General features: G+C 42.6%; 2 protein-coding genes across 2 annotated transcripts; both read right to left on the reverse strand.

The window, feature by feature from the left end:
* Positions 1-814: 814 nt before the first annotated feature.
* TXLNB (taxilin beta) lies at positions 815-27,497 on the reverse strand. The gene is made up of 10 exons (XM_083495011.1): positions 26,717-27,497; positions 22,366-22,821; positions 21,050-21,141; positions 18,114-18,284; positions 13,305-13,499; positions 11,599-11,718; positions 7,988-8,062; positions 6,149-6,241; positions 4,086-4,181; positions 815-2,508 (listed from the first exon to the last, which is right to left on the reverse strand). The coding sequence occupies exons 2-10, from the start codon at positions 22,805-22,807 to the stop codon at positions 1,903-1,905; spliced, it is 1,890 nt and encodes a 629-aa protein (XP_083351137.1). The 5' UTR covers positions 22,808-22,821; positions 26,717-27,497; the 3' UTR covers positions 815-1,902.
* A 10,091-nt stretch (positions 27,498-37,588) lies between these two features.
* Positions 37,589-40,625, reverse strand: CITED2 (Cbp/p300 interacting transactivator with Glu/Asp rich carboxy-terminal domain 2). The gene is made up of 2 exons (XM_083495012.1): positions 40,264-40,625; positions 37,589-39,591 (listed from the first exon to the last, which is right to left on the reverse strand). The coding sequence occupies exon 2, from the start codon at positions 39,582-39,584 to the stop codon at positions 38,877-38,879; it is 708 nt and encodes a 235-aa protein (XP_083351138.1). The 5' UTR covers positions 39,585-39,591; positions 40,264-40,625; the 3' UTR covers positions 37,589-38,876.
* Positions 40,626-72,089: the final 31,464 nt, after the last annotated feature.

Below are 72,089 nucleotides of genomic sequence, written 5' to 3' on the forward strand. Positions count from 1 at the left end.
GGTTTATTCATTGCCCAATGCTAAGGACAAGTCTACTCCAGTTTATGCCTACAAAGGAGACATGTCCTCAAACATGTTTACAGCTGCTAGGCTTCTCCCAGGAGTCCTAAATCTAGCCAGCAGTACTGAAAGGTGAATTGGTGTAGTTTAATGGCTAAGGATTTGTACTGTGAGGCAGGGAGGGGTCGCTGGTTCAAATCCCTCTGCAGTTATGGCCTAAATGGATAAGCCTCCATCAGGGTGAGATCCGGCAGGTACCATGGGTCCTAATCTCAGTTGACTTCAAAGGAGCTGAACCTGGCACTGACAGAAAGTGTGCTTGAAGGTGTGCTGTCAGCGCTTGTCAGCTGATAGGTCCTGGCAGCAGCCCCACTGGCTGCACTAAGGAGTTCTTGATGGGGAACTTCCCTAGTGTATTAGATGCTAGCCAAGTCTTTACCTGCCCAGCACCTAATGTCACCTGTGACATTAGGTGTTGCGCAGGCCTATGTGGTTTGAGGAAAATGGTCTCGTGGGCCTAATTAGGACCCTTGCTGGGCTTAATGATGCCTGTATGCTGGTGATTCCCAATCATTGCCATCCTTCCCTACAATGCAAAGAAAAAAGAATACCAACCCACCTTAACAGGCTGGTTTTTCTCATTACTGAATGTATCATACGGCTTGTCCATTCTAAACCACTTAATCAAGGTTGATAATTAGGAGGCCTACAGCAAATGTGTGTTTGGAACCCCTGTATATAATACAAGTTTTGTAGGAATGTTAGAAAATGGACAATCAGGCAATAAAAGAGGAAACAAGGAAAGCAGAAAAGTAGTAGGCATTGAAACTGTATTAATTCAGTGTTTAAACTACTGATAAGCAAGCAAAACAGTTAAATTATCAAATTCAGGATAGAATTCTACAGATTTAATCAATCTAATCCTACAAGGGAAAAAACCCTCCTTCAGTTTTTATGTTATGCAGTCCACCAAGGGCACAGTTACATGTTTAATTCAATGAGACTTAATGACAAATTGATGAACTGTGACCAAACATGTTGAAATAGTGACACTTTAAGTGACATAGGGTAAAGTATTAAAGCAAGGCACATAGGTAAATAGTTCAGTTGAGGCAGCTAACCTATAGTCTTCCAGATACTGTAGGACTCCCAACTCCCATCAGCTCCAACCAGTAAGGCCAGTGGTCAAGTCTGATGGACGTTGGGAATCCAACAAAACTGAGAGGCCTGTAGGCTAGCCTACAGTAAAAGTATAATCTCATTAACTATTTTTCATATCTCTCTGTATACAACACTTCATTAGCGACTCATAGACAACTATTCTTCCTTGTGAGAAAAGGATTGCGTTGGGGGTAAAGAAAAGAATCGGGGTCCCAGGGATACACACAATTGCTTGAAGTCGGGAGAATCTGTCCAAACAAAAATGTTTTGAAGATCATAGACTAATTAGTAGTTACTTTGGAATAAGATTTGACCCTCACATTACTGCTTTTCCACTTCTATTTCCCCAAGTATGCTTCCCCCATGTGACATTTATTCCTATATTTAGAAGTGACATTCTGGCACCTCAGACCAAACTAACGTGCTCAGGTGTTTGTGAGAGCATGTTGAATTAAAGTGCTGTAGTTCTTAAAGTAGGGAGTCTTACGGATTTTCAAAATGGGTTGATGGGACCAAACACTATGCGTTTTGTGACACTTTAGGAAAGCACTTTTTTGATTTGATTTGATGAAAAAGTGGGCAAACTGAAAATGCATCGCTACCGACGGGGCTCGATGTCACAGACACAAGACACATCCCACGATTATGAGGAGCAAATCTGTGAACATTTTAAAGCCGCATAATTAGAACAAAAATATATGAAAGGATGGCAGTTGGGAAAGAAATATAATCACATTAATACTAATCAACACCTTCCATGTCAGCATCCAACAACGGCAGAACCGGATGACCCTGAGCAAGTTGTTTCGCCGTGTCCCCTTCATGTTTTTCTGCTGTGGGTGTGGATGCTGCTGGCTGTATGGAGAGATTCTCTGTGTCTTGTGGCATCAGGAGCAATGGCTCTGGGGGACAAACTGGGCCACATGCTTGCAGATTACACGGTTCTTCAGACATTTCTACATTAGTGGCTACCAGGGCTTCAGGTGTGTCCACATTAGCGGCTATTGGGAGCATTCCCTCATGATGGGTCACCATGAAAGCTGCAGCCAGATCCTTCAGAATATTCTCATCAGTGGCAGGTAGCTCAGCAGCAGCAGCCTGGTCTGCAACAGAGGAGCTCACACTAGCCTCATTTTTCAGACCATCGTCCTGTCCACTTAGTTGTGGGGGTGGTGTTTGTTCTTCTTCTTCTTCTTCCTCCTCCTCCTCCTCCTTCTCCTCAGGGAATTTTGCATCTTTTATTTTTTTGTACAGCACATTCCTTTCATCCTGAAGAGCTCTGCACAGATTCTCCAGCCTTTGAATTTTCACTACAAAGCACTCATACTCCTTGGCTCGCATGGCTTTCTGTGATAGAGCAAACAAAGCGTTTGAAGGCTGCTGCGTCGACAAATGGCACAGGACAACCAGAGGGGCCAGTTTAACAGATCAAGCAAAAAATCAGGAAGATGGTTAAAGAACATGGCTTGAAAAGTGACCTCCCCAATCAAGAAGTGGCCTGGCCACTTCTGCAAAGTGTTTTTCCTGCTGACACAGTCTTACAGTTCTCTGGGGTGGTTCTACAGGCCCTGGGGTCTTTATAATAGTTTATGTAAATCTTTGGAGCTGGCCAAATGTTACAGAAGTAAACATTTACTGCCAGAATAGGGGGGGGGGGAGGGAGTCAAGTCAGGAAGTTACAAACTACACGTAGCATATGCTGTTAGACTTTCACTTCTGCAATGTGAAGTTCAGATAATTTAGAAGTAGAATGTCATGTTAAAACATCTCTGTTTATATATTTTTAATTCCCTGCCCGAACCATCTTGCTCAGAGAAAATGTTATAGCTTTCTCCACACCCGACATCATCCATGCAAAGAAAGGTGATACATTATTTTTAGTTACTTCCACAGCCCAGAGGCCACAAAACAGTCAGGAAAGAACCCTGCCCATTCATACTGGCAGCTTCCCCATCTCAGAACTAAGACCAATCTGCTTCCTCTCGAAAGCCTTACATTTCTATGCTAGTCATTCAGGTGCTTAAGCATCCCACATACAATAAACTACTTGCCCCCCCCCCCCGTTTATTAGCTGCCACTAATTAGCCAATTACTAAGTTAGAATTTAGGGATGCGGGTGGCGCTGTGGGTTAAACCACAGAGCCTAGGACTTGCCGATCAGAAGGTCGGCGGTTTGAATCCCTGCGGCGGGGTGAGCTCCCGTTGCTCGGTCCCTGCTCCTGCCCACCTAGCAGTTCGAAAGCACGTCAGTGTGCAAGTAGATAAATAGGTACTGCTCCGGTGGGGAGAAGGTAAACGGCGTTTCTGTGCGCTGCTCTGGTTGGCCAGAAGCAGCTTAGTCATGCTGGCCACATGACCCGGAAGCTGTATGCCGGCTCCCTCGGCCAATAACGACTGGACCTCATGGTCTGGGGTCCCTTTACTTTTTTTAAGTTAGAATGTAATTTCCCAAAACATTCTGCAAGAAGGTGACCATCTTTTTTTAACCACTCTTAAAAATACCCACCCCAACCCTCTGTTGCTATATTTCAAAATGTAACATTCCTGACACCTGCAAAACTTTTTAGGAAGACCCCAAAATTGTCTAGCTTTTTTGGGGAAACCTCCCCAAAATAGTGATTTTAAGCTTTTGGAGCTGTTTCCCACTGCTTTTTCCATTGCATTGCCACACATCAAGTCAGACTGAATTGATCAGTCTAGCTCAGTATTGTCTGCACTGACAGGTACAAGCTCTTCAGAGTTTCAGGCAAGCATGGAGACTTGAGACTGTTTCCATGCAAAGATGATGCTGTACCACTGAACTATGGCCCCTTTGCGATTATGAATGCTCTATGAACTTTACAATGGAAGCTGTATCAGAGAGCTATTATTCAGAACAATTTATCAGATTGCAATTTAAAATTGTTCAAGGAATGGTTTCTCACCTCTTCAATCATGTCCAACAAAGCTTTATTGCAGTTCTCAAACCTTGCTTTCCACGTAGCTGTATCCTTTTCCAACTTTTTCATTTTCTTGGTCATCTAAGAAGGGGAAAATCCAGTTGGCATCAGGAACAAGCCAGCATTTACACTTATCCCATGTGAACAAGTGCTGATCTCAACCTTGGCAATAGTCAAGGGTTCTAGTTTGACTTATGGCAGTAAGGTTGTACCTTGGAAGTCAAATGGTATCTGTTCCAAAAGCCCATTTGACTTCCAAAATGTTTGGAAACCAAAGTGCAGCTTCTGATTGGCTGCAGGAAGCTCCTGCAGCCAATTGGAAGTCATGGATGTTCGGCTTCCAAAAACAGTTCCCAAACCGGAACAGTCACTTCTGGGTTTGTGGTGGTCAGGAGCTGATTTGTTTGGGAGCCAAGGCACAACTGTAATCACTTATCATACCATGAAAATGGGAGAACATCAATTTGGGATCAGCTCACAAAAATCTCTGACTGTACTCTGCCCATGTTAAAATACATTTGATGGTGGAAAATAAAGGTCTTAGAATAAAAAGACATTGTCAACTAGATCCCCAAGTGCTACTTGCCTGTCAGATTTACTGTTTCCTTTTCTTCAGAGATCAACTGAAAGCCCACACATCAAGGTGTGCACACAGCAATATCTCATGTATGTGGAACACATTCTTGCCTCAAAGCAGTAACAAGTCAGTGATTTCACAAAATCTTTGTTGCAAGAGCAACACGCATCTATAATAGCACTGCCAATCCATTATAGTTCTTTTACTCTATTAGTTCTTGCTTTCAATGAATTAGTCACTTAATTCAAATGAATAACACAAACATTACAGCACCTTAATGGCAGTGTGGTTTTGTGGATAATTAACACAGGAAACAATTTACTGCTTCGAAATCAATCTTTAAGTGCTTTGCACAAATTACAAGCTGTCCCATGATAGTCTGGAACAGTGTCAGCACTGAACACCTTCTTAAAAAAAAATAAAAGGGTCAGTTGTTCTGATCCATATTTATAATCTCTGAGTGAGTGATAGCTGGCAGAACAACTAAGTCATATGGAGCCACAGACACTTTGGCAGTGCGAGCAGGTACTCGCAGAGGATGCAAGACGGCTCATAAATACTCGACTTATGCAGCGGGAGATATCTGTGCTGCTGTTTTAGGAAGGACAGCCTGCTCAGAATGACATGCAAGTAAATACCTGTGGAAAAGTTAGTATGTCAAGAGAGTTGATCTAAATCTCTTCTCCCTAGCACACTTTCCATACACAGCAGAGCATTCAAAAAGTAGCTACCCTCTCTTACCTATTGCTAAATAATAATAGATTATCATACAGCAGGACTGACCTGATGAGAGCCTGAAGGGCTCTGTCTTGCTTCTCTCCACCTGGCTTAAGGTGGGGCCTGACAGGCTCCATAAAGGACTGTTGCTGCTGCTGCTGGGCAGAGAGGGCTCCATTTTTGTTTTTAAATTGCTTTTATTTTTTATCTATGTCATTTTATATTGTGACTGATAGTAATGCTGTATTCTTAGTTTTAGATTTTATGATTTATGTGGAAATGGTTTTCCATTTGGTTGTGTACTTTTTGATGTGTTTAATTATTGCTTATGACTTTTGTTATGTTGTTATGTTGGTAATTATGTAAATCTCGCCTTGAGCATTGTTTTAACTATGGAAAGGCGGCACACAAATTGATGATGCTGATGATGAAATGCCTTATTCATACTTGGGCCACTAAATGCAGTTTCTGTGCTCCAACAATGTTTAATGGTGATAAGGTATACACACCTGTGTGACAGCAATGCAGGGTTAATTATTATTATTTATTAAATATCAATACTGCCCTGTATCCAATTGTTTGAGTTTGACTCTTAATGGTATCCATTGCACCTTACAGGAATATGTCAACGTGTTTCTGATTGATTCCATAACAGAAAAAGTCTCATGTGAACCTGAAGAAAATTCACTGGCCTCCGCTACCAAAATGGCAAGCCCTCCAGTACAGATTTGAGAGACAAAACGTATTAACTGACCTTATCCATCTCTTGCTTGAAGCTGGCAAACACCTCATTGCTTTTTGTCAAGGTTTTCTGAAACTCCTCAAATCGTTCAGAATAGAGCGCAAGCTGCATTCAGAGAAAGGAAACATAAGTCACTTCCACAAATTCCGTTCATAGTTCCACAACGAGAAAGGTGAACCCCGTGCCCAAACCTTCAAATTATTGCAGGTAGAGAGCAAGATGAAAGAGACTGTGATTTTTAGCAAATAATTTATTTTATACTTAGAGAATATTTTAATCTATCTGGGGCAAATGATCTTTCGAGAGGAGGATATCAAAAACTAAAAATAGGAAAAAGGCACTTGGAAGCAAAAAAACCAACACATATTTATTAGGTTAAAACACCAGCATCACTCAAAGTAGGTAAATAAGATGTGCTGGATGCTCTGAAGCTTGATAAGGTCTGGGAGGGACCTCTAGTGGTCAGGGCAAAAGAAGACTTTTGCATTTTTTTAATGTGTTCTTTCCTCCCTTTGGACAGATTATGTCTTCTCTCCCTTATGTCTTTCAATATCTCATAAATCCAGTTCTTCTCTTACCTCTGCTATTTTGTCATAAGGGCACAGTACATAACAGGGGTGGCTCTCTCTTAAATAAATTTGTTACTGGATTAATTTATTAAAAGGGGGGGGGACTTTAGTAGCATTTGCATGATTTCACCTATTTATTGTAAACATGAAAACAAGTTATGGAATTGTGTTACTACTTTGCTGCCCATTAAAACCTTGAAATGCCTTCTCCATCTAGGAAAACTTCCAAGTCTGAGAGCATTAATAAGATTGGTACTAAGACTATCCCTGCCCTCAAGTCTTCCACTTATTGTTACTTGTTCTATAGCTGACAAGTCGTGGTACACAAGAGTAACTGACTCGAAAACAGGAAGTAGGAACATCACGTATCCATTAAAAAACAACAACTCTCATCTTGCCATATGATCTGCCCCGTGTCTGCCTCCATTTTTGAGGTATGTGGTATTACAGTCAATTTCAAGCTGCCTTGAGAATCATTTGATAAAAAAGCAGCATATATAATCTTATAAAACAAGGGAGACTTAACTTTTTCTGGCTGGGGGGCTGCACTGACAAAGGATGAACTCTCCAGGGGATGGAAGTATAGCTACTTTTTAGTTTACTTTAAAGGGCACATTTGGAGAGGGAGGGGTTCATAAATATTTTTGCATTTTCAATTTAAATAAAGTACTTTTCTTAAAAAATGGGGGAAAGGGTGGGTTGGAAACCACGAAAAAATGATTAAAATGATTGAGAGGGCTGGATATGGCCCATAGACTAACCACCCATTAGAAATAAAACTATCATAAAGTGAAACGTACCTAAAGTAGCTTGCAAAAATAATAAAAAAGAGAACAAATAATTAATAGCCTCTGATATGGGACAATGGAAGAAGCCCCCAAGGCAGGGGCGGGGACCACTGGGCATGCTGGCTGCGTCTGATGGAAGCTGGTATCCAATAAAATCTGGAAGGCCATCGGTTCCCCACTCTGCACTAAATAAATAATTGCTGGTGTAAAGGTAAAGAGAAAATGACCCAATACAGTAAAATAATAATATTCCTCTGACCCTGGTCATCATATGTTTTGATTCTTTCCGCCCCTTGAGATGCGACATAGTTTATGGTCAGATCAATGCAAATACTTCCCAAGTGCATGCTCATCTGACCTTTGCTTGCAGAGGATATGCTTTAATGAAGCGTGAAGCGCAACCATATATTAAACTCTCCCCTGTCTTTAGTACATTCATTCCCACCCCCCTTCAAATAAAGAGGCACATCATACAGTCAGCAGCTGTTCTTCACCTGGGCCTGGAGAACTGTCTCTTGCTCCTTCAGCATTTTTGCTTGTAGTTTCCACTCTGCAGCTTGGTTAAGTAGCTATGTTTGACACAAAAGGAATAGCAGTGGAATACTTGGACTTTTCATTTCGGTCAAAAGTCCTTAGAATCCAGCATTCATCTACTTGTAAAGCACTCTCTCTCTCTCTCTCTCTCTCTCTCTCTCTCTCTCTCTCTCTCACACACACACACACACACACACACACACACACACACAGTGCATACCCCTAAACATGTGAATCTAAGTTTGGCCTCACTGAGGGGCAGTATTTCAGTATGAGTCGGAAAATGAGAGTACCCCTAAACATTTTTTTTTAAGAAAAAAAGCACTGTACACACTACTATCTTGGAGGTGCCACAACTATGATGTAGAACAGAAGGAAAGAGTCAGGGGACACCAAATTTTCGCACTGCTGAAATTTGAGACCCCAAGGTCTGCCATTGTTAGCATTCTAACTTTTCAAACAACTGCTGCAAAAGCTAGAGCAATGAAGTGAAGCAATATACACAAGGGCTGTTTCGTGTGGCTTTCAAAATGATAGGTGGGTGTGGGGTTTTTTTACCCCCTTCACCAGTGGTTTTTTTAAAAAAGTGAGATAAAAATAAAATCTTTTGGGAGAATTACAGGTTGGTTGTGTTTAACGGTATAAAACAAAATGCTGAATAGCCTGAGGGCCAAGTCGGGCTTCAGGATAGTCATTTATCCTGCAAACTGTCTGGGTTTTGACACTGCTTAAAAATTTCATCAGGCCTTCCCTGTCACATATTCCAGCAGGGATGCTGAAGAAGTCCAGCATAACTGATGAGGCAGAAATAATTGTTTCCAGTAATCTGTTGTGGCTTACTAAACAGTCGTCCCCCCCCTTCTCTGGTCTTATTGATGTCCTGTAGCAAATGTATTTTAAGTTATCCTTAAATATTTATTTTAAAAAACAGCTAGGAGTTACCCTGCAATAAAAGCAAATGTTCAAAGCAGTGTTTTAAATTAGCATTATTTTTTTTAAAAAAATCAAAATAAAAAATGCAGCCTGAGGTAATCTTCAGAAGCCAACCTGCTCAGCCAGACACAAATATTGGTATTTTTTATTAATAAAACATGAAGCAGAAACGAGGAAGGACTCAAAGCAGAAACCAATTCGTAAAGAATACAGTACAGTGCTACTAAATGCAGTTTACACGCATAAAGCTTGTTCTTCAGCTCTTGCCCACTCCTAGAATTATAGAAATGTCCGAAGAATCTTGTTAAAGTTGAACTGCTCCAGGCTAGGCTTAGCACAGCCTCAGTGGGGCTGCTCTGATTCCCTTCTGCCTGAACTTTCCTGTCTAAACTGGCATTCTAATTAAAAGACAGGGATGTAGTAAATAACTCTTTCAGAGAAGAACTTCTCCAAACTTCTTATGACCACAGACAATTTTCATTGCTCCAGAAAGGCGCTCTGGCCTAATTTCAATAAATGGGAATTCACAAGACATGGACAGAGGGAAGTTGCCAGTTAGTCAATGGAACCTGGAGTTCATCTGCAATTCTAATAAGCTGATAGCACTGGTGTTGAGAGCAAATGTTGCTGTGGCTGTAGGTAGCAATGGGTCATGCAGAGCCTGTCAATGCCAAGGCTGCCCAAAGAGCCTGGAACTGTGGCGACTATCTAGCACCTTTGAGCCTCAGGAAAAAAATATGTATAATTATAAGCAACATGGGGGGGGACGGGACCTAACAGTTTCTCTTCTCACAATGCAAGTCTGCTTTGGGGAGCTAGATGAATTCAGAAGGCTAGCAAACACCCCACTCACAAATTTATAACCTCCAGTCATGCTTGAGACTGAGTTTACAACCTCAAGGTTCTGGACATAAAGTTCTACCAGGAGTCACTAAACATCCAGAAGAGTGCTGCAGTCGTGATTAAGAAGTCAGCCTGCTTCTATCTACTGGTTCACATATTGTCTGAGGCAATACCAGTAACAACATCCACCTGCCCAGGTATTTTCCAGCAGCCTTTTCCTGTGAAACCAAAGCCTGCAGACAAAACGCTTAGCAACCCGTCAAAATGGAACTCCTCCCCTTTCTAAAGAAAAATTAGTAATGACCCATTAAGCTGGGTTAGTAAAATGAAACTGGAGTGACCCCCTTCATGCGAATGCTGAAGCTGGTTCGGTGGCAGCAATACCTGTCTGGATGAATGCATGCGGTCATGGCCTCCACTTAAATCTAGACCTGATCTTGGGGATGAAGTATGATGCTGATGGTAACTGGTTACCTGCTGTATCAGTGCTAGATCAAGCCCCTCTGTATGGATACTAAGCTGGTTATCTTAGGGAAATTTGGGTATATCTTGGGGTGGGGGTGTCTTTCTCTCAGCAGCTAAGAGTAGTTGCCAGTTTTGTAATGATAAAAGGTCTAGGGAGCTCTTGAAATTCATGATGACTAGGAAAAGGGGTGTGCATCCCTGGAAAATGTTTCCTAAGGCATGTTTTAAGTTGTAAGGATAAGAGTACTGCATTGAACATTTGAGTTTTTAATAATATGACGAACACGACTAGTTGTACAAACAGCCAGTATGCCATATGAGTGAGAACAGCTTCTCCTATGCCACAGGGAGGCAGCAGAGCTATTCCATTGTCTGATGGCTCTTGCTTTCAGCCTTTGCTTTTTGCTCTCAATTTGTCCTCTGAAAAGAAGGCTGCTTCCAGATCACCTGTTTATTGAGCAGACATCAGGATTTATTTGCCAAAAAAAAAAAAAAAAGCATGGAGAGGTTAGACACAGCTGGCTACTGACCATTCACTCTGATTTGTTTGTGGGTAGGTTATAATTCAGTCGGGGAGTACTTGACTGCACAGAAGCAGAGATGTTAAAGGAGTCTTGTGTTTGCTAAGCTTCATGCTTATATAGCTATAATTTCCAAGTGCCCTAGTGCACAAAAACATAACACAGCCAGTGTAGCCTAGTGTGAAGAATGCTGGGACTGGGAAGATCTGGATTCAGAATTGTCTCTTGGTCATGGATCTCACTGGGTGCCTTCAGGCTAGTTCCTGCCTTGGTCTAATAGACATCACAAGACTGAAGTAAGCAGAAGCATGGATAACCGCATGTGTACCCAGAGAGCTGTAGGATATCGCTATGGCAAACAAACATCATTTCTCATGGGGGCATCAGATGCTTGAGCAAACTGCAGGCTTGTTTGCACTGGCTTCAGTCTGCCCTGAGCCCACCTGACTGCTCTCTAACTTACAACCACTCCAGTGGTGAAACTGCTTGTCAGCTTCCCCTTCCTTCGCTTCAGTGTCAACTTTGTGGAACAGGGAAGAGAATGGAAGCAAAACTAGAGTTAGCTGCCTCTGCCTGCCATTGGTTCAGGCGCCCCCTACTTTTCCTCTCTGCCTTCTGCCCTACCAGACCCAGTGGCACCGGCTTGTGTATTGTTACAGATTTTAAACCAGGGTGGATCCCACTCAGTGCTAAGATAGGAGGCCACTTGTCTCAGTTCAGACCAGGAACAACTGCTTAAAATGGGAAGATGGCATTCCAGACCTGTGCTTGGCCTAAAGGGAAAAATAAAGCTAAAGGCAAGTACTTACATATTCCTTCTCTCGCTGATGTCGTTCCTCAGCTTCTTTCATCACTTCCTGCGACTGTTCCAGCTTGGCATCCACCAGTTTCTGCTGAAGCTCCCTGTGCTTAAATATCTTATCTAGGTGCTGGAAGAAAACACATTGCAATGCATTTTGTTTGTAGTGATTTCCCTGCCTATAGAAATAATGGATTTTTAGAGTTTAAAAATTCCATATGGAATTGCAGTCCTTATGCACATTTATCTAAGGTTGGCCTGACTGAATATAGCAGGGTTAACAGTCAAGTAAGCATGACATATTTAAATGTTGGGGCTTCTGCTCCTGCTCACTTTGCTCGCCAACTCTGCTTACCCACCATACCCTGAACTCTTCCCCACACAACATCTTAAACTCCAACTGTAGCGGCTGCTGAGATGATGCAGGTGGAGCTCTCTGATACAATAATAATAATAATAATAATTTATTATTTATACCTCACCCATCTGGCTGGGTTTCCCCAGCCACTCTGGGCGGCTTCCAACAGAATATAAAAATACAACAATCTATTAAACATTTAAAGCTTCCCTAAACAGGGCTGCCTTCAGATGTCTTCTAAAAGTCTGGTAGTTGTTTTCTTTTTGACATTTGGTGGGAGGGCATTCCACAGGGTGGGTGCCACTACCGAGAAGGCCTTCTGCCTGGTTCCCTGTAACTGTTACTTGATTGACTTCTTGGGTCACTGACACTTAACTGAAAGGGGAGGAGTGAGTCATGGGAGTACAGTGGTGGAGGCAATCTGATGCTCCTGCTGCCATTTACTGCACCAACCTCCCTCCCCCCTTGGTTAGGGGCAGCAGCCAGTGATATTGGGAAGGGAGTGCTCCCTTTCTCCACCCACTCCGTCCTCCTGCCTGCCTGGGCCTGGCTCACTTCCTCTGCTCACCTCTTCACTCACTCTTCCTGTTTGGACCATGGGCCACTAGCTGCCAGGGTGGGAATGAAGGGCAGAAAGGCTTTCTTCCCTTCAGTCCCTGCCACCTTCTTCTGGGGCTTCTCTCAGCAGCGGCAACAACAAGGACATTTCCCCCCTTCATTCCACCAGTGGCAGCAATGACAACAGGAAGATCCTTGGAAGACCTGCTTGGGTTGACTGCTGTGCCTGGGACTTCTCAGGCTTCCCAGGCTTCCCTCACCCTGTTTAAACCTAGCTGCCACATGTGCACTCAGTCACCAGCGTGACAACAGCCAAAGGCAAATATTTCATAGTAAGGTAAAGTTATTTCAAAATTATTAATGTCTTGCATACAGACAGTGCCAGTGGAAATGAAACCTGGTGATTTACGGTAGTTTTTAAAAACAAGGTATCTAATTTAGATATTTAATTCAGATATTTAATATCTAATTTAGATATTTAAAATTTAGATTTTAGATGCCCTGTGTATACCCAGTATGGAGCATACTCCAATAAATAACCAAATTAATAAGCTACTAATTTGTGCTCCAAAGCTGGGCATGTAAGGGGAGAAGGATTCTTGGTTTGCATATGTCTTTAGAGATGCTTTTTGAAACTTACCTGCAGTGAATGGGTGGGTGAGCATATACACTAAATAGCTATGCTGCTTTTTGCCAAAAGCTGAATGCACTTGCAAGAGGAATGAACAGAGAAGACTAGAAATTACGGCAACAGATCTGGCACAAGTTAGCCTTCTGCAGTATTTGTATGTTGTTCTCACCTCCTCTCTGACTTCATACTGATCTATGATACTTTTCAATTTCTCTGCCAGCTCACTGTTCTCCTGGCACAACTTCATGTTCCTTTCACTTTGCTGCTCAATCTGCCCCTGGATATCGTTCAAGGTGCCTTGGAAATGATTAGTGATCTCCTTCCTTTTTTCCTCATCCTCTCTTGCTCGCTGAAGGGTCTCCTCCTGTAATGCAATATTCCAATAAAAGCAAATGATATTATTTCCATAGGAGATAATTAGCATCCAGATTTTTGTTATTGTAGTGAATGAGTGAGAGACGCATCCTTTTGCAGGTGGGGGGGATTTGGGTGCCCTTCAAACAGGAATGGGAGGGCAGATGAAATAATGACTTTGGGGGGCACATTCATTATTGTGCCTCATTTACGATATTGAGATTGAAATGTTTCTTGCTTTGATTTGAGGGCTTAGAATTTGCAACAGCAATTAAATAAACATTACAAACTGGTTTCCCTCCCTTGTTGTCTCTGTATATGTAAAAAGGAAGGGGAAAGCTTTCTTAAATTTTATTTCTTTCGTTGGGAGTAAGCACCACAGAACACAGTGGGATTTCTTTCCAAGGAAACCTGCACAGGATTGTACCACTATGCAAGTTTTCCAGTTGTGTTTTACTGAGTTTAAAATATTGATGGTTTTATTTCATGGTAAGTGTGGTAAATCGTTGAAGGCGACTTTTGGACGAAGGTCAAAAAACGGGGTAAACATATATGAACCTATGCATAAAAGACAACATTTGTCTTCCTTTCTTCACCCTCTTTCCCCCGCACCCATTCCTTTTCTGATCCATGAAGTCAACTTTGTAGACACACAGCAGGGATGGAGAACTTGTGGCGCTCCAGATGTTGCTGCAGTTCCAGCTACCTTCATCTCTAGCCAGCACAATGATGGGAGTTGGAGTCAACAGCATCTAGAGGGCCACAGGTTCCCCATTCCTACCTTAGAGGCTGTAGAGATATGACAAGCACCCACCCTTTGTACAGGTGTGCACTACTTATACTTTCTAGAAACAAGACATTTTTGTTTCTACAAACTGTTCCATTTATATGAAAAAATTGGGTGTTTATTTGTAGTGCTTTTAATCCCACCTCCAGTTGTTTTGTATATTTTAAAAATCTTTTTTAGTAGATTCTTATTGTTGGATTGCAAATCACTTGGAGAGTTACGGTATATAAAAGGCAATTCACAACTTAATAAAACCACCATTGCCATATACTAGACCAATGGACCCTCCTTGCCCTGTCACATAAATGAGGTGATAAAGCTGACAAGTTCATTTGTAGCAGATTTGGAAAAAGCAATCAATCAATCAATCAATCAATCAAAGAGAGGTTGGATAGTTCTGTCCTCTGATGGGCTTCATGCTAGCAATTTCAGCAGGAATACTTCTTAGCAAGATCTTTTGCATTTCTCAAGAAAAAGCCTTCATTTCAACAGGCTGGTGATCTTTTGTTAAGACTCCCTGTGTCTTCCAAGTTGAATGCAAGCAGGCAGAATCACTGAGTTCAGTGGAAACCACTCCCTGGAAATTTTATATAGGATTGTTCTTCCAGTGTTCCTAATAATTTGGGTACTACGAGAATGCCTGTGACTCCTCTTGGGAACATTGCTTTGAGAGCTTTCTTGATGAGCTCCTGCACTTCAAAATTGAACACTACACCATTGTACGCCACTATCTCCTGTATTTAAGGGGTTTGGGAGTGTGTGGGTCTATCTGTTCTATTCCACTAGATTTTGTGTGTGTGGGCGCATGTGTGTATCTATGTGGGTGTATGTTTTTAAGGGTTCTCCTGTTAAGCAGCAGCCCTCTCATGTTATGCAGCCTCCCTGGCCCTATTCTGGAAGCAAGGTGGAGGCACACAATTAATTTCAGTCACATTCTGCCAAAAATCAGGCAAATGCTGACAGTATATTGATCAAGAAGGCAGTAACTAACAGCCCATGTCTGTAGCTGGCATTTTATTCTCAGGATTCATGGACTTTGGGAACAAAGGATTTCCTACCAGAAACTGCTGGCCGTGTGCTGGTGGGTTGACTCTGAGCAATGAACTTGTACCACGGTGCCTGGCAGGGCTCCTGGCCATTGCTATAATACTGGAAAGGTTGTGGAGTTGGGCCCTGTATTGTACTCAAGACAACAGTTGGCCAGTAGAGAGGGATAGAGCTGCATGGCTCCATCTCACTTGTCAGACTTAAGATGCCACTTTAATTCAGATTACAATATCAAAAACAGCAGGGCAGCTGCTTATACGGTTCACTTTTGCTGCAGAACAAATGGGAGTTGTCACCAGTCTATCCTGCAAAAAAAGAGTGCACTGTAGATGCCAGATAATGAGCATAAAAACATCCACTAATGAGATAGCCGCTTTGAAAAGAGCAAGGAGTTACATCTGGGCAGGCCAACACAAACAAAGATTTATTGTTACAGAAGATATAGTAACTGAATTAAGACTAAGGTTTCTAGCAGAGTACTTTTAAGCTGAAGGTAGTCCCCATGCCACGGTATCAGGTACCCTCAACGGACAAAAAATACATTAAGAAAGCAGTATTTGGCTGCAATTCATTTAATCCAAAAGGCACAAACATGGATGTGTAGACTGCAGAAATGTTGCTGAGACTCCAATTCTATGCACACTTAATTGGGATGAAGTTCTATTGAATTTAGCAGCCCTTCCTTTGTAGTAAGCACACATAGGATTCGGAATGATTACCTCCCCTTTTCCACTGCTGCAACACACTAGAAGTATTGCTGATATAATATAGAGTGGTAGCTTGGGTTAAGAACTTAATTCATTCTGGAGGTCCGTTCTTAACCTGAAACTGCTCTTAACCTGAGGTACCACTTTAACTAATGGGGCTTTCCGCTGTTGCTGTGCTGCCGCCATGCAATTTCTGTTCTCATCCTGAAGTAAAGTTCTTAACCCGAGGTACTATTTCTGGGTTAGTGGAGTCTGTAACCTGAAGCATCTGTAACCAGAGGTACCACTGTATTTCATTTGTTTGTTTGTTTTCTAGCTAGGATTGGGAGCAATTATTAGACTATGCACCCATGTGCTGGCCGGCCATTTAAAACAGTACAGTGGCAGCATAGCATAAATTCATTGCATATAGGTCCCCATTGCCACTGTTTCAACATCTTCCCATTTGAACATGTGCAATGTTATGTCAGAGAGACACATGGGAAATACAAAAATAAAAGAACAACCCCAGAGGTGGGTCAAGTAAAAGGTCTTTCCCAGTGCCAAATTGGTTTACCAAAATTAAATGCATTGGCTGCACTTATTAGATCCCAGTTAGCATGGTGAGGCAGGCATGCAGTCTTACTTAATGACTGGATATACATTCTGTGGCTTGTCTTGCAATAGATATTTGCAGAAGTGCCTCAGTGCTAAAACGCTGCTGGCAAGAAGGACACAAATATCTAAAAAGCACTTTGGCCTGGCAATACAAATAATTCTGTCATTTGCTTCACTGGTGCAACACAACTGAGCAAAGCACAAAGTGCCCACCTCAATGCCTTGCAATTTGTTTCCTTAACAGGGGGCAAAGCTGTCTTCTTTCACTCCAGGTGCAATCAAAAGCACTGTTAACATGACACTGGTTTCCATACAATAGCGGATGGGCATCTGTGATACTGTTGGACTATAATTCCTATCAATCCCAGGCAGCATAGCCAATGATTGATGATGACAGAGTTGTGGTCCATCAACATCTGGAAGCTTCCCCACATCTGTCATACATAAATCAACAGGAATCTCATAATGCAATCCAGAGAGATGCTGGGTAAATTTACCATATGCTCAATCTGGGCCATATACCTATATTTACGGTTCAGTCATTTTAGCACAAAATACTGTAAATACTGGAAACAATAGCACAGCCCAAAAATTGCAATTATGGCACAGCATTAATAACTAACTAGGAGATGGTCATTGTTCCTAATGTGAGAGGTGGGAATAAGGTAAGGTTACCAGACGTCCCCGTTTCCCGGGGACAGTCCCCAGATTTACAAATCAGTCCCCTGACAAAATCCATCCATTCTGACTGAAGTTGAAAAGTGTCCCGGGATTCATGGAAAAAAATCTGGTAACCTTAGAACAAGGTGCACTCCAATCAGCATGCTTGTCACTCAAAAACAAAACAAAACAAAACAAAACATTAATCAGGGAGCACATCTACATTATACTATTGTAAAGTTGCCTGGGCAGCACAAAATGGGTTTGGAGCAATGGTAAACCTACATTTACTTTGCTTACAAATGTACAAATATGAGCAAAACTTGAGGCAGTGACCAGGCTATTCAAAAAGCAGTCCTGTACTTTCAAGCATTTCCAGACTTGAGCTAATTCACAGCCCTCTTTTCTCTCCCTTCCAATAACATAAAAACAGCCATTTCTGCACACACACTCCAAACCTGTCAGAGTTTGCCAGCTGACTCCCAAACATTGACCGCCATTGAAAAACTAATCTACTGCACAAGAGAATCCTTGGCCAACAGCAACAATATATTTAAACTGATTTGAAATAGTGTCATGGCATCTTCTGAAGACCATTGAATTGGGATTTGAGAATGCTTAAAATTCCTTGATAAAGACAGTTCACTTATCCACAGGACTACAAATTGCCAGACTTTCTGGATTGGGAATAGACAAGTTAGTGCGGTTGTCAGTATGTTCTTCTCAGGCCTTGTTCCATGCCTATAAAGCACGGCTCTGAATGGTTTAAGAGTGGCTTTCCCAGGGGGAAAGCAACGGGAGAAGAGGAAGTGTGGATTTGTTTTACCTTCAGGGTTTTGTTGTGTCTTTGTAGCTCTCTGCAGAGACTTTCCAGTTTGCTTCGGGCAAGGACGGCTCTACTGTGTTCACTCTGCAACTGGTCCTTCTCCTTTGTGAGCTGTGCCTGCCTTTTCTGCAGATACTTTAGTTTCTTCTGTTCAGCACGATGTTCCTCCAGCTAAAAAATAAAAGGGGGTGGGGTAAAGGGAGGACAGAAACAGAAACTAATATTTATTTGAGTGGGAGTTCTGGTTTGCTGCAGGGAACCATTAAATCATCTGCCTCCCATGACTGCTGGAAAACCTTTCTCATTTTATTTTTACAGCGAAGAGATAAAATGAGAGTTGTGCTTAATTGATTGATAAGTTGCTAGGACAACGATCCTGTTCCTAATAAACCACTTTCCTAACAAATCAGGCCACTAGCTGTATAGTGGTTTCTACCTTTAGAAAGCAGAACTCTTGGATGGTGGCCATGACCGGCATTTGCATCTGCTCTGGGAATGGAGGGAATTGTCCTGGCTGCCTGAGCTTGCACTTTTTAACAGCAGCTTGCTATGCAGAAATCACCAGGCAAAGCTTTTTATAGAACTGAGATAAGCATCACCACCTACTAACGGCTTCACAGCTGGTAAAGAGGCACAAGACTAAAATTCACTTTAAAAGTTGACAATGTTACCCATGACATCACTGCAAGACCTTTCAGCAGCTTCCTTGACCTCACTCATCTCAGCCCAGGCATAGATTTTGCTAAGCTGTCATCCCCCTTGGGCACAGCACAAGACAATGATAAAAGAAAGCGGCTGAAAAACCAAGATTTCAATAAGCAATACTTAAAGGTGGACAGCTCCAAAAGAAATTGTTCCAAATTAAATAGATGCTGGCCAAAGGAAATATGAGGTCAGACCAAAGTCTGGTTCCTGTAACCTGAAGCTGTAACTGTTCATTTCAGAATAGGTGGTTTGAGGTTTGTAGCTGGCCTTTTTCATTTTTTAAAAAATGATAAAGTAATTTTAACACTTGCTGAAAGGAAAACAATTATCTGACTTGTGGTCGCTCCTTTCCCCCCTGGAGAAGCTGGAAGGCTTTGCATTGGTGGTCAAAACAGGCCTTCTTCAGTCATTCCTGTCCAGGTTTATCAAACAAGGGTGGACATACATCACTTCAACAGCAAATGTTCTGCCTTATCTATTTTTACAGTCTCCTTTAAAAACATTTTTAACCAAAATGCTGTTTCCCCTCCCTCAGCCCAATTTACTCCTGAAAAATATTCTGGATAATGCTTTTTTAAAGTTTTTATTTTAATATCTTATGGCTTATTCCGTATCTCTCTATAATATCGGACTCTTTGTATTATATGGTATCTGTTGAACTTGATCTCTGCTTTTATAATGTTCTGAGAAGTGTGAGATTCTGGGGGTACCAGGCACACTTACCAGGATCTGTGTTTCCTTTTGGACAATGAGGCACAGCAGAGACTGTGGTGTCTTTATGATATGTGGTTTATTTGCACATATATACAACCTGAGTGTAGATTTGAGAGGTTCTGCAGCATCAGTTTCTGTTCCTCTCACAACAACTGCAGCATTGCAGCCAGCAGCAACCAGTCATGCCTCTTTCTGACCCCTAACTTCCTCCTGTCAAACAGTTCCCCCTTAGCATTTATTGTCTCTGCCTTTTCTAACATAGGGAGAGTTCCTGCCCCTTTGATGTGGTAGTGGCTCATTATCCCCAGGCCATCCCCTCAAAGGAAATTAGGCTGACTCCATTACCTTTCAACTCCTGTTGATTTCCAAGGATTAAGAACCACCTAAGACACAACTTAGGAAGTTTGCCCAGCATAATTAATTAATGTTAATGACTAGAAGTGTCTAGCACACAGGGGAAATACACATATGAATCTATCTTAAAACACACAGAGTCCGGCTTTCCCCCGGTTGTAACACACAAGCTCTAATTAAATTCCAACTACTAAACCAAGGCATTCAGCACCCACAAACCTCTAACAATATAGTGTCTCAGAACTAAGCTTGCCAAGCTGCAACCCTGATAAAGCAAGAGGAGGACATGATGGAGCTGAAGCTATGCTGGTCTATTCCTTATATATGCCCGGCTCCTTCATCCTCACCCCTCACCTCTACTTGCTGCCTCAAGCTGGACCACAACACCAGACCTTAGAGGGGTTAAATGAGAGGTCCAAGGGAAAACCATGTGTGTGTGTGTGTGTGTGTGTGTGTGTGTGTGTAATTCTCTCTTCTTATTGCTTCAGCAGGGCTCTTAGAAGCATAATATCAGCCCCCAGGTTGTAACCCAAGAACCCAACATCACATCACATATAAGAGCACACAAAGTGCCCTGCCTGCTGGATAAGACCAAGTCCAGGAATATGCTAAGAACATATAAAGGCATCTTGTACCAAATCAGACCACTGGCCCATCTAGCTCAATAGCGGCTCTCCAGGGTTTTGGCCAGGCACTTTCCCCAGCCCCACCTGGAGATTGAACCTGGGATCTTCTGCCATGGTGCTATGGTCCTTCCTAATGTTCCCACAATGGCCAACCAGGTGCCTAAGGGAAGTTCTCAAGTAGGACATGAGGACAAGTTGCACCCCAGCAACTGGTATTCTGTGAATAATATATTGCCTAATTCCCTTTTATAGCTGTCTGTGCTGCTGGCCATCGCTACATCTCATCCCCATTGGATGACCCTCGGCTGTATTCTATAAGAGATGGAGAGAACGTCTTTCAATCTACTTTCTTCACACCATGCATCAATTCAAACACTTAGCATATCCTTCCTTGCTTGCTAAAAAGCCCCCAGGGGAGGAAAAGTTGTTTTAGCTGTCCCCTTTCTGCACTTTCACCAGCTCTACAATATTATTTTTAGATGTATACACTTTAAAGTGGGGCTGTCTCTATCCTTTCTCCGTAGCTGCTATACTAACCAGTTCAGCATACTTCTTAAATAGGATCTCCAGCTTCTCTTCTGGGGTATTCAGCTTGTTCAAATGTTGCATCAGCAGGGTAGCTTCTTTTCCTGAAGTAATTTTTAAAAAGGACATTCTCACAGAGAGCACTTCATGCAAAATACAAGAATTTGTAGCAACTGGAAGCTGCATTTTAGATTGGTTTTGGCTTCTATATTCAGAAATGTTAGCAGCAGATTGTGTGGAACATTTCTCTTTAGATTTCTACCAAGCGCTTTTGAAGCAACTTCAGGTGACCTTCTTTTAAGTATGGTAGTAGCATAGGGGTTGTCACTGTTGCACCCTTGTGCTACACTGTTTGTGGCTACCCACACGTTACCCATGTGCTACACGTGCTTTCTGGTTGGCAAATGGGCTCATGGGCTCCAAAAGGTTGGTGATCTTTGTTGCAGTGGTTCTATTTCCACATTTTTGCCAGACAGCCAGACTAATTTTTTGTATGATGCCTAGTGCAAGTTCAAGATGGATGAAACACTCACTGAAGAAGACACTTTAGCAATTAAGCGGTATATAAATCTAATACAGTCGTACCTTGGTTTTCTAACAGCCTAGTTCTCCCAAATAACTGAAACCCGGAAGTGACTGTTCCGGTTTTTGAACGTTCTTTTGGAAGCTGAGTGTCCAACAGGGCTTCTGATATGGCTGCAGGAAGCTCCTGCAATCAGAAGCTGAGCTTTGGTTTTTGAATGCTGTGGAAGTTGAATGGACTTTTGGATGGATTCTGTTCAACTTCCAAGTAATGACTGTAATAATAATAATAATAATAATAATAATAATAATAATAATAATAATAGCCTAAATCAGCCTTTCTCAACCTGTGGGTCCCCAGATGTTGTTGGACTAGAATCACAGAATCATAGAGTTGGAAGAGACCACAAGGGCCATCGAGTCCAACCCCCTGCCAACTCTTATCACCCCTAGCTAGCAGGGCCAGAGCTCAAGGATGATGGGAGTTGTAGTCCAACAACATCTGGGGACCCACAGGCTGAGAACTGCTGGTAAATGCTGCTTTGCATTATTGCACCCACAAATTATACAAGTCTAGGTGTGATGTACAGAATTGTACCATCAGTTAATTGCCATGTAGGTCCATTTTTGCATCACATATTAAAAATGAAAATAAAAACTGGTTTCTTGCCAGGGACAAGAAGAAAATGTGTACTTTTGGTACCAAACAATTAAATGTTAATGAGACGACCACTGCGGCGCCTTTTCCAACATAGCCAATGAGTCCTATTAAGTTCTGCATTCCAGTTACGCAAGGAGCTACTTGCCTAGTCCCTTCAGGATTTTCTTTTCCAGCTTCTGGTCTTTCTGGCTGCTGGATTCCTTTGATCCAGATGCATCCCCAGAAGCTGCCTGTTCCTTCTCAGCCTCGTCATGGGCATCCTCATATTCTCCATCCTCATTATTAAAGGAATCTCCTTTCTCAGGTCTGTCTGTTGTCGCTTTAGCATTCCTTTCCTCCACCAGGCTGGCAGCTGACCCGTAGGTTTTAATAATGTCCTCCAGCTGTCGGCTCAGCTCCTCAGATATATCGCACAGCTTTATTTCAGGCTGAGAATGCGCTGCGTTCTCAGGGGACAGAGGCCTCGGAGGCGACTTTTCACTTTGTTTCTCTAGACCATTCTCAGTAGGCAGCGCTTCAGAGCTGCTTATGGGAGGTGGGGGTTGCTGGTCAGGCTGAGGGCCAGCTCCATTTTGGTCATGTTCCATTCTAGGGATGTTACCTGGGTGTGAGACAAAGTTAGGCTTTTAGCTACACCAGCAATCAAGAATAGAGTAAAAACTGCCAAAGAAGGCCATGCCTGTTGATAGTAGTAAATATTATATTTAGCACAAGCTTAACTGGCATCTTAGACAACCTAGATATTTATTTATTTAGCCCTTTCATGTATCTTCCTTCCACACACATCCAAACAGTTTTGCCATTCACTGAAGCCCTCTGGAAAAACTGTAGGTTTTGTGCATTTGTCCCAATTAATGGCGATTAATCAGAAGCTACTTGGCCACAGTCTTTCTTTTAGCACCAATAGATTTATCTAAACAAGATTCATTGGTCATAGTCATGGTATTCATTGTTTCATTTCAGCTTTGCCTAAAGGCTTTTCAGAGGACTGTTTCATTGTACAAGAAATGGGAAGCTGAGAAGAGTTATTTCCTTAATCAATAAATCACAATATTTTCTTGCAAAAAAGAGAGAAAATTTCCTTCAGCCAGCACATTTATTCTTATTACAGCTAATGCTTTATGTTCTGGCATAGCCAAACTTTCCATAGTTCAACAAGAACAAAGGATGAAGAGGAATTTCACACCTTAAGGTTTTTTAAATTGTCTCATTCTTTTCCCCTGAGATATATTTTTGTTACATCATATATGAAAGCAATCTCCTTTTTCCTTTTGGTAGTTCCAGTGTGTGAGAGGCTAATTTTTATTTATATATTTTGTATTTGAACCGGGGTGATAAAGGAATTTCCGCTTATTCCCATATCTAAGGAGAACCAATGTGCCTTTTACCACAGAATATCCCAGGTAACGAGTGGTATGCTTTCTCCAATATTTTGAGCCCATTTTGTCATCTAGTCTTTTATTTGCTCTGGTTCTGTGTCATCTCTATTAAGCAGGCAATGTATTTTTGCAGACATACGTTTCTTGATCTTCATAATTACTGTGGTTCAAATTCTGTCACATGTCTTGTCTGCCAATTTGATCCAACGTATTACTGTATGCATGATCTAACTTGAAAGTACTCAAACCGAGGGGAATTTCTTCCCAGTAATTTGCCGTGAATTTCTATGTAAGAAATCATTTCCCATTAGTAAACCAAACCCTTAATCCCCAAAAGATTATTTTTTTGCAGAACAAAAAGCCATGCCCCATTATTTTGCCGACTGTTGATTCTCTCTATCTCTTTTTAGCACACGTTAGTAAAAAACCCCTCTTTGATTTACTGTGGCAATTTTACCTTCGACAGAGGGCATCATCAAGAAATTGCTGGTAGAAAATCACAGACTTTGTGATTGGAACATAAGGAAGGAGAGAGAAACTGGGATCAACATATCATAGAGCAGCTTCCCCCAATCTTCTTGTTAGACTACAACTCCCATTATTCTCAACTATTTGCAATGCTGCCTTGGGCTGATGGGACATGTAACCCAAAACATCTAGAGGGCACCAGGTTTATGGTATAGTGGGCCCAAGTCACTACGAAGAAGACAGTCCCCCATGTGCTACAACAGATGCAAATACAGTGGAACCTCTACTCACAACCACAATCTGTTCTGGAGGCCCGTCCAGAAGTTGAAACGGGTTGCTGAGAGAGGCGCTGTTGTGTGCAGGTGGTGATTGCCCACTTCTGCGCATGTGCGAATGGCGATTGCTGCTCCTGCGCATGTGTGAATGGTGGCAAACCTGCCTGTTACTTCCGGGTTTGCCACAGACATTGGGCAAAATGGACGCGAGCAGAGGTGGACGTAAGAGGTTTGACTGTCCCAAGCAGCCTTTGAGGACAGCTCAATGCAGAAGAAGAATCCTCGTATTGTTATTTAGTCTCAGGATCAATGGTGGCTGTCAGGGCTGAAGCTGAAGTAAAAGTCTGCAGGCTCCTTACTAAGTGGTGGGCCCATGTAGGGCCCATGCAAACAATAAATAAATAAAAGGCCATTTTAGACATGATAGACTGCAGAACTGCAACCCACACCAGTCATGGGCATAATCTTCGTATCTGCCTCAAGACCTGCTGACCATTCACAGTTAGTTAGTAGACAAAGACAGAGTTTTGTAATCTAGAAGTAAAGTAGTAAGCTAGAGAGAGAGTCAGCGCAATGTTTGAGAGCGATGCTTGATTTCTGTTTGAATCCAAGGATTGAGCTATGGGAGAAACAAGACCCTTTTGGGGTGTTAATGCTGTGAACGCCTCCATCGTAGCTCGGTTGTATAAATGTGTAAATAAACCATATATCGTAAAGACACCACAGTCTCTGCTGTGCCTCATTTCCAAAAGGAAACACGAACTCTGGGTATGCGCCTGGAATCCCTGGAATCTCATGCCACTCAGAGATTGGGGTAGCATGCAAGAATATATTGCTTTTGTGGCAGAAAGGAAACGGATCTAGTTTATAAAATAAGCAAGCCATGTGCAGCTTTAACCTATGCACCTAAGTCCACTTGCTAACCACAGCTTGATAGTAGTGTATCCCATACACAGGTATACTGATGTGGAAAGAGTACGTTTATACAGGGGGAAGCCCTGTGCTGTTAACCTGTATTTGACCCACTTCAGGAGGTTGTGGCTGAACCCAGTTTGTTTACCACTAAAAACACAGCAGTTATTTAACACATTCCTTTCCAATGGTGTTCTTGTTAACCGTCGGAGCAAAAGTTTTCTCCCTTTCCAAGAGGGAGCTCCCTTTCTAAGCTTCTCTTACCAATTCACTGCACTTGGCACTCATGTTAAAATAGATTCTGAACAACTGATCAACCAACAGAAGCAAGCTGCCTTAAAAAATGTGTTTTGGGTCTTCCTCTTTATTGCAGGGATGAATTACAGAAAGTGCCACTTTCCTTGTCACAAGGTCTTTTTCTCCCAGTAGAGGAGTTCAGAAGTTTGCAGGACTTGCCTATTTTTAGCTTTCCGCCCCCCTCTCCTCAAATCCAACAGAAAGACACATGGCACCTGCTCTGAAGTCATGAGTTATTTTAAGCCCATCTAAAAAAAGGATGACAGTGATGATCCTTGATAACTGCCTTTATTCCTCACATTCACCCAACAAATCAAATAAAGAATTCTACCATGCCAGCTCACCATAGGTATATTTCACAGCCCAAATCCTAGGCCTATGTGCTTGGAAACAAGTCCCACTATGTTCTGTGAGAATTACTCCCTAAGTAAGCAGGTACAGGCTTACACTGTCAGCCACTGAGTACAGATTATTTAAAAGTTAAGCATCACAGAGAAAAGCAAACAGTGCGCCTCTGTTATTGTTTGTTGTCAAAAGCTAAACAACACACCTGTTGTGTCCAGTGTCCAGTGCTGCTTTTGCTGCATGGTTCTTCTGTATACAGAATTACAGTTGTGCAATTTCTGTAAGGCTTTAAGCACTGTAGTTTGTCAAAACGGACGTCGGAAAGGCACTCTGATGCACAATGAATTCACAGAGATGTGAAATCCATAGTGTCAGAGTTTCAAAACAGCCCCCAAGCCAAAACTGTTCTAGAAACACATATAGGCTTCTTTGCTTTGTGCTTAAATCTTAACCACCATTATTTATTTTTGCAACGAAAACACAAGAGTTTCCTCATACCGCACAGTCTTAGCCTAATCCTGCTTTAAATTTCCCTCCTCCAAAAACATCAACTTCACATTGGTCTCCTTCACTGGAAGCTCCGGTAAGGCTATTTACCTTACAATGCAATTCTATATGTGACTACTCAAATGTAAGGCCCACTGAATTGAGTGGGGCTTGTTCCCAGGTTAGTGGATACGGGCTTGCAGCTGAAGTTTCTTTTCCCATAGTCGCAATCACATGCTCACACTATTTAAAGCTTGTGCACCAAAATATTGTTTGAAAACTTCCATAGTTGTCTCTCAACCATGCTGCCAGCTATCGACTTTGTCACACTTACCTGGGGAGAGAACAAGGAGCAGAAGAGAAGAAGATGGCAGGAGGAGGCCCAAAAGAACGACAAGAAAGGGAGAACCAACAGCAATAGGAAACTTTCCCTCTGTTCCTGCCACAGAGGGCGGGAGGAGTGGATGACACAGCAGGCAAGAATACTCCTCTCCAGAGTTTGGCTGCGAGCTCCCAAGACTAAATGCCAAATAGAACAGAGCTCTTGGGCCTTTAACAGCTGTGTGGAATGATGAAGGAATTTCAGCAGGTGCAGCTCAACACACAGGCAGGGAAAAGTTGCACTCTGCACACACCGTACATTGAAAGCATGCTCCCCTGCTCCCAAGAATTGTGAGGATTGCCTTCTTCCCGGCAACCAAGGGAGAAGCCCCTTGTCCTCCGCTTGCCCTTTCTCCAGAATGCTGTTCCCAAATGGCAGCAGGAAGTTAAGGGTGCTGAGACTGCTTAGGAGCACAGGTGGAGGAAGGGGTGTGTGGGAGGTGCGGACTGCGCTGGGTGTCATCCCTGGGGGGGGTGACGTCGCTACGCTGCCCCCCTGGGACGCTCAGCCCACCCCCATGGGCAGCTAGCCCCGCCCCCGGGTGCACAACATGTGCGCCACTCCGGGGGCCGGAGTAGCTAGCTCCACCTCTGCTTAGGAGACCCCTATTTTCCCCCACAGAGCTGCTAATCTTTGAATGCTTTCACCATCAATCCCTCTTTCCCAGGGAACTCTGGAAATTGTAGCCCTGTGAGGTGAATAAGGGGGTTTCCTGACAGCTCTCAGCCCCCTTAAGGAACTAAAGTTCCCATGATTCTTTGGGGGAAGTGACCACTGTTTAAAGTAGTATGGTGTTGCTTTAAAAGCATAGTGCCGACTGGGGATGTTGGGGAGAGCATCCGATTTGTGGATAAGCCTCCACTGATACTTTATCCTTCTAAATAAGATGAGAAATCTAGGAAATAAGCCTTGAACTAACTAAGGATTGACCAAGAGTTACTATGGCTTTTTATGCTATATACTGTACTTTTCCGTCTATAAGACGCCCAGTTGTATAAGAACCCCCCCCCCCTAAATTTTGGGGGCTAAATTTTAAGAAAAGGAGGGGAGATGGGCCAAAGTTGTTGACCCTCTCCCCCCATGCAGCTGCGGGCAGGAAACACTTCCTAGATCGTTTCCCGGGTGTAGCGGCATCGGGTGAATTTGTCTCCCTCCAGCCATCTGGTTTGCAGGAGCACAACCTCCCCCGATGCCGCCACACACAGGAAACAATCCAGGGAGTGCTTACTGTGTGCAGCGGCATCGGGTGAATTTGTGCTCCTGCCAAAGAGCTGGCTGGCGGCGTGCAGCTTCTCTCCCCCCCAACGCAGCTGCGGGCAGAAAACACCCCTCAGATCGCTCCCCGCTTGCTGCAGCATCTGGGGAAACCGTGCTCCCATCAACCAAATGGCTGGCGGTGTGGTGCTCCCCCCCCGCTGTGCTACTATCCGTGTATTGGGTGACCCCAGTTTTTTGATGTGATTTTTGAGTCAGGAAACCACATCCAATACACAGAAAAATATGGTAAATAAAATCAAAACATTAGTTTTAAAATGTAATCCTATACTCTTTTACCTCTTAGTAAAGTTGTTGAGTTTTGCCCAAAGTTGTTGAACATTTTTTCCAAAATCTAACACCCCCCCCCACATTAAATTCACCAGATATAGACTTCCGACATGGGTTTGCCATATGTCCAGATTTTCCTGGACATTTTGGCGATTTTTGTCTGGACACTGTTTCCGACTGCCATATTCCGGCTATATCCGGGAAATTCTGGACATATGGCAACCCTATCTTCACCAGCCTGCCTACTGACCGTGTGTTTGTGTGTGTGTGTGTGCTGTCCGTCAGCTTCCTTCTCCTTAGCATCAGTGTTACTCTCTCTTCTTCTTCGCCAAACCTTTATTAGGTATTACAAGTATAGGCAATCATAAAACATCCATATAAAATTTTAAAATATATACAAATAAACAGCCATGTAAAATATGTAATAATGAGCATTTTCATTGGAATTTCTTCCCGATAAATAGTGCCATTCACCACTCTGAGAGATGCTATTGACAAAAACTCAGCCACCCTTGCAGTTACTCTTACAGAACAGAGCAATAGGAAGATGGGGACAAAAGTAGAATTGGTTGGCTCCACCAGGCATAGCCTCTGACTCCACTTATTGTTGGGGTCCCTGCCTTCTCACCAGTCCAAATGGGCACCAGTCCCTTCTAGAAAACACTAAAGGAAACAGAAAGTGGGATACTACCAAGGATCTTCCAACCCAGAAGCTCTGGAGGACAAGACAACATCATAAGGTTGTCCCATATCAAGGGACACAGATCTTATCCTACAAAGTTCTGAATATAGTGTTAATCTGACTTGGTCATCAATAGGAACCAGTACCTTTTGCTAAGTGAGGTTTTGATAATATACATCTTTTGAATGTTCCAATCAGGTTTCTTTTATAACAGCTATTTCCCCAGTTTTCCACCATCATATTACTGAAAAGGTTTTATTGAGCTGAACAGCTTCTTTGGTTTGTTGGCCTTCTTCTTCAGTACCCAGGTGGTGGAGGCCAACTATTGCAGAACCAATTAGGTGACACAGAAAACCTTTTAAATATGACAGATTTATTGCAAATAATGTTATTCTAAACCCATGTATAAAGTTGGATTTGTGTAAGAAAGCTGCTCCAAGGATCTGGAGGAATTCCCCACTGGCTCTGGATTTAAGAGTTCTGAAATTTCCCAAGTCCTTCAAGGTGGGTGGGAATTAATTATTATGGTTTCATTTATGCAGCACTCTGTGCTATTCAAGTAAGTTAGCGAGTGAGTCTGTAGGAAGTTAGTGAGTGAATATGTGAGTGTATCCCTTGGGTAAGGCATGTAATCATTAAGTCACAGATACAACCCACTGATATTATTAGTATTATGAAAAATCTAGGAAATAAGGATTGAACTGTCTAAGGATTGACCAAGAGTTACTATGGCTTTATACTATGTAAATAAATCAAAACATGAGTTTTAAATTGTAATCCTAAACTCTTTTAGGATTAGCAATCCTAGCAATCCTGTTAGCAATCCTTAGTGAGCTCAGTAGGGCTTTCTTCTGAGTAGATCTGCATACACTTACTGAAGGCAATTTCAGTGTATATCAGGCACCCCCAACCTGCAGCCCTCCAGATGTTTTGGCCTACAACTCCCATGATCGCTGGTTAACAGGAACAATGGTCAGGGATGATGGGAATTGTAGTCCAAAACATCTGGAGGGCCAAAGGTTGGGGGTGCCTGGTGTGTATCTTCAGTCAAAGCTGAAGGAGCCAGATTCAGACCCAGTGAAAGCAAATCTATCCATCCACATTTCTAGTGCAACCTTTCTCAGCGTGGAATATGCAGGATTATCTGGTTTTTAAGTATCTCAAAACAGCCATGTGAGTTGGGCAAACTGAAAGGTCGCTTGATAACCTTCATGAATTAGCAGGGATTTGAACCTAGATTTCCAAGCCTATTCCAAGCCATAACCTATGATAATTACCGATACAAGAGACACTGTAGATTGTATTTTATTCAGAATTAGGAATAATTTTGCACCCTAAATGCAGCAGAGGTTTTTTGAAAGAAATCAGATAATAGAAGGGTTGTATAACTGTCACCTACATTGTTTGGAGACATTTATTGAATTATGCGGTTTAAAATGCAGAATTATTTTTATGATGGTTAGTAGTATAATTAGATTCCGAATGTGGAATTTATCTCCTCCTTAACCATGATCTGCAGCCAAGAACAAACCTGGGCTATAGACTGTGGTGAAGGAGTGGAATTTTCCAACTTTTAAAACAGAAGGACTTCTAATATTTATTTATTTGTTAAATTTATAACCTGTCTTTCCTCCCAAAGCAGCTCAGGGGGGCAAATGCACAAGGGATAAAGTGAAACCTCTAAAAGCGATTCTGATACAGATGCAAAGTGGGAAAGATCTTTACTTGGAAGGCTTTTTGGAAGAGGAAGGTCTTCAGGAAGGTGATGAAAAGGCAACAGAAATGGCACATGTCCTATATTTAAGGGGAGGGGATTCCTACACTAAAAACCCAATTCCAATCTTGCGTAGAATGGATGTGCTGATAAGGCACTCACCTGCAGTGCATAGGGATGGATTAGCCGTATAAGACACGAGACAAGCTTTTAGGTATCCTGGTTCAAAGCAGTATAGGGCTTTATACACCAGAACCAGCACCTTGAACTTAGCCCTGTAGCTAACTGGGAGCCAGTGCAATTCTTGCAGCAGCAGCAGCAGCAGCAGCAGCAGCAGCAGCAGCAGCAGCAGCAGCAGCAGCATAACATGGTAGTAATACCCTGCTCTGGTGAGCGGTCAAGTCCCTGCATTTTGCACTAGCTGCAGTTTCTGGATCACCCTCAAGGGCAGCCCCACACAACGTGCATTGCAGTAATCCAACCTGGAGGTTACCCATGCCTGGCTACCCTGGTCATCATGGATGCCTTGAAGCCCCAAGCTAGAACACTAAAGGCAGCCTCAGCATGGCTGTTGAAATCATCCAGAACCATTGCTCTGGGCACTTCCAACAGCACACCTGTCACCAAAGAGTCATTTCTATGCAGAGAGGAAAGGTTAAAATGTTTGTGGGTTTCTTTTAAAGCCATTCCCAAATTAAGGGTGTGTGTGGAATTACTGGCAGAAGACTAAATTTGATTGCAGATCTACCTGCCTTTCTGACCATCAGTTCATTTTAGAAACCTGACACAAGAGTGTCTGCCTTCCACACAGGTGCGCTAACAGTGGAAGAGGCTGAAAAGCATTTTTAAATCGCACAGGTGAAATTGGGCAGAGCAGGACATTGCAGCACAAATTGAGGCTTGTACAGTGGTACCTCAGGTTACAGATGCTTCGGGTTACAGACTCCGCTAACCCAGAAATAGTACCTCGGGTTAAGAACTTTGCTTCAGGATGAGAACAGAAATCGTGCTCTGGTGGCATGGCGGCAGCAGGAGGCCCCATTAGCTAAAGTGGTGCTTCAGGTTAAGAACAGTTTCAGGTTAAGAACGGACCTCCGGAACGAATTAAGTTCTTAACCCGAGGTTCCACTGTATTAGAAATCAATCTACAACTAAGTTACAATCCAAAGTGCACAGAGTGCCAGCTACATCTAGTGGCTGCAGGTAGGTTACTGCAAATTTCCCACAGGCACAGCCATGGCCTGTCATCTATCATGTTAAATTACTCCTATTTCATTTGAACTATGTAAAACTCGACTTGAGATCAAAGATACTCTGGATTTAATGTCCCAAGAACTCATGAAATCTCCTTGACATATATGTACGATGCTTTAGACTCTATTTTAAAAGGGGTCATGCTTGACTGACAGTCTTGGCAACTGTTGGAAAAAGCCTCAGCTTTTAATTAACATCCGTTGCAGTGAGAGAAAACCAGCCACGGAATGGTTAATATACCAATGAACAAAAAGCTGTGGCATCCCGAGTTGCTTGCCTAGTTTCTCTTTGTTTTTGTTATATCTAGAAACTCCTGGTACTGCTAAGTAAAATATCCTGTTTAAAATATGCTGTTGTGTCTGTCTTTGATGTAGTGAAACGAAAAGCTATACTGCAGCAATAGGATTCGTCTTTCAAAAATGACAGGTGTTAAGAAAAGCAGTTGGAGCCACTAAGAACTGAGCTAACCCTTAGAAGTCATACCCCCTTCATTTACATACGCTTGCTCCTTGGTCATGGAAGTGTTTGGCATTACATGGAAAAGGATGGTTGGTTCAACAGGTGAATGAATATAAGAGATAGGTTTAATGAATCCAGTGTGCGTAAACTTGATTACAAAAGAACAATCACATGGGACCCCCCAATCCAAAACAGGCTCCTTACCTAAATGGAGCCCTCACATTGGTTTCCTGCTGAAAATCTCCTCCCCAGTTGATATTTGCCTCAGAGGTCCCCTTTGAGGCCAGATAGCAGTGGGGAAAGTTGCTTCTCAGCAAGAAACAGATGTGGGCCTCCAACATGGGCCATTCTGGAGCGGGTCCCCACTTGGCTCATTTTCCATCAGTATAAAGCCCTAGAGGCCAAATGACATGTTTACAGGAACAGCATGTTGAGGATTGGCCACACCTCTTAAGAGCATACGAAGGGCTTGCTGGATGAAGCCAATGGCCCCTCTACTCCAGCATCACAGGGGCAGCCAGATGCCTGGGAGAAACTCACAAGCAAAAGGGCCCACTCCCCTCCTGCAGTTTGCAGCAACTGGTATTCAGAAGAATTACTGCCTCCAACGATGGAGACAGAGCATCCCTTCATCATGGCTAGTAGCCATTAATTAAAACATCCTCCCTGGATTTGCCTAATCCTTTTTTAAAGTTATCAAAGTTGGTGACTATCACTGCCTCTTGTGTGAGCGAGCACCATAGTTTAACTATGCAAGAGCTGAGGGATGTCCCTGGTATGGGGGGGGGAGGAGGGAGGGATGGAAGGGGGGAGAAAGGGGGGGAAATAATGTATGTGATTATATGGTTTGATAATTTGTTATGTTGAAATTGCTTAATAAAAATACTTTAAAAAATACTTTAAAAAACTATGCAAGGGGCATACCGCCCTGAAACTTCCAACATTTAGCTTCAATGGACATCCACGGATTCTAGCCTTATGTGGTGGAAAAAACATTTCTCTGTCTGCTTTCTCCATGCCATGCATCATTTTATAAACTTATATCACATTACCTCCAACTCACCATTTCTCTAAACTGAAAAGTCCCAAATGTTGCCACCTTTCCTCATAGGGGAGGGGGTGTTGATCCCTCCACTTGATTATTTCATTGGCCCATTTCTCGACTTTTTCTCCAACTTCACAACATGCTTTTCGATGTGAGGCAACCAGAACTATACACGGTGTTCCAAATGAGGTCACGTCATAGATTTGCATAACGGCAGTATGCTATTGGCAGTTTTATTTTCATTTTTTTTAATAAAATATTTATTGAGATTTTAAACAATAAAACCAACCTTCCAATCAAACCAAAAAGGAAACAACATTACCACCACAAAGCAAAACAGATAAATACAATAAAAAACATAAGAGACAAAGAGAGAAAACATAAAAAGGCATAAAAAAACATAAAAATCCAAATTTTTACTTGTTGTTTTCATAACCCTACTTCCTGACTTCCTCACATCTCCCTTTTCTGTGTTCCTTTTTACACAAATCATGTTCAGCAATATCTTACCCTCTTTCAAATCTTAGTCTATATTATGCATTTCAACCCATTGTGTCTCCAATTTTTCCCTTTATATCCTTTTGATTATGTTTGACACAGTGTATTCTAATTTTTTCACCCTTATCTTTTGAACATTTGTTACATACTCCTTTTACTTATATCACTAATGCCACTTTGTCTTTATATCTTGCATCATTTTAGCATTTCAACATTTTAACAGTCCAACATTTTACAATGTTTTTGCAAGTAGTCTTTAAACTTCTTCCAGTCCTCTGCCACTAACTCTTCTCCCAGGTCTCGTGGCAGTTTTATTTTCAATTCCTTTTCTGATAATCCCTAGCATGGGGACCTTGATGCAGACTGGCAGCCTGTCCCAGGGAGAAAGGGTTTTAAAAAAGAACAACCCTGCTTCTGTGCTGCAGTCCCAAATCTAGATCACAGATGCTATTGTTAAAAAAGTAAGTAAGAAGCATGGTCACTCCTAAGCATGCTATTACTGCACTGGGTCATTTGGCTTTGAGTTAGTATATAAACCCCAATTTCCAGATTCAAAGTGCTATGGGCTAAATCTACTGCACCAAAAGAACTGAAACTTTAAAAAAAAATATTATAGGGATCAACTAATCCAGGAGTACATTGAAAGGTAAATGTCCCATTGGCCAGAATCATCATTTCTTCTCTTTCAGGCCCAGTTTTCCACACAATTATCATAGTCTAGTTAGGTATTTGCCTAACATCTCTATATGGCTCCTTTTGTGTGGAGGATGGGGAGAAAGGAATTCTTTTCATTGAATTCCGATCTACATTCCACAAGGTGGCACCAGTGCCTAATATATTCAGGCATGAAGAAGAGTGTTTACATTTCAAAGCTGACCACCCATAACAGATTAGGGGATTAATATTTTGCTCTAAAGGATCTGGCCTTTACTGTTGACATCAATTTATGTGCCGCGTAGGCTTTTGCAGTTGTAAAAGTCATCCAGACTATAAACTGCACAATAGATGTCACCTTCTTCTTAGTGTGCCTCCCTTGAGCACCTCATAAACAGCTGTGAGCAGCTAACTGTTCTTGCCAGCTGCATGGCAGCAGCGAGACGTCTTTCTCAGCACCAGCAAAAGTGGCTGTCACCGCTCGCCGCAAGAGAGCGACGCTGTTTTATTATTCATCAGCACCTATTTTCTTAACAAGTGTCTCTTGTGCTGCTTCTGCGCACGGCTTATCGTTGATCTCCATTGCAAATAAAGCGCCGTGTCTATTTATGGCCAAGGCTTAAAGAACAGTAGAGCTCATGTACCATATGAGAACTTTTTGAAAAAGAGCCAAAGTACAGAGGTCAAGTTTCCTGTGCTATAAGCAACTTAAACAGGAACGTAACACTCTTTCCCCTAGCCTAGTTTGCAAAATAATCTGGCAATGGCTGGCAAACTAGGTCACTGCTCACATCATAATTATACACTTTGGTCTAGTGTAAATAAGTGGTTTAAAGTTATTATTATTTTTATTATTAGAGAAAGTTACAGAAAATATTATGGAGCACCTTGGACCTGATCTGTTCTGCCAGAAGTTGAGGAGTTAAGCTCTGACGCTTCCCAAACTTCAGTTCAGAGACAGGGTTCATGAAAATGTTTGCAAAACGTTGCTTTTCAACTGTATGTGAACCTGTGTTGTGACTTTATATACTGTTACAAAACAAACACTAGAGTAATCCAACTCCCAGTATATTTTAAGCTTCTCTAGAAGCTTAGGGTTGCTTTATATGGAAAGATCTGTGAAGGTTGCAATTCTAAAAGCAGTGAATGGAATTTACTACCAAGTAATTGTACACAGGATTCTGCTGTAGGTGTACCTGTGAACTGTCATATATCATATGGAAACTCAAAAGAGCCAATATTGGCTATAACTCCCTATCAAATGTACACTCACTGGAAAAATCTGAGCTTGTGGCCATGTAATACATGAAATTGCTGTCCCTTTAAATAAATTTACAAAAGCCCTAAATATTTTTTGAAAAAAACACTTGATAGCAGAGTTTGACAGCTTTGTAGCACCTGATAAACTTAAACTTATTATGCAGTTTGCTGCATGTAAACAAGAAGTTTTTCCTTGTATGATCAAGAGACGCCAATTATTGAAGGATCTCCTACCTAAAGAATTACCTAGACATAACTTTATAGTTCTTTGCTCGATCAGTCACCAAAGAAAGCAGAACTATCCCATGAAGTTTATGCAGAGTATTTAAATTCCAATAGTACGCCTTCTAGTTTAAAAGCATGTTGTTAAGTAATGTTAGACCCCTAAGTTGCTTTAGTAGCCAGGTAACTATTTTTTAGAAGTATAGAATGTCAGCCATCTTGGATCCACACACTTTCCTAGCCAAATACCCCAAGCCATCTAGGTCAAAACCTGACCTCTGTTAAGTCCAAGTCAAAGATGCAGATTAGAGAGCCTTAAAATAAACTGATGCAAGGTTTCAACACAGCTATACCTGTATTCCTGTAAATAGTACATGCAGACAAAAATATAAAATCCTAATGTAATGGTAAGATGGCTGGAAGCAATTACCGCTTGAAACCAAGCACGCACAACCCCAAATATTATTTGCTTATGTCAATGCCCTTGTTCTCAGTTGCCCTTGCCTTCCCATATTCAATGATTTTGTTGATGCACAAGCATAAACCATGGGGAAATTTTTGAATTATCTTCATATGGAAGACTTAGAAGAACCAAAATAAGTTCTAGTCCAGTTGTTCTCTCTCTCAAGCCACAACCACCTATCCCAAGATCACATGGCAGAGAACAGGTGCAGGGCACCTGGAAAGAAAAAAATGTTGATGGGCGACAAAGGCAAGCCTTGTGTTACAACAGAAAAAGTATGGAAACCCAAGACATACACCCAAGCTGACTGCCACAGATCTAGATGCAGTTATAAGAATGGCTGGCCAGCTAACCTTTTTCTATTTTATAAATACAGTACAAGAGAGTTCAAACCCAATAATTCTTCTGTTCCCAAAAGGTTTTCCCACATGGAGTCTTGAACCATGACATGCCACCACATCTGTATTGGAAGTTACTATGAGACAGGGGGACAGGTCTAAACTTGTTGCACGTATTTCAGTTTCAGTCTACAAGAGAGTTTGGTGAATGAGGGGTCAGGTCAGCGCATTCAATTGCTGTGACCTTGTAAAAAAAATGTGATTAAATCCATTGTCAAAGACACCACCTTTACTCATATTACTACTGAAACAGCATTTCACCTGATCCTAGCTATTGTTGGGGGGGAAATAGTGCCTACTCTTGCCTTAATGTATATACACAGTTTCTGCTCTTCTATGCCAAAATGTGGAAGTTATTCATTTTTGGTGTCAGGATTCACCTTCTAGACAGGAAGACTCGTTTAACTTTGCCCAATGAAAACATTTCCCACCAAAGTTCTCCTTCTTTTCTTTCTGCCTTCTTTCTGCCCAATGAAAACTCATGGAATGCAAGGGTTTTTTTTGGTTATCATTTGCTAACAGCGTTAGATGCTAAAGAGGGAACAAAACCTGTCTTTTGTTGAACTCTTCTGGATGACAGCAAATATATTTACATGAAGAATCAAGTCTTATGGATAAGATAAGTGAGAGTATTTATAAAATTAAAGTTTAATAGATAAATAGAATAAATACTTTTATGCATCATAATTCTGGACGACTACATTTAAAGCAAGTAAATTGGCAAATCACAAAGTTGTTGCCTCTTGGCAATTTCACTTTAGATAAAATCACACAGGCATGTTACAATGTTACTTATGAGACTGATGTCATAATTAGGCTTAAATCCTTTTTAAAAAAACTTTCTGCACTGATCATGACATATAGCATACAATGGTGTCATGTAGATTTTCTTTCAGAATGTTTCACACAACCCAACAGCTCAACAAGTTAAATGGGTTATATGTATCGAACATTTGTGAGGTGGAGAGGAGGAAAAAATAAAATTCTAAAGAAAAAAATTTGGTAACTGGTGTCTAGAAAAAATTAAAGCAGGTAACTTTTTTTTATTGACATTGGCAAATTAAAATAGAATAAATTAACAAGTATGTTCTCAAAAAAATTGTACAAAAATACTGTCAAATTTCCTAAAAAGCTTTCAACACAGTAGTTTGCTCCCCCCGTACTGAATAAACTATGCACAATGCCAAAATGAAAATATGCTGACGATAGAACCAGAATAAAATAAATCCTATGAAATGCTTTCCCCAACAACTAGACACCATTCCATTCACACTATATTATTGTCTGTACAGATTGGGGGGTAGGGAGGAAAGAAAGAAAGAAAGGGTGCAAACAGCAGAGTTTAAGTAACAGTACTATTTTTCCTGATCAGAGAGGGTTTGGCCCACATTTGTTAAGCTTCCAGTTCAGCAGACTAAAAAAAAAAAAATTAGTTTCACTGCAAATGCATAGTTAAAAACAAAGCAAGAGGGCAGTATTTGTGCAGGAATCTACCCTGAAGTTCATGCAACCAACTAATGCAATATTTTTGTCCTTCAACTCAGAATTTGAATGCAGTTTTCAGTCATCTGAAATGATAGCCTATAGAAAATCCACAATATTAAGCACTTTGCCAATATTCATATCTAACAGTTGAAATAATTGGTATGTTGCCAGTGAAGAAATTATAGCTGAGGAATTACTAAAAAAGACTGAATCAGTTAAAATTATTATAGGGAAGGGGAGGGCATAATGGAGTGTCCACGTTTAAGAAGAAAAAAGTGGCAGCCAATTTAAAAGGGGGGAAACAATTATACAAGCTTATAGTTTACTCTGCTTCCCAGATACTTGAGCTCCTAAAAGCCTTTGAAATACTGTGTCTAGAGGGAATGTTTTCATTCATACAGATAAAAAAAGTCAAATCTTGTTTGGCAAGAAGTCAGCAGCTCACTCTGCTGGACTGCTGTTTGCAAACGAAGTCCGTCATGAAATCAAACTCGTTCTGTCCCAACCACAGCTCAGGAAGCTCTTTGATGCGATCCAAGCCCATTTCTATGACTAAGGACATAAGCACCTCCTCGTCGATGAAGTCAGTGTCTATGACATTGGGAGGCAGCATTGCTGCAGGGACGTGGGGCACAGAGGCCGGCACGCTGCTGCCTCCGCTGCCTGCGCCGTGCTTTGGGTTGCAGTCTCTGAAATGCTGGGTGGCTCCGTTGAGCTGGTGGCTGGCCGGGTGCAAGTCCGGCATGTAGTGGTTGTGAGGGTACGGGTGGTGGCTGAAGTACTGGTTGTTGAGCTTCTGCAGCTGCATGCTGGCCGTCAAGGGCCCCGCCTGGGTGGCAACCGTAGGAGCCATGAACTGGGAATTGTTAAACCTCGCCGTCGGAGGCAGGGTGCTGGGAGGGTGCCCCCCGTTCACATTCCCTGGCCCCATGGCGTGCCGGATCCCACTGTTTGCATTCATATTTCCACCTCCGTAATGTATATGGTCGCTCATCAAGGCACTGAAGGCATGTTGCTGCTGCTGCTGGTGGTGGTGGGTGGGAAACTGACCCATTCCCATTCGATGCGCTGGGTGGTGATGAAGCCCATTGGTTCCGTCGGGGAAGCGCCCGTGGTTCATGGCCATCATGTGGTCTGCCATTTCCAGCCTTTAAAAGTTAATGTTTACAGAGAGAGAGAGAAAGAGATAAACATTGTGTGTGCGTGCGCGCTTGCCAGCAACCAGCGCCGCTTTTCTCACTAAACTGCCTTTCTCCTTAGGAAACCGTCTGCAGGGTAATCACGCCTCGCGGCACGAATTCTACCCCGGACGGGTCCTTCCATCCTGACATCAATGTTTCCTTACAGTTCTCAGGCGGCTCTGGGTTTCTTTTCTCCAGCCTGCAATAGGCAGGAAGGCACCTTGTGCAAAAGGGGAAGGATACAGCCGCCTATCCCTCCCACCGCAACTCGTGCACACCCCGGAGCTAAATGAGCGTGCACACCATCAACAATCCCCCTTCCTTCCAACCCGAATTCATTTGCCTCCAACCGCGTACGTTTCTTTCATTTAAATTTTTTTTTAGCATGCCCTTGCACAAAACGGCTTACATAAGGCAGGCAGAGCGGCGCGCGACCTTCTCCCTTTCTCCTTGTCAAGAGCAACTTTGGGAATTTAAAGTCTGCAAGGGTTCTTTGCAATCCGAGAAGAAGTGGATTGAGGGGTTCTGTTGAAATTGCACTCCTTGGCCCCCTCTCCCCCCCAAACATCCCCATTGAGCGCACTGCAGGAAGAAGCACCCCCCGTCAAAAAAGAGACCCCCACTTTGCGCGCCACTCACCTCACGCCCTCTCTCTTGTTTGCTCCAAACGTGTTGCTAAAATCAGTCAGTAAAGATCTCCCAGCATAGAGCAAGCGGTTGTCTTTTCCCCTCCTCTGGGCTCGCGTAAGTGGAGTATAATCTTTATATTATTGCTATTCCTGCTGCTGCTGCTGCATAAACCAGTCTCGGAGCCGCTGCTTTCCCTCCTCGGCGCGTTTCTCATCAGCACTTGCCAACAATGAGCTGTATTTCCTACCCAGCTTTGGCCACAGCTAATATAGGATTTCAAAAGGGAGGAGCGAAAGCCTTCACAGGCAACCAGAAGTAAAACCTGGAGCAGGCGAAGAAGGGGGGGAGAAAACCCAACAAGCCAGGCGGAACTGGAAGGAATCCAAAGAATCCTGTTCCTTCTGCCTGAGTGACACGTGGGTTTGCTGATGTCCTCCGGTCGGCGCGCTTTGCTAAGGACCTCCATTTCACAGATCTCGGAAATGGATCGGGGGCTGCCGGGGGGCAAGAGCAATGAGAGGGAACAGGAACCCTGGCCGCGGCGAGAGCCATCGCTCACCATTATGGATGGAGCGGCACTTCGTGTTCAGCCGCGATCTGTTTACATCCCTTCCCTCGCCCTGATCTATCATGCTATTAGGGTGCTGGCTGTCGTACATTCCCAGCGTGGACGTTTATTGTAGGGTTATTCGATATGGGAATTATTATTATCATCATTATTATTATTAGCCATCTGTATATAATGTCACCGTCCTTCCCCAGTCCTGGAGAGAGAAAAGCCCTTGCATTTTCACAGAAAGCTGGCCCCCTCCTTTATCTTCCCACAATGGCTGCGCTCCCTTCCAGCACGTGGTAACAGGGAGGGCTCTTCAATAGGGCTACTTTGGAGCAAGGGCTAACTTATTCGCAGCCTCTCCCCTTTGCCTCCTGCACACGCACACTGGTGTGGTGTGTTGCGCGCGCGCAAGCACACCCGCACAAAAAGAGCCTGCAGGATTCCTGGAGGAGCGCGTCCTCCAGGGCACGCACACCCAGATCCAAGCCACGCTTTCGAGGTGGCGCGCGGCTTCTCCGTGCACATTTTGCTGGTAGCTTTGGCACTCAAACGGAGGCGTCTCTGCTCTGCAAACAAATCCAGCGATCCTCGGCCCAGGCATCCCCCTCCCTCTCCCCGCTTTTTTTTTTTTTAGTAAACAAACATGAGCCACAGCAGTGTATACTTGCCCTTACTTCGGGAGGTTGGGGCTAAAGGCGGCTCTGCAGGATTGACCGGCCTCCCGGTATCTACGGAGGCAATCGGTTTTGCAGTAAGCAAACACCCATGGCAGGTTTATATGGCTGTAAAAAGGAGGCTACGCGATAATTGCTCTGTGAATAAAGCACGTCCCACCCGCCCGCATGTTTTCTACATCTGTGGTGCTCGCGCCCTCTTGGAAGCGTTGCTTAGCAGGGTCAAGACAGTTGATAATACAGGGACGGAAGCCCATCTCTGGCAGCCAACCTTGCGCATCTCTCTCTCTCTCTCTCTCTCTCTCTCTCTCTCTCTCTCTCATACACAACGCACCCACACCCACCCACACCACAGTGAACTTAAAATATTAACCCGCAAGTTTGAAACTTCACCACTTTTCCCCATGGGCAGCCTGTCTGCACATTACCCCACAAAAACAACTCCAGAGCTGAGGATGGCTCACACTAAATGATCTGGGTTCGTTTGGGTCAGATCCTTGATAGGGTAGTATTGACTTCGACCTAAAGTACAGTGGTGCCCCGCAAGACGAATGCCTCGCAAGACAAAAAACTCGCTAGACGAAAGGTTTTTTCATTCGCGATTTGCCTCGCAAGACGAATTCCCCTATGGGCTTGCTTCGCAAGACGAAAATGTCTTGCGACTTTGTTAAACCGTTTAAACCGTGCTTCGCAAGAAGAAAAATTCGTTAGACGGCAAAAATTGCGGAACGAATTAATTTCGTCTTGCGGGGCACCACTGTATTGGTACAGACAATCCATAGTGTACTGATGTTTTTGTAGCTTCTTGAATACTAAGTAGAAGGTCAGAATGGGGAGCAAAGTCCAGTATTCCCTTTGGATTATCCAAAAGTAATGAGGTGCACATTCATTCATCCACAATAGTATTGGAATATTCTTATTTTGAGTACTTTTTTTTGGGGGGGGGGTGTTATTGGTTTGTTTCGGTCTTGATTTTATTATGCATTTTGCATTTTTATCTTGTATTCTAATGCTGTGAACTCCCCTGAGATCTATGGATGAAGGTTGGTATACAAATTTAATAAATAAATACATCCTCAAGTATTGTGGCAGTTAGCAAAGGACGTGCTTCAAGGCACCATGCGCCTTCCTATTTAATACTGCATTTGTTTGTTTAATGCAACTGCTGCACATCCTGCCTATTTCCTCCCCATTGTATTCTCACAATAAGCCTGTGGAGTAGGTTAGGCTGGGAGTAACTAAGCCAAGGTGAGCTTCATGTTTGAGTAGGGATTTGAAGCCAGATGGACTCCTAAGGTTGTCCCACCTAGGCATGTTGCCTTTTTGGGCTGTGATCTTATATACAAGGGTCAGCTAACACACACACACACACACACACACACACACACACACACACACACACACTCAAGCAAATAGACCAGCTAGGGGTGGGGGTGGGCTTCCAACATTTTGCTTCCCATTACAGTGTTGTAATTTTTCCCATGCCAAGGAGCCTCATCTTCTGGTGCTGTGCAGCTGCAAAACAGTCTTAGGAATAAGTGTTCTTTCCTGTTTCCTGTGCTCTATGGCCTTCAAAGCGGTGTGGCCAAATGGTTGGAGTGATGGACAACAACCTGGGAGACCATGGTTCAAGCTCACTGGGTGACTGTCTTTCAGCCTCACCCACCTCCCAGGGGTGTTTTAAGGATGACATAGGGAAAGGGAGAATAAAAAGGGGGAATATAAATATAATATAATATAATATAATATAATATAATATAATATAATATAATATAATATAATATAATATAATATAATATAATATAATATATAATATAATATAATATAATATAATATAGGTGCTGCTGCAAGGTGACTCAAGGCAGAGACACCTGATTTTTGGAGGGCTGGTGAGTTCTTCACAACAACCCGGCAGAACAATTTTTAAAAAATAGATAATGTGTTTCTTTAATTGCCAAATTATTGGGGTCTTGGAGAGCCCAAATCTAGCCTGCGAGGTAGTCATTCTTTATATACACACAAAGGTGACAGTTAAGTTTCATTGAATTCTGCGAGGCTTACTTGTGAGTAGACATGCATAGTATTGCTCTGTTAATGCTCTACATTGCTACATCAGGCGTAGCAAAAGTTGTACCCTCCAGATGTTGACAGTCTACTGCTCCCACCAACCCTGACCATCAGCCATGATGGCTGGGAGTGATGAGAGTTGAAGCGTAACAACAAATGTTGGGTATCGCATTGGCTGCCCCGATCTACTTGGCTGCTGGAATGAGAAGATTCTGATGGGAACAGAGACTATGCTGTCAGTACCATTATCACTAAATTAGAGTTGGGCAAGCAGAGAAAGCTATGCTAACAACAAAAAAGTACCTTATTCGCTAAAGTAAGGAAGTCGACTTGTCTTTACAGCTACAAAGTAATAGAACAGAATGACACAGCCAGCTAAAATAATTGCTAGAGTAATTTATCTTGTATAATTGCCAGATCAAAGTTATAGACAGATACTCAGGTCTCTGATATCAGGTGTGTATACTTTCCTCCATCCTTTCCATCTTTAGAGGAAAATGCCATGTGCGAAGCAGTCCTGAGTGCAGGGAGTCTCCTAATATGGAGCTTTGTTTGCCAAGACCAGGGTGAAGCTGACAGCGTGGAGTTTTGTCCTGGAACAAGGTTTATTATTATTTGACCTTCCTTTTTTCTGGTATTCATATGGGAATTCATCTGAACACACCGCGAGTTGCGGGGGATTAAACTGCAGTGAAATGGGACGCTTGGTCCCAGGGGATGCTGAGAGCTAAATTATGTGGGTGGTTATTTGGTATTATTACTGTTGCTAAACAGGAAAACAATGGGCCCTCCGGAATTTAATCTTGGATCAGTATGCTGACCTTGCATGAATCACTGAGGGAGGAGGGCAGGAGGGTGTGTAGTTTAACTCTTCCAGTTACATTAGCTGGAATTTTTTTTTTTGGGGGGGGGTTGTTTTGGCAACAGTATCATAGATCCAGTGGGGTCTATCATGATTCCACCTTTCTTTTCAGGTATTGTGCCCAGCAACCCACCAATTCTGGGTATATGTTATCTGGTCTTGGGTGTACCAGACAGGAATTCTGTCACATTGCCTAACAGTCTCCTTGCACAACAGGTGGCTTGGGGTATGGTGTTGGGGACATCCCGGTTGGTGATCCTGTGAGAAATCAACATTGATGCTGTGATGTTCCTTGTTAGTCACTGGCAGCAGGAAACATAATCTGGCCAATTTAAACTGTGGTTCTTTCTGTGAGGTTGGTCTCTTGATATAAAGGTTGCACCATCAGGGAAGAGGATGGGAAAGGTTTCAGAAACAGGATGGGAAAGGTTTTCAACAGCTTGGGTCTCCTGGTTTCCTACTCACGTCTTGACTTAGGTATTTACTAGGGACCCGGGGACAAATCCTTCCAAGTGAATTCACCTGATTTGATCCACTCATGAACGAGATCAGTTCCTCAGAATTATTAGTCCTGCAGATCCTTTTACAGAGCAGACCTGACAACCGCATTGCTAACTGGTTTCTTCTTGTATTTTTTTTTTAAAGACAATCCAGCCATGTTCCCCACCTCCTGCACATGATGGCACATCATCCTCTTGGTTCTATGGCAGTGGTGTTCAAACTTTTTTCAAAAAGGGCCAGATTAGATGAAGTGAAGGGTCATGGGGGCTGACCAAAGTTGACCTTTTTTAAGGATTGAAGTTGTTGAGCTTTTTTATGATTTTACCCCAAAGTTGTTGAGCTTCTTTTAAGGTTGGAGTTCTTGAGTTTCTTTTAGTATTGAAGTTGGAAATAAACTACCACAGGGGCTGGATTAGGCCCCCGAAATGGACTTTGGACATGCCTGTTCCATGGGGACTTGCAGTGCTTCATTACAATGGGTGGTGGGGAGGGAGCCCCATGTGCCAGCTGCCTCAGATAGCTGGACCAAAGCACATTCAAAGAATTATGGGAACTGTGGTTTACCACTCACAGAGTTACAGTGCCCAGCAACCCTCAACAAAATACTGTGCCCAGAATTCTCTGAGGGGTGAAATGTGCTTCAAATCTGCTTGAAAGTTACCATGTCTACATGGAGCTCATATAACCCCATGGTATACCACAGAGCTGCAAGGCAATGTAGTGCATGGCGCCATAGTGGAAGGAAACTCATGATAAAACTAATTCAACATGATCTAGAGTTCATTTGAGGGTGGCAAAGAATATTAATTGTTCACCATGTGCACTGCTCTGGTTCGCCAGAAGCGGCTTAGTCATGCTGGCCACATGACCTGGAAGCTGTACACTGGCTCCCTCGGCCAATAAAGCAAGATGAGCGCCGCAACCCCAGAGTTGGTCATGACTGGACCTAATGGTCAGGGGTCCCTTTACCTTTACCTTATTGCATCTGCACAGTTCAGAACAGTGGAGTTATTTATATTTAAAGTGGTGAGGGGCAGGGAGTCCAACCACTGCTTATTATTTTGAAGTACATTGTTATGTTGTTGATATTATTATTGAAATGCTCATTGGTGTCTTGTCGATGCATTGTTGTTGTTTTCTATACTGTAAACCAACTTTAACATGACTTGTGTAGGAAGATTGCATATAAATTGAAAATTCAATCGAAAGTTTAAAATATGAATTTAGTTCTGGTTCTTATTAAATATTTTTTAACACATTACTTGCCTTAAAAAGTAATGTGGTAACTGATCCAGACACTTTGAATCACTTTAGACACATTTTTCTGCAGAACAAAATCAAACTTGTAGTATAATTTGAAAAATAAATATAATGATAACTATATAACTTGAGAATTTTCAAAAACTGCTTATTTTTAATTTTTAAGAGCTTTCACAAACAAAATACATGCAGCAGAACAACACACACACACACGAAAAGAAACCATTAACCATTTTGTTGAAAGTAAAATGGGATTAGAGGGTAAATATTTTATTAAAAACGTACAGGTGGCGATCATTTTGCGCATATTCAGTTGACGCACGACTACGTTGACCCATGTGGGGATCCTTTTGGACCTGGAAGACGGTAGAAAGGGGGCGGGGCCATAATGGGCTATGTGCACTCCACTGACATGCACAGAGGCCAGGAACGCAACTCCAGCACAAATCGGGGGTTGCCTGCATTTACTCACACGGATACTACATTCTCTGGAATTCTGCCAGTCACACTGGATAACTGATGTTGCAGAATGAATTTAAGGCCAGGACAGGCTCTTCCCACCCTTTTGTAACAGGAGCTGCAAATATTGCTAACTAGTGCAATTCAGGGTTTGGTTTTTTCTGAATACTGAATATTTTGTGTGTTGCTGTTGGTTTGTTTTTTTAGAAGAAGCCTGTTAACAAATCGATTCCAGGAAAGAATCAATATGTTGCAGACTTTTTTGATCATGGGCTGAACCAACTTAGCTACCAATTGCACTATACATTTAAAGACAGATCATTTCACTTTAAACAATCACGGTCTCCCCCAAGGAATACCCAGGGCTGCAGTTTTGTCAGGGGTGCTAAGAGATCCCCATTCTCCTCACAGAGCTCTGGGAATTGTAGCTGGGGTCCCCTAACAATTCTCCCCACCGTTAAGAAACTACACTTCCCAGGATGCTTTGAGGGAAGTCTTGACTAAAGTGGCACAATACTGCTTCAAATGTATAATGCAGATGCACCCTTCGACATACACAGATTGGATACTTTGAAGTCAATGGATTTAAGGTCCATTGATTTTGCTGTGTCTACCACTCTTACTACTTTGTTGGATTCAACCCTGAGTGTTGTTTCCTTCTTAGTCTTCTCACATGCTTTGAGGAGAAGAGGGGTCCAACTTTTATTTCAAGTAGCCAAGAACATTTCTGAGCAAAATCAGAACAAAAGTGATAGAATGGCAGCAGTCACAGGGAAACATGTACACTTCCAGCATCACTTCAGGAATCCTCTTCACAGAGGACTTCTTTGATGGACAGCAGCCTGAGAGTGGCTGGCAGGGCAAAGCTCTACTTGAGCAACAAGAGGATGACCAGGCCTAGGTATGTCCACCAATCTTTCCTATTCTTCCTTTTTACAGATGACTCACTGGGAGCTATCATTTCTCAAAATATAGTTGGAACAGAGAAGAGCCTTCACTGTCGCTCAAAAAACCTTCTGACTGTCAATGCACAAACATTGTTTTGGGAACTGGATAAATTCTAATAAATGATCCATCTTTTCCCAATTGCTTCCCTGTTATATCCTCATATATACATACATTTATTCTAGGGATCTGTACCACAGTTTCTATTCAAAAAGAACTCAAAGCAGCTCCTGACAATAAAATTAATAAATGGAATAGCATCAAACTAAAATGGAAAACATTATTGAAATATCAAAAGCAGCATAAATGAAAAAAGAGCTGGCTCACCATACATATACATTGCCTGCAATGAAAAATACTGTGTATGAACTGATGTGAAAGTTGTATGTACTGTTGCACAGTGAGGGCTCTTTCACATCTACAAGTGCCCGTGTGATACTGTCACTGAGAGATGAACAGGAATGTGTTGTGTGTGACTGCATCCTTAAACTAGGGGCCAAACTGCACATCTATGACTGCATCTCCCAATGTTTGTAATCTTTGTTAAAAAGCAACTGTAGGCCCACAAATTGGATTGGGGGGTACTGGTGGACTTGGCACTAGTTCTTCATTCACAGCATTTCCCTGACTAAAATTTTCTCCATCATAAAGCAGGGAGATAGATACCTGTATTGTATTCACATTCTTCCTGCCTGTCCCTGTGGCGATTAGGGTGTGCGTGTGATGTCAGCCAGCCAATTGACAAACCAAAAAGGGCTACCCTTTTCTTCTCCATTACTGTGGCCCAGATCCAATTGTCCCCACCCCTCAGCAGCTGTTTTTAAACCACAAAAAAGGCAGTAAGAACGGAAATGCCATGTTATGTTTTGTTTGGACCTAACCTGAACCAAATTAAAGCAGATATCTGGCCTCAGATAAAAACTTAAGTAAACAGTCATGAACTGGAAGGAGAATGAATCTGAATTATAATTTTTGTTAAGCACAGCACACATTTGATTTTAAACCACAGAGTGAACATTGCTGTTTGCACCATTTGTTTCCTTCGGTTTTGTTCCAGCACACTTAAAATGCTTCATCTTCCTTTAAAGTTAAAAGGATTAATTTCATGCCTCTGGAGGTTAGCCATCATTACCCTATTTCAGAGCTTCTCCCGTATGAAATTGGAGACTGGGAACAGCTTTTCTCACAGTGAAGGCGATTTGAAAGAAAGATCACTGTTTATGAGTTGTTTATCCAACCAACTTTAGAACTAGCAAACAAAAGACCCCAACAATGACCAGTCATATTTCTAACTGCAATCAAAATAAAAATGGGAAAATAATAAAAAAGCTCATCGAGTTTTATTTAACACGTTTGACATATACATGGGCAGAACATTTAGGACTATATAAAGCATACAAGCTAGAACAAGCAAAATGGAATCCATAGCATATATTATTTATGTCAGAGATTGCTAACTCTTTTCAGGTACTTATGTGTATGAACTATCATTACTTTTTAAGGCCTGAATGAAATGAAGGTCACCACAGTTTAAGAAGGATATTGACAAGCTAGAATGTATGCAGAGGAGAGTGACCAAGATGATAATGGGTCTGGAAACCAAGCCTTATGAGGAATGGTTGAGGGAGTTTGATATATTTAGTCTAGAAAAGTGGAGACTGAGAGGAGATATAATAGCGATCTTCCAATATCTAAAGGGCTGTCACATGGAAGCAAGCTTGTTTTCACCTGCTCCCGAGGACAGGACCCAAACCAATAGCTTCAAGTTACAAGAAAGGAGATTCTGACTAAACCTCAGGAAGAACTTTCTGATGGTAAGAACTGCTTGACGGTGAAACAAACTCCCTCGGAAGGTGGTGGACTCTCATTCCTTTTCAGCAGAGGTTGGATGGTCATATGTTATGGATGCTTTAGTTGAGATTCCATGCACTGCAGTGGGGATTGGGCTAGATGACACCCAGGGTCTCTTCCAACTCTATGATTCTATGAATTTCTTGCAGTCATACTGGAGGAGGAGGATGGAATGCAAGAGATTGAAGCTAACATCCAAACAAGGCCAATATGTGTTTCTGTCAGAGGTGGTGTATTAGTCACATGCTTATGTGTGTGTCCCCACCCCCTATCCCTATGCCTTCATGCAGCCCATTATTTTTATACTACTAGTTTTCTGGTGTAGGGCTTATGCATTGTGACCAAGTAAGATTCCAAGCATCCTATTTGTACAGTTACTTTGGCTTAGTGCAAGCATAGGCAAACTCGGCCCTCCAGATGTTTTGGGACTACAACAAGTAACAGGACCAGTGGCCAGGGATGATGGGAACTATAGTCTCAAAACATGTGGAGGGCCAAGTTTGCCTATGCCTGGCTTAGTGTTTGTAGCTGAGAAAATATACAGTGGTACCTCGGGTTAAGTACTTAATTCGTTCTGGAGGTCCCTTCTTAACCTGAAACTGTTCTTAACCTGAAGCACCACTTTAGCTAATGGGGCCTCCCGCTGCTGCTGCGCCGCCGGAGCATAATTTCTCTTCTCATCCTGAAGCAAAGTTCTTAACCTGAGGTACTATTTCTGGGTTAGCGGAGTCTGTAACCTGAAGCGTATGTAACCCGAGCGTATGTAACTGTACCAATTTATGGGCTGTCCAAGTTCAAATGTGGCAGCTCCCATGACAGAAAATAATAATAACCAAAACACCCAACCTTTTCTATACAAAAATTTTGTAGACAGCTAGATGTCAAGGTGAAGGTTTCTATTAGCTATTTCCCTGATGTGCTAGTTTTTCACATGAAGGCTTGTTTGATGAGTCATTCAGTGATGTCATCACCAGCCAGTAGTCTGAAGTGGTGTAGCCCAGAAACAGATGTATCTCTATATCTGCTTTTTGTGAAATGTTAGCCTTTGTGAACATTCTCTATACTCTCTTATCTCAACGAACATATTTGTTCTTGTACATCCTCGCTTTGACTTGTGTATTCAGTATAATCCAGAGAAAATTAAGAGTAACAGAGTGCTACATACAGGGGGCATTCTATGGGTTTTACCTCCCTTATATAGCTCCTGTTAGCTTCTTTTAAATTGTATATATTTTTATAAGTTCAAATTACAACTAAAAATGATCATTGTAATAAATACAGCTTACAATATTTTGAGTACTGCTGCTATTTTTGGATGAAAGATACATTAGTTTAATGTAAATCTTCTCCATGATTATTTGACATACAGGAGTGTATATCTTAAGTTAATGAAATGCAGTAGATGTTAATAATAATTAGCAGCAGGAGGTGCAAAAGTATTAAGACTATATTGGTCTTCCGGTTTTATTGAAGATTAGTTGGTTAAATACTTTCTACAATTAATTTATCATTTCCAAACCCTTGCCAGTAATTCCTCCCCACACTAACTCTCTCCTATTCTTCTGTGTTTTCAGATACTTGACACCCAGATTCTTCTTAAATTATCTGTGCTGCTAGCCCTTGAGGCCCCCTGCTCCCCTTTAAGTTTCCAGAATCAATTATCCCTGCCAGCACTGACTGCAGTGTCCTCAGGTTTTACCTAGAAAGCTCTCACTGAAAATGTCTTCCTAAATTGCCAGTTTACTATGGCTTACTTGCAGTACTATCAGAGAAACAGCAAATAATAAAAAATAGGCCATGTCTTCCATAATTACAAGTTTTACACAAGAAAAATGCCTTTGTCATGCTGAAATCACCCAAATATATTATGAAGAAATTATGTTGTATATGTAGAGTGACAGAAATGTATGTTGGGCTCATTTCTGGCATAACTCAACTGGCAATGGCCATGTTCAGATGCCATGCTAAACAACAGTTCATCATGATGAAAGCAAGCCTTGGACTGTGCCCTCCCTCTGCCCTCCAGTAGGACTGGGAGCTGCTTCACACGTAACACTAAGTCAAAGAATGGCATAGCCCAAAAATGTGAGGATAAGGGTTCCTGTGGAGGAAATGGCTGCCACTGCACTCTCTGCCTTTGGTTCTTCTACGGCTGCTCTGCTGTGACCTAAGTGATGAATTGGCTTAGTGTGTTGTCCCAACCAGGGCCTGCAGCTTGTCAAAAACTGTAAATCCAAGATCAGATGTTGGTTGTAGCTTGCGGTTCATCTGGAGGGAGAAAAACTGTGAGTCCAAGTTCAGAGAACATTTTAAGTCAAACTATAACTTTGCTCAGAGGAGCTCAGTAGTAGGGCCAGGGCAGCAAAGTGAGTGTGATTTTCTTTCCTGGAACACACACATTTGCATATTTGTGTTAAGTCACAGAATCACAGAATTGTAGAGTTGGAAGGGACCCGGTGGGTCATCTAGTCCAACCCCCTGCAATGCAGGAATCTCAGCTAAAGCATCTGAGACAGATGACCATTCAACCTCTGCTTAAAAACCTTCAAGGAAGGAGACCCATGACCTCCCAAGGGAGTTGTTTCTGCTGATGAACAGTTCTTTAGTCTGTTCATACTAGTCGTAGTTAGCATTATGTGTGCACCAGCTCTGTGAATAGTAGTTCAAAAGCTGTGCTTCTGGTTGAGATTAAATGCAGATTGTTGTGTCATCGGAACACGACAAAATGTGGTTAATATTTGCTATGGTTTGTTTGAAACAAGCAGAATTCCCACCATACTTTATGATGCTGGCTTGTTTAAAGCAAACCATAATTAACTTTAACTACAGTTTGCAGTCCACACAGTTTATGAAACTGTGGTTAATGAAAATCAGAAGCAAGAACTTCTGCATTAATCCTCATGGCTGCACTGAAGGAAGAGGGGACATGCACAAATCCAAAACATGCTGTGGCTCAGTAATAACGTAACACTGTTAGTCTTGTCATCACACTGGATACGGATGCTTTGGCCTGCTTTTGATTAAGGTAAAGGTAAAGGTAAAGGTAAAGGGACTCCTGATCATTAGGTCCAGTCATGGCCGACTCTGGGGTTACGGCGCTCATCTCACTTTACTGGCCGAGGGAACCAGCGTACAGCTTCCGGGTCATGTGGCCAGCATGACTAAGCCGCTTCTGGCAAACCAGAACAGCACACGGAAATGCCGTTTACCTTCCCACCGGAGTGGTACCTATTTATCTACTTGCACTTTGACGTGCTTTCTAACTGCTAGGTTGGCAGGAGCAGGGACCGAGCAACGGGAGCTCACCCCGTCGCGGGGATTCAAACTGCCGACTTTCTGATCAGCAAGTCCTAGGCTCTGTGGTTTAACCCACAGCGCCACCCACGTCCCCTGCCTTTGTTTATTCATGCAATAAATTTTATTTATGATATCTTATATTCAACAGAATGTGAATGAAAGTTTTTAAACACTGCATGACTGGTGGAATTTTTTGGGTTATATCCAGCTAAGTCATACTGAAGCCATACCCAACGAAATCAATGAACACGACTGAGAAGCCCACTGATTTCAATGTATCTACACTGAATTGGACGTACTTAGACAGAAACCTTTCTTAAATATTGACTATGGATTCAAAACCTATGTGTAATTTAAATAGCTCTCACCCAATGTTTGAATTGAATCTATTTGTCTGCTTGAAATCTTATCTAACATTTTGGTAGATTTATTTCTTGCCTTATCATCTCTCTGTATTGTCCTATTCTGCTGCAGCCACAAGATTTCATTGCCTCATTATTCACTTTGTCTTGAAGTTCTTTAATAAGCCTATCAAACAAATTATTCTCATTGATCCTCAGGGTATTTCCTGTTAAATTCTGTTTAGTGTGTGGTTTGAACATTATTTGTATTCTTTTTTTCCTTACCTCTGTCTACGCTCCCTGCCCCCCAGTTTGGTGGGGATTTTTACGCAGACAACTCTGTTTTTGCTCTGAGTCACAGCCAACTGAGGCTGCTTTTCATTTTCCCGCCCGGAAATCTATGTCCCCACTGTGGAAGGACATGTGGATCCAGAATTGGCCTCCACAGTCACTTATGGACTCACTGTTAAAACCATGTTCATGGAAGACAATCTTACTCAGCTACGAGTGATCGCCGAAGAAGCAGCAGAAGCTGTGATACCATGCTGGATTCCTTTGGGAAGAAGGGTGGGATGGAATGTAATAAATAAACAATAATAAAATTATGAAGAGGAACCTGAGCACCTAAGCCCCAGCAAAATCCACAAATCATTTTATGTGAGAAAACACATTAATTACAAAATATATCATCCCTGAGATCCAGGAATAATGAGCCTGCTTCCTCCTGGCTTTGCAACTGAAATAACCTCTAGTTCAATCTTGCCCTTCCCTCTATGCCTCAAAGACTACCTGCCTTTGCTTTTTAAAAACTTTAACCTTAATTTATAAAGGTTTATATATTTGTTCATCATATTAACAGCTAAGAAAGGAAACTTTTTAGAACTGCAAGCCTGCTATGAGGATTGGGTGGTGGGTTACTGCAACATCTGGAGTGAGGAAGGAAAGTCAATTAGAACTATGCGCTGCTAGTAACGCCTTGATATTTTAGAATATACATTCCTCCCCCCCCCCAAGCTCAGATCTGGAAAGAAATAGGTACATTTGGATGGGACACAGAGAGTCTCTGCATCTCTAAAAATGTTACATTTTCACCCAAAAGCTAATGGATCTTAACAGAGTCCCTACCTGACACATTATATCACAAGCCTTTATGATAATGTTTGCTTATGATGTGGAAAAAGAATATGTACATCTTCTCCTTTCCACACTCAGAGTCTCGTGTTAAAGGGAAATTTGTGTATCTTCCCCACTGGGGAGATAAATGAGCTGCATCCATTCTAGGCATGAGTTTTTCCTTCACATGACACTACAAAAACAAGGAAATAACATGCACAACTCACTAGCACATCCTTTATGTGTACCAAGTGGTTCTCAGTGAGCATGAATTAATTGTGTATCTGTCCCAGAGATAATGTTCACAAGTGTCATTCAATTAAGAAGTGGAAAAAGATAGGATTCACCATTTAGAATTTACAAGAGCTACTCATGTGATCGATTTTTGCTCTTGCCTGGAAGCAAACATTAAGAGATGAACAAGCATTTTAATTTCTCCATCATCAGTGAGAGGTGGGCAATTAGCTCTGCTTGTTCTAGTGAGAAGCAAATTGCATTTGAGATGCTCTCAATGCAACACACTACCCTAATTTTTGACTTCGTCACCTTGTCTCTTTCTTTAACCACTGGACAGTTTGTCTTTAATAAGAAAGCTTACCCAATTATTTAAGAACTGCCATTCATCTCTTTTAATGCTAGGATGTTTACTGAGAACATTCAACTACATAATTAAAGTAAATAGGTTAATATTTTTTGCAACAGGTAACTGGCTAACATTTCTGAACTTTAACAAGATTTTATTCAGGCAAACTTGACAAGTAAGTTAATTAATTTCACCCTTTTTAAATTTCCTCATTCCCTTTCTCATCTCTCTTCTTTTTTTACATTTCCCCCCTTCTGTTTGAATAAGGGGTAGGAAGCAATAAGGTGGGGACGTGGGTGGCGCTGTGGGTAAAACCACAGCGCCTAGGACTTGCCAATTGCATGGTCGGCGGTTCGAATCCCCGCAGCGGGGTGCTCTCCCGCTGCTCGGTCCCAGCGCCTGCCAACCTAGCAGTTCGAAAGCACCCCCAGGGGCAAGTAGATAAATAGGGACCGCTTACTAGCGGGAAGGTAAACGGCGTTTCCATGTGCTGCTCTGGCTCACCAGAGCAGCTTCGTCATGCTGGCCACGTGACCCGGAAGTGTCTGCGGACAGCGCTGGCTCTCGGCCTCTAGAGTGAGATGAGCGCACAACCCTAGAGTCTGTCAAGACTGGCCCGTACGGGCAGGGGTACCTTTACCTTTTAGGAAGTAAAAAGGAATGGGAAATTGAGTAGGGAAGGATGGGCATGCCTGGAATCCTTGCTTACTTCATAGTTAAGATTTATCACTGTAGCTGTAATTGTTTTGTTTGGCATACCACTCTACTGAAATCCCTTCAATAAAATTAAAATTAAAAAGTAACACAAAAGATGCTTTTCTTGGTGGCACAAATGTTTTTTAAAGCAAGAGTATAGTTTTCTGAGTATATAATGAGGGAAACACTTCTTTTAAATTTAAATGCAAATCCCTAGAATTATCACACTGTTTATGTGAATGAGTTCTCATGAAGGCATATTTAAATTATTGCTAAAAATCAACAGGTTTATGTTATTTAGGATTAGGATGTAAGAAAGAATGAAAACTTGGTCTTATGGCTAAAGAGGTGAGCTGAAAACCAACAATTAAATGCCATTTATTTATTTAAGATTGTACACTAATGTAGCTTCCCAATACTAAAATATAGTGGTGACTTAGGAATATGAACATACTGTATCTTGGAAACACACAATAAAAACAATGTGATACCACCATCAAGATGTGTAAAATTTAAAAAGCCATCAACAGTAGCAAGAAGGGCCAACTTAGTATATGGCAGGTTCTTGCAGTATGACAAATACATGGCATTTAAGCGCATCAGTTTATATAACAATTTCTTTCCCTCCTTTATCCACAAGAGCCCATCCATACTTTCCTACATCTTTCCCCTAAATACTGCAAACATTTTTCAACGGTGCTTGCTTTTCATGTAGGCAGATACAGTGGTACCTAGGGTTAGATACACTTCAGGTTACATACGCTTCAGGTTACAGACTCCGCTAACCCAGAAATAATACCTTGGTTAAGAACGTTGCTTCAGGATGAGAACAGAAATCGTGCTCTGGCAGCGCAGCGGCAGCAGGAAGCCTCATTAGCTAAAGTGCTTCAGGTTAAGAACAGTTTCAGGTTAAGAAGGGACCTCTGGAACGAATTAAGTACTTAACCTGAGGTACCACTGTACTCCTACTTCGAGTCCCACTGAATTCAATTGGACTATTTTGCTAGGGAATCCCAACTGTGTTTTTTTTAACTTTGCATTTGTTTCAAATTAACAGACACTTTTTTTAATTGATCCTGAACGGCAAAGTGAAGATTGGCACCGAATGTTTCTAAAATACACCCTGGCTTAGATGTTTCTAAAATGTTTCTAAAATACACCCTAGATGCTGTTTTGATGCTACAACATCCCATGTCACATTAAATAGGAAGAGCTGCTTCTGAATACAGGGCTGGGAATGGGATTGAAGGGTGTCCAGCCCTTCACTTGCTGCCAGTTTCCCCCTTAAGGTTCAAGCATTAAAATGGTCTGAGAATTCTTATCTTAATAAGAAATGATAGTTCTTTTGGGCAGAAACGCCTTTCCCATACCCAGGGTCGGATTTAGGTTTGATGAGGCCCTAAGCTACTGAAGGTAAAGGGGCCCTTTATATGTCCAGCTGTCCTTTTTCAACAACAAATTGTCACTGTTTTTGTGTGTTGAATATATGCTATATGGTAATTTATTGACCTAATATGTATTTAAAGCCATTTGCACATAACAAAATATGTACTTTATCAAATTAAGAAGAAGTATTATATTTTGGAAATGTACATTCAGTTTTTTCCCCTTTAATTTTTTTTGGGCCCCCCCAAGAGAGTGGGGCCCTAGGTTATAGCTTGTTTAGCTTATACATAAATCCGGCACTTCATACCCTTAAAAACCTGCAGCTAATCTCTCCCTCTTTCAACTGCCGCTCTGCCAAGAGTTCCTATGCACTGTTTCCTCCCCTCAGAAAAACTTAGGTTTTTACCCCCATTAGCCTCCCTTCCCCAAATGTACAGCTCCTTTCCCCTAAGTTTGAAAGTGGCCACAGCTATGCTCAGCCCTACTTCTTCCCATAATCCTTTGCAGCCTCCCATTCCTCCTGCTCCTTATCTTGCCTTCACTAGAAGGCTCCCTGTCCTATATGTGAGTAGGGTGGGATTTGCACCATGTTACACTTTGGGAGGGGGGCGCTTTCCTTTTTATTAAACTAGCTCTCTCTCCCTCTCTGCCGAGAAAGATATCAGCAAGAACTGTGAGCAACTGCTCCTGGGCGGCAATGCAATTGCCACCCGCCCTTTGCTCGCTCCCTTGTTGACTCGTTGTGTAACAGTAGCAGATGTTCGCGGTTGCAGCAGCAGCAGCAGCGGCGGCGGCGGCGGCAATCAGCATCCTTGCTAATGGCAGGCGGAAAGCACCGCTGTGCAGAGGACACGTAGGACACGTCGGGTCTGCAGGCAACCGCAGTCGAAGAGCGCTTGCTTGAGGAAGGGGTGGCAGGCCAAATGGTCTGTAAGCAAAAAAAGAGAAAAGCTGCTCACTTCTCCCTGAACAGGGCTTGTTTCTGGGCAAAAAGGGGGGCGGGGAAGAGAAAAGTTCCCCATGATTTACTGGCGTGTGTGTGGAGCAGGGGAGAGCAGGTCGTTAATCCGATTCAGGCACACATGTAATATATGCAAAGTGCGTGTTGTTTGGTCCTCATTTGCCCAGTTCATGAATCCTGAATATAGTTTGCATTCGCAGCCTCGATTGCTGTGTGCCCCTTCTTATGATAATTCACCGTCCACGTTTGAAGTGGAGGGGGAGCACCTGCTTCTAAGCAAGGCTCCTCTTGCCTTTTATTAATACACTGCAGGCAGGAATTCCCAATGGGAATCTTTTTTCCTGCTGGGAAAAGGCTCAGTTGTTGAATTTCTCATGAAGACACCAAAAAGCTGCTCTGACCTGCGGGAGAGGCAGCAATTCAACATCTTGCACACCTGGCCTGACTCATGACATGGCCAGGCTCTTCAGAATACTTGTTTGGGGTAGAAAGTGAGTGATTAAAGACTGTTTTTCCCGTCAGATGATCTCTCTGCTTGTGTCTGTGGGATGGGAAGTTACTGTAATGTCCTGGGGAGACCCTCAAATCAGTTCTGCCCACAGGCTGGCATGTTCTTTAATCTTGCACTGCCTATGCTACTGTTTTTAGTATGCCTGCAGTGGCATGAAATTGCTAGGGAAGGATGTCCAGTTCTATACCAACTTATCTAAGAATAAGCTCCATTGAACCCAATGTGATATGATTTCTAAGCAGATAGGATTATACAGTTAAGGAGTCCATCATAGATCAGGGTTTAGGAAACCATGGCACTAATTTACAATGCAAAACAAAGGTGAAAATCTCCAAATTTGACTTTGGGCCTGTAAAATAAGTACTTTTTTTTCTTGTAGTTTCCCAAAGATGTTGCATGTTGAGTTCTGTGGAAGTGAACAGATTTCTTGACATATATCTTGGAGGCAGGCAGAGACCCCATTTCAGTTAGTCCAGTAAGAAGTGTGTGAAGATCTTCTATATCTCAAGGACCTCTCTGTGCTCAGACACATTTTATATTCCTTGTGGGGCACCTGCCACTCAGGGACAGGTCACTCAGTATGAAGGGTAGTAGATGGGGTTATGTCATGGGTGCAACACTGTCCTCCATTTTAATTTGCCCTATAGGAATGAATTAGAGCAAGTGGGGGGCAGGATTTTTTTTCCAGCTCAAGACCTTCATTTACTTCTGGGCAACTTTCTGTGAATCACAGTGGTGGATGGGGCTAAAGACAAATGTGGGCAGAGCAATTAATGTAATTTATGTTTATACAGTGGGTTGGTTTCTAAACATACACTTTCATGCCCCCCTTCCATTCGAGCACCATCAGAGCAGGGTGCAAATGTTTGAAACAAACAAGAAACAAACTACAACACAGAGCAAGTAAAATTATGAAAATGCCTTGTATTGCATAAAACAAAGGCATTGAGCTGGTTTAAGTGATTATATCTCACCTTACTCAACTATTGTTTTTGCTTTAAACCCCTTTCTCTCTTCACACGAACCAAGATTAAGCCAGGAAGCTTTTAATTGCCTATAGTTTCCAGTTTCATCAGCACCCAGTAAACTATGGTTACCAAACTCTGGAACAAAGTAGGCTATGAAAACAACGGGATGAAGTGGGAAGCTATAGTTAATAGGAGTGTGCCTGTTTTAATTTCTTGTGCTGCAATGGGTCCGCATTCATGGGCAAAATTCTTGTCTGATCACCTGAATATCGCCATGCAGTGGGAATAAATGCTTTCACTGTAGTTATCTCCTAATGCTAATATTCTAGCTTGCTTCATTCTGAGCTCTTAACTTCCCCTTTTGCTCCTAGAGTTTTGTGTGCGGTATGTGTGTCTTTCAGAGGAGGGGAAAAAGTCTCACAAGGAACATATTCTTTATGAAGGACAAAAGGGGAGAAAAGATAATACCATCTTTTCTGAGTGACTAGAGGGTTTCTGACTTTGAAATATTTGATTTAGTTTCCTGCCATACAAAAGGTGATTGTATTTTTCATCATGAATGGGTGGAAGGGAAAAGAGTTGGGTTTACTATGCAGAAAAGGTAATGTTACTTTTGAAATTAATATAATATAATATAATATTTACTAGGTGCTGTGCTCACTTTACTCACCAATCCCACATATTCCCCTCCTGATTCCCATCTCCCCACTCTCTGTATGTGTCTCCCCCCCCAGTAACCCATTAGATCTTCTCCTTTTTCTGCTGCTGCTATTGGTACAGATTCCAAAGCTGCTGGCTGAGCCAGAGAGCAGGAGAATTCCCATTAACAGAGTGATGTTACCTGGATGAGGGAAAGACTGGAAAGGCATGGCGAGGCTTCCCTCCTACTGAACCTAGACCTTTTCCCAGGAAGAAATGGGAGGCGGTGCCCATGCAGCCTGTAGAGGAACACCTGACTCTCTTTGAACCTTTTGAGAGGAGGAGGCAGGTGGCAGAAGCCTGGGCGAGCTGTGAATAAACCATCCCACTCCCTTTAGACCTTCTCCAGTGAGAAAGAGGAAGGTAGTGGTGGGTGGCCTGGTGAACAGGCTGGGGTGGCTCCTCAGCAACTGTCCTCCTTGTGGGGGAAATTTGAAACAACATCATCAGTGAGGCATGTAGTCATGGTGGCCGCAGCAGAGCAGGATGATTGCTGAAGAACTACCATGACTGTTCTTTCATGGGTTGCCTGGGCTGCCTGCTTCTGTCCTCCATTGTTGCTGAGATGGCCCAGCAGCTCTCCCAAGACTGTCGTCACACTGCAGTTTACAGCGGCCCCTCTCTGTGGTCAAGCAAGCTGCAGTGTGACATACCTCTTATGTTTTTATTATATAGGAAGAAATTATTGCACTTTTAGTTCCTTCATATGTGAACACTGGGTTATTATAGGCCATTTACCTATAAAGTAGTCCCATTGAAGGAGAGTGCTTATTTGGGGTGAATGTGTTGAAGATTGCTGCCTTAATATATGTAGATTCAATTTTTTTTGCATTATATTCCTATTAAAATAATTTTGCAGGTTGATTGCCCTGAGACCCCTGGGTATAGGGCAGTATATAAATTCAATTAATAATAATAATAATTGCACAATGCAGACTAGCACCTCTCGGTAAACACTGTTAGAAGAAGACACTCCTCATTTGTACAAACCTTGACAATATCTGATTTACCTACTAAGGGGAAAATATTTTGTTAGTCTCATATCACTCTTGCTTCTGAAGATGAAGTATGTAAGTATAACTTGCTGTGGGTCAATTTGCTCCATAGCAAATAATTCCACGTTTGAGTGAAAGTTATTCTTTCCCTTAGAAGCAATTATGAAATTAAACTATAGCTTCTCCAGTTACACAATCTATTGCAGCAGCAGGGATGTAATGAGATGTTAATGAGACACTTTACCTTGCTGCCCATTGCTAATGTTGATGCGAACAAGTCCTTGAGTGTCCTATTGGCCTCAGTGGGGAATATATTTTATGACCATGATCAATAAATACTTAAATTGTTGATAAAAGAAAGCTCGGAGGAATCAAGTTCCTGAAGGCAAGCTGTGGTTTTGTTGTTGTTGTCCCACCTTTTCTCCAGAACCTGGACTCAAGGGAGCTCTGAAAAATTAAAGCAAATATGGATAAAACACAGATAGCTAAAAACATGTAGTTAAAAAGTAATTAAACTATAATAGAATTAAGATAATGTAGAAACAAATTTATTAAGATGCAGATAGTGAAAACAGCACAGCACTATTAAAAGCCCTTATTAGTAGTCAGTTCTCCAAAGCCTGCCAGAATAAAACAGTCTTCCTCTGATGGCAGAATGACAACAATGAGGGAGGCAGTCTAGTTTCTCTAGGAAGGGAGTTCCAAAGCCACCCAGAAGGCCCTGTCCCTACCCAATGTCCCTGTGAGGGTGGTGGGACTGGCTTGAAGATCTCAGAGCACAGGCAGGTTCATAATGGGAGAATATGGTTCTTCAGATAGCCTGGGCCTAAGCCATATTATATGGGGAAAGGTTAAAGGAACAAGTATATATCCCGCATGCTTAACTGGGTTGCTGCTTAGAAACCACTTCGGCATGACAAAGCCAGCACACTAGTTCTATGTTTAAGAGACTAGGCACATGGATTGGGGGTCGACCTGGCTTGTGTGACGGAGACCTGGGTGCGCGAAGGGGATACTGTTACCTTACGAGAGATGGCGCCCCCGGGTTTTTCCGTCCTCCACCAGTCACGGACTGTGGGCCGGGGGGGAGGGGTGGCACTATTAATCCGGGAAGATTGTTCTTTCAGGGCTCTACCACCGCCATCGATCCCCGGCATTGAATGTGTTGGCCTAGTGTGGGGCTCCGAGGTGAGCTTGGCTGTCTGTCTGGCTGGTGTACCGGCCACCTAGCGCACCAGCAGCCACCCTGTCAGGCCAGCTGGAGGCGGTGGCCGGCTGGGCCTTGGAGTTCCCTAACCTATTGGTATTGGGGGACTTCAACATCCATGCCGATGCCACTCCCTCCTCACAGGCTCTGGACCTGGTGTCTTCCATGGCGACACTAGGGCTCTCCCAGTTTGTTTCGGGCGCCACACATCAAGCAGGCCACACGCTGGATCTGATCTTTGGCGTCGGTATAGATGTGATCATGTTTCCTTCGATGAAGGTGCCATGGTCTGATCACTACGCTCTGAAAGCCAGGATTGACGTTCCACCCCCACCCTGCTTAGGTGGTGAGCCGATTTGGGCTCGCCCGAGGAGGCTGATGGACCCTGATAGATTCCGTCAAGCCTTGCGGGACCTTTCTCCCCCTGGCGACTCATTGACTGAGCTTGTTGAGGGCTGGAATACCCAGCTCCTGGCAGCCATCAATGAGATCGCACCTAAGCGCCCTCTGCGACCCCGCAGAAACCGGGCTCCCTGGTTTACTGAGGAGCTCCGGAAAATGAAGCGGGACCTCAGACGGCTAGAGCGAGTATGGCGGGGTGCCCGTGACGGAGCCTCAAGAACATCTTATAGGGTTTTTATGAAAACCTACGAGATGGCAGTAAAGGCCGCTAAGAAGTCCTACTTCTCGGCCTCCATTGCATCCGCTAGCTCTCGCCCGGCACAATTATTTAGTATAATTCGGTCTTTAACGTCCCTCGAAGGACAGCCAAATTTAAATAACAATTCGACACACAGCTGTGAGGCATTTGCGAGCTTTTTTGCGGAGAAGGTCCTGTCGCTCCGCCATGACCTCCCTGCCAATTTGGATACAATAAAGGAACTGGAGGCCCCTCGACTGTCCTCGGGTCCAGTATTGGACCACTTTGACCGGATATCCCCAGCCGATGTGGACAGACTCCTCCGAGCTGGAAAGCCCACCACTTGTCCTCTCGACCCGTGCCCGTCTTGGCTGATTAGAGCGTGTCCAGACGAGGTGCGGGCCCCCCTGGGGGATATCATCAATTTGTCCCTTGGCACCGGGACATTCCCAGGGGAACTGAAGGAGGCAGTGGTGCGTCCGCTCTTAAAGAAAACATCATTAGATCCCTTAGATCTATCCAATTACCGCCCAGTTTCGAATCTTCCATTCCTGGGTAAGGTGATTGAGAGAGCGGTTGCTGAACAGCTTGGTAGGTTTCTGGATGAAACATCTGCTCTGGATCCATTCCAGTCCGGCTTCCGCGCTGGTCATGGGACCGAGACGGCTCTGGTCGCCCTAACAGATGATCTTCGTAGACAGCTGGATCGAGGCGGGTCGGGGCTGCTGATTCTTCTAGATCTGTCAGCAGCTTTCGACATGGTTGATCACGAACTTCTGGACCACCGCCTCGCCGACGTGGGGATCCAGGGCACAGTCCTTCAATGGCTGCGCTCGTTTCTCTCTGGTCGGGGACAGAGGGTGGCGCTTGGGGGGGAACTGTCATCCCGCCACTCCTTGGTGTGTGGAGTGCCTCAGGGTGCGATTCTCTCCCCGATGCTTTTTAACATCTTTATGCGCCCCCTCGCCCAGCTTGTCCGGAGTTTTGGGCTGGGCTGCCATCAGTATGCTGATGACACCCAACTCTATCTGTTGATGGATGGCCATCCTGACTCGGCCCCAGACACACTGATCAGATGCTTGGAAGCTGTGGCTGGATGGTTACGTGGGAGCCGGTTGAAGTTAAATCCTTCGAAGACAGAGGTCCTCTGGCTGGGACGGGATGATATGGGATTGAAGGGGCAACTCCCATCTCTTGCGGGGGTGCAATTAGTGCCAGCACCGTCCGTTAAGAGTTTGGGTGTAATCTTTGATACCTCCCTCTCCATGGAGGCGCAGATTGCAGCTATAACAAAGGCGGCATTTTTTCATCTCCGCCAAGCTAAGCAGTTGGCTCCTTACCTCTCTCGCCCTGACCTAGCCACTGTGATCCACGCGACGGTCACCTCCAGACTGGATTATTGTAACTCGCTCTACGTGGGGCTGCCCTTGAGACTGACCCAGAAACTCCAGCGGGTGCAGAATGCCGCAGCGAGACTCCTTACGGGGTCTTCGCTGCGGGATCACATTCATCCGGTGCTATACCAGCTGCACTGGCTCCCGGTGGAGTACAGGATCAGGTTTAAGGTGCTGGTTTTAACCTTCAAAGCCCTACACGGCCCAGGACCCTCGTATCTACGGGACCGCCTCTCCTGGTATGCCCCACAGAGGAACTTACGGTCCTCAAATAAAAACATCTTGAAGGTCCCAGGCCACAGAGAGGTTAGGCTGGCCTCAACTAGAGCCAGGGCTTTTTCGGCTGCGGCTCCAACCTGGTGGAACGCTCTGTCACAAGAGACAAGGGCCCTGCAGGACTTGACATCTTTCCGCAGGGCCTGCAAGACAGAGCTGTTCCACCAGGCCTTTGGTTAGGGCACAGCCTGACTCCCTCCTTTGGCAATCTTTACAATACTTTAGTCTATGGTTGCCATCAATTTTGATTTTAATTAATTCTTATGATGTTTTATAATGGTGCACTATTTTAGTGTTGTTAGCCGCCCTGAGCCCGGCTTCGGCTGGGGAGGGCGGGATATAAATAAAATTTATTATTATTATTATTTATTATTATTATTATTATTACTACAGTGTAGAAGACTGTCACACCAGTGCATCCCCTTCCATGGGGCTGTTGGAGTCACCATTGGAATATGTTATGGGAAGCACCTAGATATGGCTTTTGTCAGCACTTTATCGTGAGAATTATTGTGCTAATTCTCTGATTTGCAGTGCTGATCTAATATCCCAATATAAGGGCCAATTTATATGATATTTTAGTGGGCTAGTTGCTGCCACTGCACTATTGCACTATGGTTGGCTCTCACATTGTTTCGATAATTGGGTATGATATGAATGAACCACTCTGGGCAAGGTTTTTGTGCACTATTTAGCTGCTTAGAAGCAATGTATGTCGAAGGAATGCTGCATTAATAATTACAGAAGTAATTTAATGAGTAAATTAGTGTTGACTCCTATTGAAGACAACCCAGTGGGATGTTTCCTAAGGTCAGGATTGTGCCTGTTCATGCCTGCTACACATTTCATTTTTAAAATACCACCCATTATATGTTCAAAACATACTGTATTTTGAATAGTGATATTTCAGTTCTGATTAAGTAATAACTATAAAGAGTAATGTTCAAAATGCAAGTTTTGTTGGTTCAATCAATAGACATGAATGTGACCTTATCCAAATCAAAGGGTGATATATTATTTCTTTTCCATGAAAATAAGGGAAGTGGGGAATAACAGCTTATATAATACAGGCTGACTTTTTATTATGTGCAAAACAGAGTTGCTGGTTTGTTTCTCTCAAACAAACCACGATTGGAAAGTCAAGGTTTGTTGACTTAGAAAATAAGGTGCTAAGTCAGTGGCGGCCAAACTCGGGCCTCCAGATGTTTTGGGAATACAACTCCCATGATCCCTAGCTAACAGGACCAGTGGTCAGGCTTGATGGGAATAGTAGTCTCAAAACATCTGGAGGGCCGAGTTTCGCCACCACTGTGCTAAGTGGTATATAAATTATGGAAGTAATAAATAAAGGTGTCTAGCCTTGTCACATGATATCTGGGGTGGGATCAGTGTCACAGTCCCACTCCTTCTATGCTTGATCGCCCTACACATTAGACTTCATGGATAGGGATCTAGTCGTGCTTGATATGATACATAAGTCAGTGCAACTACATGTGTGCCATTTACATAATCCTGAGGGGGTGAAGGAAGCAACGAAAGAGCAGCAAATGATGTGGCTTCCTCTTAGCAAACAAGCAAACTTTGTTTCCCTTTGACACTCTGAACAGAGTTTTGGGACCCTTTGGTGTTTACATCAAGGCAGGAAAAATCAGCCCCCCCAGCAAATGTGGACAAGTGTGATGACTTGAGATAGAGTCCTCCACACTTTAACGAAGAGGTAAGTATGATGTAGTGAGTGAAATGACAAAATGACAAATGTCTGCTTCAGCTTCATTCCAAATTTTGTGCTGTCTTTGAACATACTGGCTTAATCTGTAATGCCCTCTAACAATGTTTATTTCCTATGCATGTCCCTCATAAGTATGCCATGAATTTTAGGGAACATAATTTTACTTCTGTGTGTTGCATACATAGGTTCCAGTGACTAGAAGTAATGTGCATTCATGTGGACAAAAATAGTAACGGACAGAAATGACTATTGGGTAGGTTGGCACACGTGCCTACATTATTATGAGCAGGATTCTAATGCATCCTCCAGTGCAAGGATTTCTGCCTGTGCAATGGGACTTCCTCCCTGCCCCATGCCTATCCATGCCCTCACCAAATCTGCTCCAGAGGGTTGGGGGAACCCCTAGAACAAATTTAGAAGGCATGCAGCACGAGGAGAGGGGGGAAATATTTTGTTGAGCCAAGCACCGACAGAATGATTGCCTTAGCACTCTGTTGCATTTTACCTTAGATGTCTAACCACTAGATGTTAGGAGCTGAATACATGAATTACTTATCGTGGGAAGAAAAGTGCTCCTGGTGATATGAAACTGTTTGAGTCAACCCTTGCAGTCCCACCCTATGGTAGGGACTGTAGCTTTGCATGTAGAAGGTTCCTCATTTAAACCCAAAATCATGTCCAATTTAAAGATAGCAAGGGGATCAGATAGCAGGGGATGGGAAACAGCTCTGCCAAATACCCTGCTGCTACTCATCATTACCAGGGTAGACAGACAAATTGTTTGACTTTTCCTGAGTGCCATGGAAGAAGTAGGAAACATGGGAAATCACTCTTTTTATAGCTTTTGCAACAGGAGTGGGGAACATGAAGCCCTTCAGATGTTCTTGGACTCCAGTTCCCATCAGTCCCATTCAGCTTGGTTCATGGTCAGGGTTGATGGGACTTGTAGACCAGCAACATATGGAGGTCTACAGATTTTCCACATGTTTTAAAAGACACAACCAGCTAAAACAGGAGTAGAGATACCACCTTTGCAGAATATTATTAAATACTTGGAGATCTGATTTTTTTTTTTTTTGGTAGAACATAAAGCATGACATTTTCCACTAAGCTAGAAAAAGTCCATGTTCAAAATAAGGGAAGGAACAAAAACATGCTTTAGCCTACTATTGAAGAAAGTATGTTCAGTGCCTAAGGCAATTGTTCAAGAACATTGCATGCTTATCTCTTGACTGATTGCTCTAGAATGCTGCCAAGGTCAGTGGAATCTTGGGTTATCTGTCATATGAATGCCAGTTCCTTAATGATAAAAAATATAGCAACGTAAGTATGTGACGTTTTAAAAAAGTTGCTGCATTTCTTGATTTAGAACTACAGAAAATCAAAATGTATCTGTCCCAACATCCATGTGCCTCTATTTTTAATATTCATAAATCAGTTATAACCACCCCTGTACTGTTCTGCCTGAATACAAAAATACTAGTAGTCTCAATAATGAAAGACACACACTCTCTTTTTAAACACCCTTTCTGAAAATAATCCTCTCATATCTATCTTGTCTAGAACAGATAGTCTGGCGTGGAAAACAACAGTTCATAACTATCACAAATTGAAGGCTTTAATAAAAGATTGTCTTTCTTAGAACTATTCCTTCTGGTTAATCAAGAGGCTACAGCATCAAAATGCTTTCCCTCTAAAATATTCAGTCTGCTGCAGTTGCACGGCTAGGTTAGTTCAAGAGCTGATTCTCACATTGCATTGTTTTAAATTATTAGATCTATGGTCACATACGAAAGCATGTATTATGTCAGGAGGAGATTGCTGTGCCAGAGTTTTTCAGGGTTTTCCTCCCTGATAGATCTGTTAAAAAATGTTTTATATATATATTTTTTAAAAGTGTTAGTCATTTTCCTACCCTGTGAAGCTGTGACTGATTTGGAATCTGAGCCTGAATTGCCCACATCCAAATCCAATATTTTGTATTCAATGGACAACACATTACATAAGGTTAACTAAAATGAACTTTAACTCCCTTGACCAATTTGCCCTTCTCACAGTGTTTGCTTCCATTTCATAAAGCTGTCTATGTGCCAGTACTAGTAAGTGATGACCTAGAAAGAAAGGAGGGAGCTGTATTGTGGTCAGAGGCTATACGGCTAAGCATGTCATTACAGTTGGTATTGGTTCTTCATTCCCAGCCTAGAAGAGGATTTCTGGTCCTGTGTAGGGGTGGGCAAATCTGTCACTTTCAGCTTCTGTCAGTCTCATTTTTCCAATCATAAGCTCAGTTTTTCACATTTCCACTTCAGCTTGCAATGCTTTTTTTAAAAAACAAAGTCTTCATGGAAAATGAATCAGCATTTTAGTGGAAATTTCTTCCAACACCAGTACAATGTTTAAAACTGATACAATACAGATGAGAAGCTGCCAAACTATAAAACCAATCCCTCTACTCACTCTCCAACATAAACTCAAGCACCCCTGAAATACATTCAAATGCCTGGGAGAAGAAGAATTTTGCATGACACCAAAAATACGTCCAGGTCAACTGCAGGAGAGCTTCTATAGACAGGAGGGCCACTCCTGAAAAGGCTCTTCTCTAATAGCCATCTTTTGGATTGCTGGACATAGGAGATGATCAGATCTCATATGGGGAAAGGTGTTCTGCAAGGTTATGTTTCTATGGACAGGGATTGCACATCTTATCTACTGATTAAGAGTTTGTTGTTGAGGTGAAATTTGAACTAGGGCCTTTCCTGACCCACAGCTCACACTATCTTGTTAAATTAATATGCTGGGAAGATGTGGAGCAGATTCTACTCTGGCAACATTCACATGAATAAAAAGTTCAGAAGCAGGACATCTATTTCTCTTTGAGAAGGAGCCACTGTCTGGCTCCTTCTTGACCTTCACCTCTCCCAGCAACAGTCCTTATCCAGAGCTTTTTTAAAAGTGTAATTTCCACATCAACAGAGCTATAGAAAAGATTGATAAATCAGAAGGTATGGGCAACAGTAGCTTTAGGTGCTGTATTTCTATTTTGGTACAATGTAACTTCTGTCTGTTATTCAGATGAAAAAGCATCTTCAAGATGTAGTTTAATGAGATGTTCAAGTAGCTAGATTTTTCACTTGAATTCATTTCATTTAACACTCTCAGTTTAAACACCTATTAACATGACACAAAGAAACAACAGAGAACCAGTTCTCATTGAAATAGACTTTTGTATTAATATTTTTACAACAGCTTATTTAACTTCATTTATTTATTCTAACGTCTAGTGAGCAGTCATTTGCAGAGTACTTTTAAGAACATAGATTATACTAGGGTCTGGTTTAAACATATGGCAGGTAAGTATTGTTTTTAAAGAAGCATATCCATGCACTTCAGTTCACATTGAAGCAGAATTGTTGACAACTGCTCATCATGCCACATAAGAATACCAGGCAGCTGTGTCGTGGGAACACTCTGGGTTGATGTATTCATATTCAAAGAATCATAGAATTGTAGAGTTGGAAGGGACTCTGAGGATCATCTAGTCCAATGCCCTCCAATGCAGGAATCTCAACTAAAGCATCCATGACACATGAGCACCCAACTTCTGCTCAGAAACCTCCAATGAAGAAAAATCCACCATCTTCCAATGGAGTCCATTCCACCGTTGAACAGCTCTTACTGTGAGAAAGTTCTGCCTGATGTTTAGTTGGAATCTCCCTTCTTGTAACTTGAAGCCATTGGTTCGGGTCCAACCCTCTGGAGCAGGAGAAAGCAAGTTTTCTCCCGCTTCCATGTGATAGCCTTTTAGATATTTGAAGATCTGCTCATTCTCATATTTTCCATGCTAAAACATACCCAACTTCCTCAACTGATCCTCACATGTTCCAGCTTGTCAATATCCTTAAATTGTGGCACTCAGAACTGGACACTTTAAACATAGCAGTGAACACATGGAACACTTCATGAGTAAGGTTTTAAGAAAGCAGCTTTGCCATGTTTAGCCTAAACCAGGGGTCTGCAACCCGCGGCTCCGGAGCCGCATGTGGCTCTTTTACACCTTTGCCGCGGCTCCGGGGCAGATACTAGCGAGGGGAGGAGGCGCACTGTGCGCCCCGACACTCCCCACTGTGGCAGGCGCTGTACTGGCTGTGACGTCTCATGGGGGCGGTGCGTGCTGTCAGATCGCGGCTCCGGATATATATTTGTTTTAAATGTTGCAATGGTTTTGCGGCTCCCAGTTGTTGTTTTTCTTCGAAAACGGGTCCAAGTGGCTCTTTTTGTCTTAAAGGTTGCAGACCCCTGGCCTAAACCTATCTAGCATATGACAACACTTTTATATACAGACAGTACCACCTGACTGCCTTGTTTCTATAATGAGACATGGGTTATCCCAAATAGGCCATGTTGTTAGAAATGGGCTAGATGTCAAACATTTTTTTTACAGAGTAGACCTTGTCTGATGGATATTTCATGGTCTGAAGGCTACTTCTTGTCCCATTGATAATCATCTATTCTATTCCATGCAGTTTGAACCAGTATTCAGTCTGCAATACTATAAATGTGCATATGTAAGTGTGTAAATGTTATTGAACTTAATTGGACTGAGTAGACATCCTTTGGTTCACACTGTCAGGGAGATATTCCAATATCAATATTGTTTGGATTGGACTGTAAGGCTAAAAAGCAGTAGGAAGCATGTTGATCAAGCAAAAAGGGCCCTAAAGAGTAGCAGTGTAGCTTTGTTCCCAGTTTGTTTATCATGCAGAAAACCAACATTACTTCCACTCTTTAGAATAGTGTACCTTTTTTCTTTTCAGCACAATTGCATTCTGCAAGCTATCGTCTATTCTGTTGCTTTTAAAAATGTGCTTTCTAAAGGTTTTTCCCCAAACTACAGAACTGTCTTGATGCTCTAGTGAATTTTCATGGTCAGCTATTCTTAGTAAATATTTCCACTCTATAAACCTTTCCTTGAGAAGTGCACTGCTTAGTGCAGGCTGGCACCTATTTTCTTTTCTTTTTCTAGAAAAATCACTTATGGGAAACAGAAAGCACCAGGGCCCGTTGTATCAGTATATATGCAATGCTGATGGGTTGGTGTGCACTTCACTCTTTTGATGAGCATCTGTTTTAGTCTTCGCTTCCTTTCAGAGGTAATCGGTGATCTCTTCAAAGGGAACAAAACCTATCCACACAGAAGAAAAGAGTGATTCCTGGTAACATTTTGCCTCTGTCTTCCTGCACCTTGCATGGAATATAAGGATGTTGTATAATTTCCAAGGCAGTGGAAATTGCTGGTGTCCGCTTATTTGTCCCATGTCTGGAAGGGAAATCAATCCAGTGAATATAATCGGAATTCGCCATGGTTGTTGCTTTCAGTCTGCAAACACTATGTAATTGATTATTATCTTCATCCATTTACATTGTTTCCTTTGCATTGATATGAATGAGGTGAATGAAAGATAGTAGCATAACTTACATGGTGTAATTTTGCCACAGTGGACATTGGGATGAATAATGTAGTTTCCACCCCCAAACTGCAGTGGAATGGAAACAGTGCTGCAAGAGATAAATACAGGGCAGAACAAAACGATGCCTTCTAATATTCCTACTGGCATGACAGGAGGGCTGTTGCAAAAGTTGAGCAACCAGACCAGACAAATACATGCACAAATCCATCTGTTTAAACTTTGTGGAAAATGATGTGAAGTCTTTCTGAAGGAAGGGTCTTCAGGAGTTATGAAAAAAGTGGGTAGGTGAGTTTGTGAAGCAAGAAGATACATAGGAGAAGGGGACTCTGAGGGAGAAGGGAAGCTGAGGGAAATGGACAGCAAGGTCAATGACTGAATCTCAACTGGTCAGTGGGC

This window comes from Podarcis liolepis, assembly GCF_965112155.1.
Source record: "Podarcis liolepis genome assembly, chromosome: 3".
NCBI classification, from domain to species: Eukaryota; Metazoa; Chordata; class Lepidosauria; order Squamata; family Lacertidae; genus Podarcis; species Podarcis liolepis.

Coding starts and splice junctions, on each gene's coding strand:
- TXLNB (XM_083495011.1), bottom strand. CDS start 22,807: ATGGAACATGACCAAAATGGAGCTGGCCCTCAGCCTGACCAGCAACCC. Junction 21,142..22,365: donor GAAAATCCTGAAGGGACTAG/GCAAGTAGCTCC, acceptor AAATTACTTCAG/GAAAAGAAGCTACCCTGCTG. Junction 8,063..11,598: donor ATCAGCGAGAGAAGGAATAT/GTAAGTACTTGC, acceptor TGTCAAACATAG/CTACTTAACCAAGCTGCAGA.
- CITED2 (XM_083495012.1), bottom strand. CDS start 39,584: ATGGCAGACCACATGATGGCCATGAACCACGGGCGCTTCCCCGACGGA.